At 41.3% G+C, this 72,089-nt stretch overlaps 1 protein-coding gene across 4 annotated transcripts; it reads left to right on the forward strand.

Annotated features, from left to right (window-relative positions):
• Positions 1 to 12,623: 12,623 nt before the first annotated feature.
• Positions 12,624 to 53,240, forward strand: RASGEF1B (RasGEF domain family member 1B). 4 transcript variants are annotated; one of them, XM_042470047.1, is made up of 14 exons: positions 12,624 to 12,890; positions 28,709 to 28,891; positions 31,396 to 31,518; positions 32,918 to 33,055; positions 38,118 to 38,333; positions 38,462 to 38,536; positions 39,147 to 39,242; positions 40,898 to 41,000; positions 43,415 to 43,494; positions 44,477 to 44,572; positions 46,320 to 46,415; positions 47,731 to 47,854; positions 49,168 to 49,353; positions 51,510 to 53,240. In XM_042470047.1, the coding sequence occupies exons 2-13, from the start codon at positions 28,715 to 28,717 to the stop codon at positions 49,344 to 49,346; spliced, it is 1,503 nt and encodes a 500-aa protein (XP_042325981.1). In that variant the 5' UTR covers positions 12,624 to 12,890; positions 28,709 to 28,714; the 3' UTR covers positions 49,347 to 49,353; positions 51,510 to 53,240. The 4 variants fall into 4 exon arrangements, with proteins under 4 accessions (XP_042325981.1, XP_042325982.1, XP_042325979.1 ...); XM_042470048.1 differs by having other exon boundaries at positions 49,168 to 49,240; XM_042470045.1 differs by having other exon boundaries at positions 12,760 to 12,890; positions 38,121 to 38,333.
• Positions 53,241 to 72,089: the final 18,849 nt, after the last annotated feature.

Genomic DNA, 72,089 nt, shown 5'->3' on the forward strand with positions numbered 1-72,089 from the left:
TGAAATCTAACTGCAGAAATGTCTGAAGCTGAGAATCTCATTTCATTTGCTAAACAAAACAGAAACACTTGAACTGGGCTCAAGGTTTTTTTTAATTAATGTTAGCAGATGGTCAGGAAAAAGGGGCAAGAAATGGAGTGGAGTAGCCTAGGATATATCGTGCAACTGAGCTAGAAAACGTTCTGAATGAATTTACAAAAGTGGGAGAAAATCAAGCTCTTCATTTAGCCCTCCAGGTATCAAAGGGGGGATTCCCACTACGGAAATAACCCGGTCATTCCCTTGTCATTCACACTCGCTTCAAATGCACTTGGTGCACTTTGTGTGTATGTATGTTGGGGGGGCTACCCAAAACCTCACTTAACCTGGGATATTTGACATTGGGGGTTTCCCTGCATTTTTTAAAGAACTACATTGATCCGCATCTTTGGCAGTGCGAATACGCTACCAAATCAGCTCAGCTCACTCTGTATCATTGAAGGGAATGGAGGCAGCTCTATTTTATCCTGAAATGATTGCGTGTGTGAATAACAACAGCGGTGAAATGACTCAGAGAGATTCACAAACACAGAACGTAATGGTAACAACAATCACAAAATGCATTGGTACGACAATCCACATCTCCTCAGGACAAAAGCCTAGTTTGAATGCCCCCATTTTTAAATTTTAAAATCCACTCTGCTTCTTTCTTCTCATTGTTATTGCAGAGTCTTCTCATTGTTATTAAAAATAAAAGAGCTATACATTGAGCACTTGGAAATATGTCTCTTTTTCCCCCATGTAGGAACTTTACTGATACCCTCCATAAGTCAACATCTACAGATAATTGAAACGTCCAAACCATTGCTCTTCCAAGTTATTTATTTATTTAGGGATAACTGAAGGTAGTGGCCATTCTTCCTTCTCCTCTTCTTCTATCTTTTTAATGTTATTTTTTACTCTGGAAAAAGCAGAGCAAAAAAGAAATAAAATATAATGAATTAATTTAAAATAACTAAGTAATGCCACAATCACAAAAAGTCAACATGGGTTTCAGAGAAACAAGTCATGCCAGACAAATCTGATCTCTTTCTTTGATAAAATTACCAGCTTGGTAGATGAAGGGAATGCTGTGGATATAGTATATCTTGATTTCAGTAAGGCCTTTGACAAGGTTTCCCATGATATTCTTGCAAACAAGCGTGTAAAATGTGGGCTAGACAAAGTAACTGTTAAATGGATCTGTAATTGGTTGACCGGCTGAACCCAAAGGGTGCTCAACAATGGCTCCTTTTCATCCTGGAGAGAAGTGACCAGTGGGGTCCCACAGGGCTCTGTCCTGGGCCCAGTGTTATTCAACATCTTTATCAATGACCTGGATGACAGAATTGGGAGCATACTTATCAAATTTGCAGATGACACCAAATTAGGGGGAATAGCTAATACTCCAGAGGACAGGATCAACATTCAAAATGATCTGAATAGACTAGAAAGTTGGGCCAAAGCTAACAGAATGAAATTCAACATGGAGAAATGTAAGGTACTGCACTTAGGACAGAAAAATAAAATGCACAGATATAGGATTGGGGACACCTGGCTGAATGAAACTACATGTGAAAGGGATCTGGGAGTCCAAGTAGACCATAAGTTGAACATGAGTCAACAGTGTGATGTGGCAGCTAAAAAGGCCAGTGCAATTTTAGGCTGCATCAATAAAAGTATAGTGTCTAGATCAAGAGAAGTAATAGTGCCACTGTATTCTGCTCTGGTCAGGCCCCACCTGGAATATTGTGTCCAGTTCTGGGCACCACAATTCAAAAAGGACATTGAGAAACTGGAGCGTGTCCAAAGGAGGGCGACTAAAATGGTGAAAGGTCTGGAAACCTTGCCCTATGAGGAACGACTCAGGAAGCTGGGGATGTTTAGCCTGGAGAAGAAAAGGTTAAGAGGTGATATGATAGCCCTGTTTAAATATTTGAAAGGATATCATATTGCGGAGGGAGCAAGCTTGTTTTCTGCTGCTCCAGAGAACAGGACCCGGAACAATGGATGCAAGCTTCAGGAAAAGAGATTCTACCTCAACATTAGGAAGAAACTCCTGACAGTAAGGGCTGTTCGACAGTGGAACACACTCCCTCGGAGTGTAGTGGAGTCTCCTTCCTTGGAGGTCTTTAAGCAGAGGCTGGATTGCCATCTGCTGGGGACACTTTGATTTGGATTTCCTGCATGGCAGGGGGTTGGACTGGATGGCCCTTGCGGTCGCTTCCAACTCTATGATTCTATGATTCTATGAATCGGACAGCAAATACAGTGGGCCCTTGGTATCCGCCAGGTTTGGTTTCAAGACCTTCTGTGGATACTCAAAACTGTGGATGTTCAAGTCCCATAATATACAATGGCAGAGTAAAAGAGTGTCCCTTATATAAAATAGCAAAATCAAGATTGCTTTTTGGAATGTATTTATTCTGGGAATATTTTCAAGCTGTGGATAGTTGAATCAGTGGATAAAGAATCTATGGATGGGGAGCTGACTGTAGTTGACAGAAAATGTTTCTCACGAGAAATCATTTGGGCATAAATGTCTAGCAAATGCAGCTAGTTCTCTAAATATGTGTTTATACAAACTCAACATCTATGTGCCCATACATTCAAAATTTCCTTCTCCTTATTGTTATGTAACAGATGTATGATACTGAATTGAACTGAGTCCATTTCAGAACCTCCAAATTCAGAGCAATAACTTAAGTTCAGAAGCCATATTCCCACATTTTGCAACTAGAATCAACCTTCTATTTGCATTAACAGCATTTTTTTAAAAATGGGGAACATAATGTCACACGCAGCTTCTCTTTTTCTAAAAGACCTATGTGAATTATTTTATGTTTGCAGAAGTCAAGGATGACTTTACAAGGATGTTATATTTTGGTAGGTTTTATTTTGTGGACCCATGGCTCCAGTTACAAAAGCTGCTGAATTATGCCAAAATTTGGCTTTTCATGCACAAATATGCATTCTAGCACAACCAGCCCAATTCCAGGAAGTAGCAATCTTTCAGTCTCTTTTTTTCTTAATGTCTCCAAACTCCACCAGGATTTCCTTACCATTTCTTTGTTTGCACTGGGTTGTGAGACATAGTCTTTGTTAAATTCCTAGAGTGAAATTTGCATACATTCACATATTTTCCTAATCATTACAATTTCCCCAGTTTATCTAACTTTTCCTCATTAAAAAAGCAAAGCAATATTTCTCCATATTTCCTTTCAGTTCTGAGCATTTAAACTGTTCACTTTTAAAATGTGTGCATTGTTTTGCGTGTACTTTATTTCCTAGAAATGTCCTACAAACCTTACAAATGAAAAAGGCAATGTGCACATTTTTTCCCCAAGAAGGTGCAAAAATGCTACTATCTTCAATACTGTTGAATCTTAAAAAATTCTTTCCATCCTGTACTGGAAACTGGCTTTAAACTCTGGTTTTTTAGAGAGACAAGCCAAGATTTCCAGTTCAGACGTGGTCCTAACTCAAATTTCTGGTTATTTTAGTCATTCATATTTACAGAAGGAGCCTTGAAAACTAATGACCAATGTGTACTAGTTGGCATGCCCATAGTTGTTACAAGCAACCAGTGCTACCTATCTGTCAAATTCTGGAGCAAGGCATACCCTCCAATTGTCCGGATTGGTCCGAAACAGTCCTGATTAATCCTCGGCCATTCCACTTTTTCAGCAGCTTTTAAAATGTTCCAGTTTTTTCTCTCCTCCCACTTTCCCTCTTTGCCCTCAGCTTACTTCAGTTGCTACAAATTTAGGGCCTGTACATATGGGTGGCTGGATGCTGCCCCTGTTTCCCCTGTATTGGTGCTGCATTAGCCGCATGCAGCAGCACTGATCCACTCCCTCTAAGGAGCAAAATGAAGCTGCTGCAAGCAGCTTCCTGGAAGGGGTGTCATAAGCGCTGAGGTGTCATGACACCCCTTCTGCACAGTGCAGTTTGGGTGCTGTGCTCAGCATGTGTTATCAAGGCATGCACCGTGTGGATGGGCACATGCCAAGATGGTGCCTGGGTGGCACAGTGAGGACTCGTAGCATCTGGACATTCAGCCCTCACCGCACGTACAGGCTGGCCCAAAGTGCCAGTCTGTACAGTCCCTGAGCCCAAAGCACAAAATAGTTAGCATTCAGTTAACTCAACTGAAGGGAGAGGAGGGACAGAATCTTCTCCTTCCCATGAGGCTAATGCAAAAGCAAACTGCTGCAGTGTGTCCTAGTTTGAGTGTTCTTCCTCATTAATAACTTTCACCATCTTGAACATGCTCTGTTGTGATTGGCTGCACACATCTCGTTTTTCATCTGTTAAATGTTGGAGGGTAAGCTCAGCCATGAAAACCATTGTGTGGCCTTGGGCAAGTCACAACCTCTCAGCCTCAGGGGAGGGCAATGGCAAACCTCCTCTGAACAAATCTTGACAAGAAAACCCCATAAAAGGTCCCCCTTAGGGTCGCCATAAGTCGGGAATGACTTGAACGCACTCAGCAACAAAATGACAAGGAGCCACCTTGGTATCCACCAAGAAAGAGCTCTGTTGTTCCTTGGTGAATCATTTAAGTTTAGAAATGTTTGGTGTTAGACTTGTTTTTTAATCCAAGATATATCTGCCTGCCAACTCTAATAAAGCCAGATTTACTTTTATCTGTTTTTAAAATGAAGGTTTATTTGATACTTCGATACACTTTAAAGGGCTGCTTAATTGCAGCCTCTCTCCCTAATGTATGCTGCATAATATTCATTTCTTGCTTACACAATCCCTTCTTAGGCCAATATTAGAAGTGCCAAGAAGTTTTTAATGGCTCTTAAATATCGTGCATGCTGTTTTCTGTGCTATTGGAAAGTCCCATTTGAAGATGAACGGGAACTTACAGAAGTCTTAAACAAAACCTAGTGCTTTTGGTAGAGTAGCCATATCAGCGACTTTACCAAGGGGAGTCCTCTGTTTGAAATATTGTCACCAAAGTGTTCTCCACCAGAAGGCATCATTTATTTGGAGAGATGACTGTCCAGTTAAGATAGCCAGATGAAAAAGAAGACAGGTCCCTTGCACCTTAATAGATACACAGGGAAGGAAATTTCAATAGGGCCAGCTTGCATGACAAGCTACATTTGCTGAAATTTCCTCTTACGAACAATTCAATGTGTTCTACCATGATGAGATATTTCTATTTAAATTATAGTCATAATTTATAAATCTATATATGTTTTTAAATTAGCTCACACAAATCTATATATTCCCCTCCTTCTTTCGAGATGCATTTTTTCTTCCTTTCTAGAAATATATCAGTGTCTGCCTTCTCTTTTGGAAATTGAATCTGCACAGGCTGCCAATTAAGGATTTTGTTCTTTAGTCAATTGTGTCTGGAAGAGGAGACAGATGTTAGGGTCACATAGTTCTTATCAATTATTGTACACTTCCACTTTTGCAATAAGAGTTTCACAAAAAAAGGAAGTTTATTACAGTTCTTAAAAAGAACAAAGCTCTCACAAAGCAATTTCAAAAATACTGCTTTTGGATGAGGAGTTCCATTTCAGGGAACTCCTGCAAACTAGCCTGCTTTCCCAGTTTTATTATCCTTTCTGCTTCTGTTGAAACTGGTTTTTATTCCCTAGACTCAGTAGTGATGGAAAAGGCCACCAAGCTGAACTTGAAGAAAAAAAAAAATCCTCTAGAGTCAGCATCAATAACCAGAAAGTTCACCAAGTTGATCTCTACTCTCTCCCAGTCTTATTAGGGCTGCAAAACAAGAATCTCCCCATTCATTTCCTTCTCAAAATCAAACTATTTGGTTCATTTCACCAGAGGCTTTGTCAAACTTGGTATTTTCTATATTGTTTAATAGCTAGCCTTTTATATTATAACACAATCATTCTCTTCCTAACTCTAGGGTCCATCAATCATTTTTGAAAAATACATACCCCAAAGACATATAATCCTAACTACATGACAGTAGGGATAGAATTCAGAGACATAGCCATGTTAGTCTGGAATATCAATATGCAAACGGATATTGAGACTTTGTGAGGAAGACAGCTTTCACACAGTCTCAAAGATGGTACAAGTACATGGCAGTGATTATGGTGGCATCTGCACTGCAAAAATAATCCACTTTGACGCCACTTTAACTTCAATGTCTCAATGCTAGGGAATCCTGAGATTTGAAGCCTTGCCCTCCCTCCAGTCCATCTGCCTTGGTCCAGGCCTCGGAGGTTGAGAGGAACTGCTGGACCTCTTACCCTTTCTCGTCACCACTCCCTTCTCCTTCTGTATCATGTCTTTTTTAGATTGTAAGCCTGAGGGCAGGGAACCGTCTAACTAAAAAGATTGCATGTACAGCGCTGTGTAAATTTACAGCGCTTCATAAATAAAGGTTAATAATAATAATAATAATAATAATTTGTTGTTGTGGTATCAGAGCTCTCTGACAGAGAAGGCTAAGGCCCGTTACAGACCACCAAAATAAAGCTGCTTCGGGTCTCTTTGGAGGTATGCTGTTTAAATGATGCATGCATCCTAAGAATCCAGAAGCTGCACCAAAGCTGCACTCCAGTGCTTAGGAATGGAGTGTGGCTTTGGCGCGACCTCCGGACTCTGCATCATTTAAATAGCATACCTCCAAAGAGACCCGAAGCAGCTTTATTTTGGCAGTCTGAAACAGGCCTAAGAGGTTGTTCTGTTGTTCCTTACCAATTACACTCCCACCTATGTGCAGATGTTAGCATTAGGGAGAAATCTATCCCATTATTATGAGCGTAGCACTTTTTTTTTTTTAACTGAGGTAGCAGATGCAGTTGAAGAAGGAAACCTACCATTTCTGTATGCTATAGTGCTGTATCAGTGACCAGAAATATGAGGGTATTTCCCCTCCCCCCCATGCTCCATTTTTTCATGGAACATTTTCCAAACCATCTGTGTAGATTCATAGTTGTTTGGGTAGTTGCATTACAATCAATTAAGTTGGCTAAATGTAGGATATGAACTTTAAGATACTCTTCTAAGGAGACATGCATTTACAAACCCTAAGGAACCGGCTAACAAATGAATGCACTGCTAAGCTTGTTTCTGTTTAGCAAAATCTCTTGCCGCTTAATCAGTCACAAGTACAAATACTTGAGACAAAAAATGTGATAAGTTGCCTGTACTCACACGCTCTGATTCATTCTTTGGTGAAATAATGTTTCACTAAATGTTCAACTAGTTGCACTGAATCACAGATTTTTCTCAGCTTAATAATAATAAACTGGTTTGCAAGCAGATCTGAACTGGTTTAAATGGCCCTTATTCACACTTGCACCAATTCCCTGATGTGGTTTGTGAAGGCCCCCCCCCCCCCCGGTGCTAAACCCATTTAAAGAGCTTCTTCTGGATCTGCTGAATTACCCACATCTTTTGCAACGAATCGATTCACTATTGTGAACAAGCTGCGAATCTGGTTTGGTTCCCTGTGGCATAGTCAGCTTTGTAATGTGACTCCATGTTGAACAGAATCATTGATGACTGTGAATGTGAAGTGGATTAAATTGAAACCGGTAACGTTCAATCACTGCTCAAATAGTGTGAACCTCTATTCGGCGCTATATCACTTTATCAATTCGACTCAAAAACCGGTTTATACTGTAGTGGGAATGAGGCCAAAGAGAACTGAAAAATAGTGTAGTGAGGAACTGAGTGAAGCTGATGATACTGCAGCTCTACCTCAGAAAAAGAATGTTAAAATGTTGATATATCAGTTAGCTATGTGTTATTTAAAAATAGTGTGCTTTCAGGTATAGACAAAGGTACTAGGTACTTTATATTGTTGCAAATATTTCAGTACAATAATGTAAACCAAATGTGCTGATTCAGATATTATTTAGAGCACCGCAAAAATCAATCAACCAGTTTCTATTTTTTTCCAGCATGTGACTGCTCCCTCAAAGGACTTGGCATTTAATTTAAAGTACTGTAATTTCTAGTCATGTTACAGTTAGTTATGCCCTCTCCTTTAAGTTGCATAATTATTATTGCTTCCTCCAGTTATACTATGTCTGTGTATGTATCATTCGGTTGCCTACTGACTTATGGCAAGTCCAGGAATTTCAGTTTTGTTTTTTTAAGGCAAGCAATACTCAGAGATGGTATTGCCAGTTCCTTGCATCTCAAATATACCCCATAGCAGATGGTATTTGTTGATGGTCTCTCATCCAAGTACTAAACAGAGCTGACCCTGCTTAGCTTCCAAGATCAGACAGAATCTGGTGTCTTTAGGGTAAATTTAGAGGCTACAAAATGGGGGGGATGGACAAAGTTGGACTAACAGATGCCAGAAGAGAGATGTTGTGGCTACAACCAACAAACAGGAAATTACATGAATGCCTACAACAATGCCTACATCATGCAAACTAGCAAATTCTGAACTCTATAGCAGCTTTAAGATTAATTTATGTGCTACAGGATTCTTTTATGTATTTTAATGCTAAAACAGACTAACACAGCTATATCTTTGATTATTAATAATTACTGAGTATAGGCATGATAAGGTTGCTACCTCTAACAACACTGGGATCTGGTTATACTCTATGGTTATGTCATACTTCACCTGACCTGGTGCCCTTTAAATATTCCATATTGCAGCTCCTACATTCCCTTGTCATTGAAAATTTGGGTTGTGCTTCTGGGAGCTGATGTCCAACATCTGGAATGTCAAGGGTTTCCCATCCTTGTTGCTTGGGAAACAATTTGCTTTAATGCTGTGGCTCGCCATTATAGATGGAGAATCCAATGACGAATCCAATGGGGATCTATTTCCATCTAGTGTCACTATCTGACCCTCTCCCCTCATTCACCAATGCATTCATTGGCTGTTGAGTGGCCCACAGCTAGAACTGAAGGATGTCAGAAAGCCAATGAGCCTTTGCTTCCTCAATGGCTCCGGCATGCAAGGTGAAACTTGCTCCCTTTGCCATTCTCTGTGTCTCCCAGTTGCTCAATTGTACTACCTCTGTGTTTCGTCAACCCTGGCTGGTTGATCAACTCACCCAAGACCAGAGCTCAATGGAAGTGACATGACTGACCATGATATATTTCAGACAGTGACGTAAAAACTCGTTCAGCCTCATTCACCTCCACCACACTTTACCTTAATTGCACATTTAGGGCTGCAAAAAAGACTCAGTCAAATTTCCTCACCTACAAGAGCCTCAGGTAACATGAGTAAGCACTCAGTACTACTTCCTGACTCACTGTTTGGAGATGTCTGCTTGAAGAAGAATGGTGCACATGCCAAAAGCCACCACTACGTATGGGAAATATGCAAAAGAATTGCTGCATATTGTTTCCTAGAGGCACTGGGACAAATGTCTACATTACCCAGTGGTTTACTCTGCCCTTCTTGGATTAGAGAAAGATTGTCTTGATCTTTCTGAAAAGTCTGTCTTCTGATCAATGCTTTTAGAATTTGGAAAAATTACTTTTTTCAGCAATGGTTCTCAGTTTCCTTCAGCCAACATAGCTGGTAGCCATATTGCCTAGCAGATTTTGGGAAATATCATCTCCAAAAGTTAACTTTTTCAGGCTCTGCCTCTTTTTCACTATCTGGGCAGAGAGATGAGGTGGCAACACATTGTATCTCATAACCTCTAACCTTCTATACACCTTCATTTTCCAAAAAGCAGCTGAGGGAGGATATCTGGATTCAAGACATGGTACAGAGAGAGAGAAGGGTTCTCTTACCACCACCAACACCCTGGTGCTATTAGTAATAGAACCAAAATCATATGGACAGAAAAGTTGCACATCTGTGCCCCCACAATAAGGAGCATGGATCATTCAAATTGGGTCTGCAGTATGGGAGAAAGGGTTGTTTTCCCTGCTACTAACCCTGATTCAAATTAGTCTCATCTTTTGTTGCTTTTTTTTAAAAAAAAATACATGTTTATTCAGAGCATTTATACCACACCATTCAGCCAAAAAGGGTCCCAGAGTGGCTTACAAATTGTCAGTTTGACATTGATTTACATTAAGAGTTCACAGCTGCAGAACTTGAGCTGCCTTCACCAGTGGCATCACTGGGGTTGGTGTCACCTGGTGCAGTACCTCAAACTGCTTTATCATACTAGGGGGCAAACAGGATTTAAACGAGAGTTAAACTAGAGAAAACCAGGAAATGCCTGGTGTTTATCACATGACATTTCCTGGTTTTCTCTAGTTTAACTCTCGTTTAAATCCTGTTTGCCCCTTGTGTGATAAAGCAGTTAGTGTCACACACACACACCATTGACCTCCTCTCATTTCACGCCAGACAGCATGCTTTTTAATGTGAAGTCGAAGGCTTTCATGGCCGGCGTCCATAGTTTTTTGTGGGTTTTTTGGGCTCTGTGGCCATGTTCTAGAAGAGTTTATTCCTGATGTTTCTCCAGCATCTGTGGCTGGCATCTTCAGAGAATGCTGACATGAAAGAGAGTGGGGTATATATACTGTTGGTTGAGAGGAGGTGATTTGCATGTTAATCTGTGTATTATTCTGTTGTTGAATGTTAGTCCTTTAGAGAAAAAATACAAGGAATTAAATCTATTAGGAAGTACATTTGGCTTCCTCAGCAGCATTTAGCAGAGTAACATGCCTCAGTCTTCCATGCTTCACTGACTCTGGCGAACTTAAGTAAATAGAAGCAGGCAGCATCAGGTTACAAAGAAAAGAACTTTACCAATTGCTTTTAGCAATCAGTTCTTTACTTTGTAACTTGATGCTGCCTGCTTGTATTTACTTAAGCTAGTAGCAGTTTACACTTTGGAATGTACATATTTTTGAAGTACCTGTAGCCTAACCTACAAAAATATTAGGTAAAAGAAAGAGCTCCAGTGAGCTTAGCTTTTTAACTCATCATCTTGAAGCTGAGGGAAAACAAAAAGAGAGACAGAGACAAAGAGGGCATTTTTATATGGCCACAGGCCTTAGACTTTTCTCAGGTGACATGGGCTAGTTGTTTAGATACACAAAGTATTTATGACCATGCATTGCAATAGATAGGTGAGCAAATGGAGAAACTTGAAGTATGAGTATCGGCATTTGTTGTTGTGTGCCTTCAAGTCATTTCTGACATGGCTACCCTGTTCATAGTCCAATGCACAAACCATTGTGTCATGCTGGTTCTCTGAGTATGTGCATGGGCAAGCCTTATACTATCTAAAATCCCCAATTGCTGTAACAGCAATGAAAGAAAGGGTGAGGTTTTTCATCATTCATTGCAGGCAGATTAGCCGTGTCAGTTTGTGGAAACAGTATGTAGAGAGACCTTGTAGCACCTTTGAGACTAACTGAAAGCAGCGTGAGATTTGGTAGACTTCAGTCTACTTCCTCAGATGCATTTGGTGGAGTGGAACAAGGAGAAATGGTTTCAGAAATGGTTACAGATAGGAATAATATTCTTGATCACTGCTGTGTCCTAGTATTTCAGCTGCTTGCATTGATCCAAATGCTCTCCAATGCTTTAAACCAGTTTGATGGGGACATGCGTTTGCTGGTGCTGAATTGTAATTAATTGACACAGGAACTTTTACAGTTTGCACATTGCCTATCCTAAAGCTGTTTATTTCTTCACATGGCTAATTAGAAAAATTGGCAAAGGTTTGCCAGCCAGACGGCCAACAAACAAATGATTTCATTTCTATAGTTTTTTGTGGGTTTTTTGAGCTATGTGGGCAAGTTCTGGAAGAGTTTATGCCCGACATTTTGCCAGCATCTGTGGCTGGCATCTTCAGATTGCAGATACGTAATACAGGAGGAAGCATCTTAGACCTACAAACAACGAGCTCCTCATTAATTAGGCAGTAAGCATAGAATCCTAGAGTTGGAAGAGACCCCCAAGGGCCATCCAGTCCAACCCCTGCCATGCAGGAACTCGCAATCAAAGGTGCTACCAGATCTCTCTCATTATATAATGAAATAATAAAATTTTTATCTATACGCTGCCTCTCCCGTGGGATTGAGATGGCTTACAATAACAAATAAAATACAATATAGAATACAGCATATATTTAAATACATTATGTCACTCCCCCCCCCCCCAATTAAGGCAAAAAAAAAAAAAAAAAAAAAATGAAAAAAAACTCTATCACGCCCCAAACCCCCCCCAGAACCAAAAAAAAAAAAAAAAAAAAAAGCATGACTAAGAACTCTATCTAGTGTGAAATGGGAGGAGGAATCAATGGGGGGGGGAGGTGGCACCATGAGTGACCGCACCGGGTGACACCAGCCCTAGGGGCACCAAGCCTTGTTTAATGGTTTTTTTAAGTTGCATTTTGCATGTTTTATAGTGTTTGAACTTGGGACTGTTTTAGATTTGTAAGCTGCCTTGAGTTCCTTGTACAGGGAGGAAGGCAGGACATAAACACCATCACCACCACCATCATGGTCAAGTGGAGATTGACTGGAGGGCAGCTACCACTAGCAACAAAGACCCCCCCCTTGGCTGGGATGGGCTTCCCTGGTGCTCCGCCTCTTCTTCCCCAGAAGCCCCACCCCCGGCCTGGGATTGGTGGCCCAATTTGGGAGGGGCGGGGCCAAGGGACCTGGACCAGGGGGCGGGGTTGCAGCTGCTAGACTCACTAGTCCTTTCGCTGAAGCCGCGGAGGCTGTTAGTGCTGCGCGATCGCAGGGACTTTGGAAGACTCCCGGCCCTTTGGTCAGAACAGCATCGCTTTGCCTTTGGCAGCTTTGCTAGAGAGGGCCCCCGAGGCTGGGAAAGGACTCAGGGGTGGCTTCCCAGCTGCACTTGGACAGGAAGTGCCTTTCGCTTTGGAAGCGCGACAGGAGCTCGTCTACACGCTCCGGCGGGAGGTCTCCCGCGAAGCCTTGCTTGGAGGGACCGGTTGGGTCGCAGGCAGGTAAGCCCCCGCTGTCCTCTTTTCCCCGGACGTGTCCTCCATTTCCTCCTCCAGCCCAGGAGCCATTCCAAAAGGTGCATTTGGAAGCATGGGTTGATCTTTATAGGAGGGGGTTTATAGCTTGTAGTTGGGTCAAGTCCTACATTGTCCTCCATTTTTTCCGATGCTCCTTTGCATTGAGGACACGCTGGCCACCCTGTCAAAGGGTTTGTGGTGGAAGTGTCTGGTCACAGAGACCCTTCTGTAGCGTTATGATTCCAGAGCTCTAGTGCCTCACAAAACTATAAAGTCCAGGAGTCCCTAGACTCCTATAGTGGAATATAGCACTGTAAACCCACTGGGTGACCTCGGTCAAGTCACACTCTCTCAGCCTCGGAGGATGACAATGGCAAACCCCCTCTGAAGGAACTTGCCAACACCTTGATACGTTTGCCTTAGGAGTGGAAACAGCCCCAAGAATGGGGGAGGGAAGAGGAGACCTAGAGGTCTAACCAGAACCCAGAAGGAATCTGACTTACATTTGCAAAAGGCAGCCTTTTTGAGCAAGGAACTGATAAGAGATCAAGAGCTGATGTCCCAATGGGAGTCACTGGGGGATGTGAGTGGTTTAGATCCTCTTCACAGGTGACTTTACAGACAGCCAAACAATCCCCTTCCTTGAGTCATGGGGGCTGAAATGCACTTACTATGTGTTTTAGATGGTACTTGGGGGAAGAACCAGACTGGAGTAGACTTGCAACCTGATCCCCATTCATTGAGAGGTGAATTCTGTTTATTTACAGAATAGACCTTTTAAATGTCCAGGTCGCAACCTGAACCTCTCAAGCGCTTCAGTGCACCCTGGCTTTTAAATATTGTCTGGTTGTTGTTCTTGAAAGCTTGCTTGACATCAAAATTGGAGGAATTCATGATGGATAATAATCCATCATTAGTTATTAGTTATGATGGTTAAAGATAACATCCATGCTTTGGGGCAATATACATGGGTTTATTATCCATGGGTTCAACTATCCATGGCTTGAGGATATTAAAATATGTATACATTCCAAGAAACAAACTTTGATATTTGCCATTTTATATAAGGGACACCTTTTTACCATTCTGTTGCATTTCATGGGACTTGAGCATCCATGGATTTTGGTATCCGTGCGGGTCCTGGAACCAAACCCCAGAAGATATCAAGGGCCCAATGTGGCTGTTATATATCAAACGCATACAAAGAAAGAGGCTGTTTCTTCTACTCTCTGGCTGTGGAGAGTCTGGAGTCTAGAGTAGAGATGGGCAAAGTACATCATTTCTTTCCATGATGTTTTTCTAGCCCTTCTTGTATCCCAAACTGCCCTTTTTCTGAAGGCTAAATTACCATTCCAGTTTACATGCTTTGTTTGATATTAAAAATGTCAGTTTTGCCAAAACACAACTGGATTTATGGCCATTTCAAGTCCCCTTCCCAATTTTTAAAGTATTTTTAGTTGTTTGTGCATCCCATGGAGGGTATGCAGGGGCAGAAAATGGACCTCTGGACCTATTGGAGTTCCTGTCCTTGAGGTATTTCTGGGGTTTATGTTGGATGTAGTAGCTTAGAAGGAGTTTGGTCTCATCCAGCTGGGCTGCTCTTAAAGTATGTCCTCCTGTACAGTCCAGTTAGAATAATCAGTGAATCTAGGATCTCAGATTTCTGTGTCACATTGCCATTTCCTTTCTAGTTTAGTCTTAATCTGAATTAGGATTCTATTGTAGTACAGTGAGCCCTTGGTATCCACTGAGGTTTGGTTCCAGGACCTCATGGGTACCAAAATACATGGATACACAAGTCCCATTAAATACAATGACACATTAAAATGGTGTCCCTTATGTAAAATGCAAAATCAAGGTTTGCTTTTTGGAATGTATAGATTCTAAAAATATTTTAAGCCATGGATGCTTGAATCTGTGGATAAAGAATCCATGCTGTGTATCATTAGGCTATTTTAGATTTCTTGGTTTTGGGACTGGGCAGAAGGAGGTGGGACAGATGTGCTGTTTTTGGGACCCAGGGCTTTTGCTCCCAAGTTTTCCTCTGATGGCTCCACTCCATTTGCACTCATGATGAATTCCCAGCAGATGATTCTCTTTCCCTGTGTGTGTGTGTGTGTGGTCCAAACAACTGCAGAGAATTGAAAAGGGATTGCCAAGAAATGAAACTGCAGAGGTGGCAGGTTTAGATTTGCTTTGGCATGGCTGGTGGATTTCCTGCTTCTGTAGATTGAGTTTACACTGATTCTTCCATTCCCCATCTATATGTGTTAGTGGTTTGTTTTGGTTCTGGTTGCCAAGCGTGGAGACAAGACAGAAACATCCCCCTTCTCTTAGTGTGTGTTTGTTGCTAACTCCTCTAAATTTAGGACTGGATGAGATGTAAATGAAGAAAGCTAATTGGAAGAGAATTTCTGGTGTGCACAGGGAGGGAAGGAGGATTCTGACCTATGCTTGTTTTGATCATAGGATGGTGAGCTGACAAGCAGGACTCAGATATGAACCAGTGACTCGTTCCTTCCTCTCCAAAGACACTGTGTAATGGTTTATATATGGCTGTGTTACACAGTTACTGATCAGCACGAGGAAAACTGCTTTAAAGAGGGAGAGACCTTGATTCAAAGCTTGTTTATCAATTCATATTTTGTATGGACACAACTAAGATGTTTCAAGTGGCTATGATTATCACTAGATGGTCAATATTGCATTACAGAGTATGATACTTGGATGGGAGACTGGCAATGAATATCAGGAGTCTTCCTTGCTTAACAAAACCCTATGAAATTCATGGGGTTGCCATAAGACAACAGCTGACTTCAAGGCACATTGTTATTGTTGTGTGCCTTCATGTTGTTTCTGACATATGGTGATCCTAAGGCAAATCTGTCATGAATTTTCTTACCTGTCCAGTCAGCCTTGCGTACTACACAGGGTTGCTTCAAAGATGTCATGGAGGTGAGGGGAAAGGACTGTGTAAAAACTCTGCATTCCTCAGAGAAGGGCTGCATAAAAATTTCACAAATTGCTACAGGGAACAAGAATGTGTGATGGCTCTGTTAGATGTGCATTTGCTTTGAGAGAGACAGGTGTAGGGGTAAAGCACTTTCTCTTCATGCAAAATAGAAAATGGAATAATTTATTTTATTCCTTTTTGGTGAAGAGTCATGTAAACATCTGAGTAGTTCAGGGCCTTTACTGAGCCCAGAGTGAAAGGCAGTCCCAGCTGTGTGGAGAGCTATTGTTGTTGTTAATTTATCTCCAAGTTGGCTTTGACTTATTGGCAACTTACAAATGAGAGACTCCAAAACATCATAATTAACAACTCTGCTCAAGTCTTGCATATTCAGGGCTGTGCCTTACTCGGTTGAGTCAATCCATATGGAACGCAGTCTTCCTGTTTTCCTATTGCTTTCCACCTGACCAAGTATTATTGTCATTTCTAATGAGTAAAAAAAATTTCTTATGTCTAAAGTACAACAGTCTTGGTTTAATAACTGTGGCTTTTAGAGAGAGTTCAGACTTGATTTGCTCTTAAACCCATTTATTTGTCTTTGTAGCCACACTCTCTCAGCCTTAGAAGAAGGCAAGGCAAAAGTCCCTCTGAATAAATCTTGCCAAGAAAACCATGTGATAGAGTCACCTTAGGGTTGCCATAAATTGGAATCGACTTGGGCACACAACAACAACAACAAAAGCAACAACTGCATCATGCCTGCTTCTGTGTGAAGCTGTTGTTTTGCATTGGTGTGTGGTGCTTGGAAATGGGTACCACAGCCTGAGTTACACAGGCCTTGATAGTGTCTTGCTTTGATTCTACTCTTTTCACAGTGAGTACTAGAAGTACTGGAGGCAATAGTAACTGTTCCCTGTGAGTTTTCCCAGTGGTTTTCCAGATTGCAGGACACACTTTTAATAAATAACAGCAAAGAATTATACTGGGGCTAATCCAGAGGAAGGGTGTCATTATAGAGAAGAATGGAAATAATTATTGGATATGCATATTAACAGTATGAATTCCTTTTTACCTCTTTTTATACTTTCTTTCCTTCTGGGCTGTAGTCTTACTTGCTGTGTACTGGAAGAGTTCCTTGTTCTGTTAACTGGTGCATAACAGAAAAACATTCAGTCCATGTTGTTCTTCCAGTAAGACCTGTTGAGACATTGCTGTAGTGCTATTAAGAGGACAGTAGTCTTTTGTAGGCAGATGACAATAAATCTGCCTCTCCTTCCCTAATGCTAATATATAATTGGCAGAAATTAATATGGATGGGACCTGCCTCTGGTTTTACTCTTTTCTGTCCATGTTTAAAGAACAGGATAGCAATGGTCAGAAAATGGTATTTAAGAATTGGGTAGCCCAGCTGTAACATTTAGCTTAAAATGTGACATTTTATTCAGATCTGGGGACATAGGACAGAGTGTCTGTTGGCATGCTGGATGGCCAAGAGCCATATATCTATGCTTGGCACTTTTTAACTGTTAAATGTAAAATGTGAGAAATGGTCCATCCCAGCTGAAGTTGAAGAACTGACAAGGTTGACTGTCTCATCTCTTCTTCCTAGTTTCCCCAGGCTACACTGCTGTAGACTCTTTGGTTCAATAGATGAGACAAAACATCACTGAGGTGCAGTGGTCTGGCTTTTGTACTGTGGTTTACACTGGAGTGGCATTACTATATCTGCTTTGGTGACTGATGGCACACAGCTGAAAAGTTTGTCCTTCATCAGTTTATGTAATAATGCAGAATGGGAAGAAAGTGTCTATCTCTAGCTGTGACAATGCTGTTATTAAGATATTCTTTTTATTCAAAGACATATCTGTGTTAGTCTGGATCAGTATGCAGAGAAATCTTGTAGCACTTTGAGGCTATCTGCAAGAAAGAAGTTGGTAGGATAAGTCTACTTAGGAAATGCAGGCAGGCATTTCCTAAATTGAAGTCTATTTCATCAGATGTATTTCCATCCATCCGATAAAGTGGACCTAGGGGTTGTGCATACTGGCAGGAAAAGCCGGCCTTGGGGTGGAGTCTGGGCATGGCGTCCATATGACACATGGACTGGTGCCACCCCCAGGACAGTGTGATGCTGCATGCTGCACCACATGGTGTGTGGCATCATGGTGCTCCTCTAGCGCTGTGTCTTCAAGATGCAGGGCCAAAGGAACACTTTAAAGCCAAGGCGCCACAACTATCATGCCCTTTGCAGGACACAAAAAGGAGCCACAAAAAGTGGCTCCTTTTTGTGCCCTGCAAAGGTCAGATTGTGGCTGCAGCATGCGGTTGCCACAGCCCCAATCCATTACAGCTGGAGGCAGCTGCCGGCCACCCCTTTGGGGTGGTCTGCACAGCCTCTATGTCAAAAGTAGCTTATGCTGCCAACTTCTTTATCGCAGATAGTCTCAAAGCTGCTACAAGATCCCCTTGCATTCTTTTTCTTGACAACTTGCACTGTAGAAAAAAATTGTAACAAGAAAGATGTTAGTACATGACTGTATATTTTGTATATTCCTCCCTTTCCCTCTTTCTCTCTATTTCTTTCTGTCTAGCCTAATGTAAAAATAGGCAAAATCCTGAGACATTTTGCAAAACAACCAAGTGACTCAGCCCTATTCTGCTTAGTCTAAAGAATGTTGTTCTAATGTCCCCGTAAAATGTGTGGGTGTGCATGCCTCAAGTATGTCTGAATAAAGAGGTGAAAAGTTAAAAAACACTTACTCATCTTAAAAGCATCTTCCTATTCCCTCCACCACTAACATTAATACCTCCCTCTCTTTTAACCTATGTGGGGGTGAGCATTCTCTTTGCCATACATCGTGCCTCTTCTGTGTTATTGAAATACCTTGCTTAATCTGTTGACTTTGTAGGTGTGATTGTTTGAAATATCCAGACTTTTATCCAAGGGCTTAGAGTCAGGTTCCACCTTCTGTTCAGCATGAGAATTGCTGGCAGCTGAAGTAATCTGGCAACAGAAGGCGGGTAGTGTAACTATTCTCTTTCCCGTCTGTCCCTTCCTTTAGCTAAATTCCACTGGAAGAAATTAACATCAGTATAATCACATGAGATTCCACTAGGCAAGGAAAATTTGGGTCTCTGTGTTCCTACAGTTCCTGAACTCTGTGAACCCACTGCTCATAAATGTTGTTGTTAACTGCCTTCGAGTCAACCACAACTCAAGGTGACCCTTTGGATGAGACATCTCCAAGACCCCTTGTCTTCAACTGCGCTGCTCAGGTACTGTAGGCTCAGGGCCGTGGCCTCCTTGATTGAGCCTATCCATCTGGTATGTCGTCTTCCTCCTTCCTACTGTCCTCCACCTTGCCCAGCAATATTGACTTTTCCAATGAGGCCTGCCTTCTCATGCCCAAAGTATAGTACAGTATCATCCAAAAGCCACAAAACAGTGATACCTTTATTGGGCCAACCCAAATGCACATTATACATGTTGCAAGCTTTCAAAGTATGACAGTCTCAACTTAGCTTCCAGGGAGATTTCTGTCTTGGTCTGTTCTAGGACCCATTTGTTTGTCTTTCTTGAAGTCCATGGTATCCTTAGCACTCTCCTCTGCCACCACATAACAAATGAATTGATTTTCTTTCTGTCGGCTTTCTTTACTGTCTAGCTCTTGCATCCCTACGTGGTGATGGAAAATATTATGGCTTGGATGATTGTAAGTTTAGTGTTCTGTTTTATATCTTTGCACTTCATAATACTGACGGCAATTTGGAAAACAAAACAATGGCTTACATACTGGAAACACCCAGTGTAACCAATACCCAAGAAAGGAGAGACCAAGAACTGCATTAATCACTGGACCATTGCATTAATTTTTCATGCCAACAAGATGAGGCTTATAATTCTACAAAAAAGACCCTTACCATATATGGAGCAAGAATTGCCAGAGGTCCAAGTGGGGATCAGGAAGGGAAGAGGCATTAGGGATCATATTGCAAACATACAGACTGCCAAAATAAAGCTGCTTCGGGTCTCTTTGGAGGTATGCTGTTTAAATGATGCATGCATCCTATGAATCCGGAAGCTGCACCAAAGCTGCACTCCAGTGCTTAGGAATGGAGTGTGACTTTGACATGACCTCCGGACTCGTAGGACCCATGCATCATTTAAACAGCATATTTCCAAAGAGACCTGAAGCAGCTTTATTTTGGCAGTCTGTAACAGGCCATACTGAATAATGGAACATCCTAAGGAGTTTCAAAACAAAACCAGCCTGTGCTCTATAAACTATAGTAAAGCATTTGATTGTATAGATCATGAAAAATTATGAATCACTCTTAAAGAAGTGAATATGCCACAACATCTGATAGTCCTGATGTGTAACTTATACTCAGGGCAAGAGGCTGAAGGGCAGGAGATAGCCTTGCCCACATTGGTTGCTCTTCAACCAGCAGGCAGCTTGTTGAAAGACAGATGGCTGTTTGTTGGAGAAAGTAATCCTTGGCCCATTTTGCCTCTACCTCATTGTATTCTTCCTTTTTGACTCCCCTTTCTTTCTGGGCTCTTTGGCAACTGTACGAAATTCAACCAAAGGCCAGCATGCACCCCTCAAGACTGCAGGCTGTCCACTCCTCATTGTTTGGGACCAGTCATGAAAACATTAGTTGGTTAGTTATAGTCCTCTGATAGACAAGGCTTACTCAGTGACCTTTTGGTAAATGTAGCAGGCTTTGAGATCCATATTTGTTGTGGCATTTAGTACTACACATCTGAATTGAGATTTTATGGCCTATCTGGCATGTGGAGCTATGTTATACAGAGTTAAGACTTTTGGTCTAGCAAGGCCATTATACTTGCAGTAGTTGTCCAGCTGGCAGCAGGTTGGCAAGAGCTTCAAGCTTTCCACATTTAATCAGAGTTGTGGGAGAGTGAATCTGTAATGCTGCATGCAGAGTTAAGACTCTCATGGATTTAGACACATGCTTTCTAAGACTGCAATCCAATGCCAATTTACCAGAGAGCAAAAGTGTCTAGTGGTTCTGTTGCCACAGGGCTGTTAATCCGTTCAGTTTTATGGCCACTCTTGGTTTGTATGGCTGCTGTCCTGGTGCTGAACTTTTGTCTGCATCAGGGTTCAGCACCTGGATGGCTGCTTGGAGTAGGTCCCATTTATTTCAACTGGAGCTTATTTTTGACTATGCATCTATGAGAATTTGCATTTAAAACAACAAAAACTAAAACAGAAGCAGCAACGTTTGAAATAGCTTGATTAGGACAGGTAGAAAAGAGCGGGAGTGGGCAGAGAATCCAGATGTGAACTAGCAAGAAGATGCTTACCTCTATCCTGTCTTCATCATGGACTGTTGTCTGGAAGTACTTCTTTTTTTCTTCCAGCTGCTTGATCATAAATAATGATTTGAAAAAGCAGTGTTTGCCTCAAATGGTGCCTCCTGCATAGAGAAAGTGTGGGTTTTAATTGCTTGCTTTGGCTAGTCTAAGTCTATTGTGTATGCTTTTCAAATTAATTCATTCCATAAATCACCTGGCTTCCTTGAAAAGAGCTTGAGCAGCAGGCAGAGATTTTTTTTCATTGTCTTTGATGGACCATTATATTTCAGTACTTTCATAATTACTTGTCTGCTAATCTATGCTTTATGCCACAGTGGCTGAATTTCAGGGTGTTAACACATTCCATTCTTGAAAATGTTCACTTAAAAAAAAAGCAGGTGGAGATGGAATGCATTTTAAGGAAATTTATCTAGTTTGAGCACCAAAGATCTCTCTGAAGAAAACAGGGAGAGGGGAGGAGAGATAAAGCTTTTAAGTTTGTGAAAAGAAATCTGATCCTGCTTAGGTACAGTTACTCATAGCAGACCATCTGAAATCAGTAGGACGTAACTTTATCCTATGTGTTTATTATCTGAAAGGTGTCTTTTAACATGCCTGAATGTCCAAGGAATTCCACAAAGGAGAATTCCCTTGCAGAAAATGAGAAAAGATGGCTTCCATGACACAAATTATGATAATTAAGTAACAAAAATGTTTTATTTCCATAATGTATTCTGTATCCATTGTCTGTGGGGTAGGGGGAAGAGCTGTGCATGATATTGAAGCCCCACCTCCATCAGTGGACCTTTTGCTCAGTTTTCCACTGGCATCTTCTCAGGTTCCATCCCATTTTCTGTTCTCTTTGTAAAAACCATCTTCCTTGCCTGGAGCATCAGCATATTGGATTTCTCCTTTAAAATTTGGACTAAAACCCAAATTTAGATTTGCCACTGCACCAATATGAAAGGCACCAGCTGCTAGTGGCTGAGTTTCCTCTGTGGCTGGATTTTTCATTTATAAAACCAGCACAGTTGCTCAGTGTAATTATTTATCCATTGTGAAGTCTTGATTCAGATGTGTTTGAAGGGGGACCCTGACTAGAATAATAAATTGAAGACCTTTGAACATTGTTCTGCTATTCTGTGTTATATGAGGCTGTTGACAGATGACCTATATATATAGAATATATATTTCCTATATTTCCTATTAACTTTGTCATTTGGGTGACATATAAAATGTCTTATTCAGCAAGAAGACCTGTGAGTGTGGTGTCTAACAACATCTCACCATCATCTCTCACCTTCCACTCCAATGCACAGGCAGATGCAGAATTAAATTGGGGGACAGACCAGGCGGCCACAACCGAGACTGCCTGTGGAAGCTGATTTTGATTCACCACTGACAGCTGCCCTGTTTTGAAGAGTGCCTCATGCAATCCATTAATGCATGAGGAGGGAGTGAAGCCATACTTAATAAACCCAGTATTCATAGGTACAGCCCAGACATCTGCAAGAAAACAGTTTTCCTCTTTGCATTGTGTGAGCCTTACTCAGATGCAATCTGGAAACTTTTGTGAGTATGCCAAAGCCACCAGCCTAGTTGAAGGACAATATTCTCCCATGGAAAACTTGCCAGGGTTTTGAGATCTTCAGGGCAGAAGACCCTTCTCTCTGTTCCACCACTCTTGGAAGTACATTTAGTGAGATAAGAATAGAATAGAATAGAATAGAAGATCAGCATAAAAGAAACAAAACAACAACAGCATTAAAACAATAAGAAAAGAGGTGGCCATCGTGGCAGCTGGTTTCTGCTTTAGAACTTGCTTCTAAAGAAGGTTAAAATGGCTTCCTTCCCCATTGTTTTTCCACAACCAGGCAAAGATCTTTTTATTTGGGCAGCCTTGTTGATTGCTTGCTGAGGCAAGGGCTATTATTGAGACAGTGCGCTACTTTTTGCATTTTGTTTTTAAGCTGTTTTAATTCCGTTTTCTTTTAATACTATAACTTCATTGTATTTTGATTTCATAACGTCTTTGAGTTTTTATCTGTGGTTGTGTTTAATCTTGTGGTGAGCTACCTTGAGTCCCAGTTTTAGGAGAAAGTGGGATTATAATCAAATGAGTAAATTAATACCAGTGCACACCTGAAAATTCTGTCCCTGAAATGTCCCTACAATGCTAGTTCCAAATGCTCAAGGGGGATTTAGATTTCTTTTTCTTGACCACTGGCTTTCCCTTTAAAAGTAAAGGCTTCTCTTTGACAAGGTTGTCAGGTTGTGTCTAACTGTGGAGGGCAGTGCTCATCTCCATTACTTATCTGAGGGAGCTAGCATTGTTAAAGATGACTCCAGTGGTCATGTGGCCAGTGTGACTGCACTGAACACTGTTACCTTCCCACCAAAATGGCACCTATTTATCTACTTGCATTTGCATGCTTTCAAACTGCTAGCTTGGCAGAAATTGGCACTAGTGGTGGGAGCTCACTCCGTCACATGGTGGCTGGGCCTCGAATCTCCCGGCTTGCAGTTGTTAGAGTCGGCATCTTAACCACTGAGCCACTGCATCCGTTTTATGTAATTTGGGATATGACCTTGAGGCTGAAAGCAAGCTGAAAATCCTGTGTATGGTTAGGTGTTTTGATTTGTGAAGTCAAAGGCTTTCATGGCTGGCATCCATAGTATTTTGTGGGTTTTTTGGGCTATGTGGCCATGTTCTAGAAGAGTTTATTCCTGGTGTTTCGCCAGCATAAGCATCAGGAATAAACTCTTCTAGAACATGGCCAAATAGCCTGAAAAACCCACAAAAACTATGTTTTGATTTGTTCCAGAATTTATTACAGAATAGTTTTATTGGTGATATAAGAAAGGGAGTCCATAGGAGTTCCACTGGCTGCAAAGTGTAGTATGGAGATGAAATATCAGTGGGAAGATATTTGTTGTGTGCTTTTGCTTAGGCTTCTGTAAGGCAAACAGAAATAGTGATGGGAAACAGAGCTTTGCCATGGTACTTTTTTGGACTGCAAACTAAAACTCACTGGCCGTACTGACTTGGGATTCTGGAAGTTTGTTTAATAAACTCTTGGAAGAAGGCAACCTATTGGTTCTCATGAAGTGATAAAATTCTAGTTGCCTCTTCCCTTGAACATCTCTTTTTCTTTCTCCTCTTCCATTGGTAATGATAAATGTTGAAGACAGGATGAGGGCATTTTACCCCCTTCTCCTTCTGTGCATCTTTTATCCCACCAAGGCGACATGTGGCATTCTCTTAGTGCCTTTCACCTGCTGGGTTCCTGTCCTAACTGCTCCTTGTTCCACAGAAGTCTGCCCCCTCTCCTTTCTCCCTTCTGCTTTGGCACGTGGACCTCTCTTATTCTTTCCCTTCACCCCCTCCTGACTTTTTTGTGCTGGGGAGAAATCCAGTCCTCTGGTTGAACAGCTGCTCTGGGTGATGGATGTGACTTTTCAGATGCTGAGCCGGCTGCCCTCTCTTATTTTGATGCAAATCTCCTTTGGCTCTTGAAAAGAAGGATTAGCAAGGGGGTCATGTAGGCCAGGGAGGCTCTGCTCAGTGTGTCTTTTCCCTCTTTTCTCCCTCCCCTATGCCACTCCATGAGCAGCAAGTTTTGTTTTCTCTTATTGTTTACTCACTGAATCCTCTAGTCTTGTGTAGGATTTGAATGCCTTCATTGTCCTGACCTGCTGCCAGAAGCAAGCCAGGCTTTGGCTCTCTACATGCGGTTCCATTCCCCCCCCCCCTTTTTTTTTTGTCCCCAGGAATCCAGCTAATAACTTAATAGCTTCTCTTTCTGAAGAATTGCTTTGTTGGAGAATGCACAGATGGAGAGGGCAAGAGAAGCTACTTATCCACAGGCTGTCTTCTATTGCCACTTCTCCTTCAAAATCAGATGTTTTCCCAGGGAAGCGTGCACCGAATCTTGCATTTATTTCCAAAGCCTGCATTTATTTATTTCATTTTTTTAAAAAAGGAGAAGTTCCCCTCCTCCTCACAACCAAGATCCCTGGAGGACTTGGCACACAATAGAGAAAGAGAAGCCATGGCATCTGCACTTCAATGATGACTGGGGGGTGGAGTGCTTAGACTTGTTACGGGTTCACACACGCGCAGTGTGCCAGCACCCAGACTGCAACAGCTTGGCTGTATGAATTGCTGCTGCAGTTTGGATTTCTTTCCTAATTGCTCAGAGGAGTCTAAGCTGTGGGATGTGTCTATATATTTGTATATGTGAGAACGTGTATAAATACAATGCCTTTGGCCACTGTGGCCAGTAGCCAAGTTCAGCTGGCTGGGGGATTTGGAGAGTTGACTACCGATTAAAAGTTAAGAAAGAAAGTGCAAAAACAACATTACAGTTGTGCATTAAGAAGACAATAATAATGACCACAGATGGTTTATATCACTTTAAAATGGATCATGAAGACATCAAAATACCATATATACTCGACTATAAGTCAACCTCACGTATAAGTCGAGGGCAAGTTTTGAGGCCAAAATTATGGATTTTGATATGACTCATGGATAAGTTGAGGATAAAACTTAGGGGTATGTAATAAAGGATGTAAAGGATGAAGTTTATTATCTTCATACAGAAATGTCTTATTCAGATCCTTCTAAGCCTGATTCCTCTTGGCATTTCTTTGAGGGGAAGCACCAAACAGGTGCCACCACTGCCATTTCCCCACCTAAGCATTCAAAAAGGCCAGAAGCAGCATCACAGTGGAAAGAGCTGAAAGGATTTGGTTCTTCTTTTGGGGTGTACCAGGATGAACTAAGCTCTTACCCTTTGCCATCCTACACAGAGAAGGAAGACAGTTAAAATTACATTGACCCATGGATAAGTCCACCCAGCTGTTTGGGGTCAATTTTTGACTAAAATTTCTAGACTTATACATGAATATATACAGTAGTTAAAGATAATGTGTACCTTGGTTCAGCCATTAATTGAGATGGAGATGGTAGTCAAGAAATCAGAAGAGGACTAATACTCTGGAAGGATAGCTATATATCACTAAATACCAAAATCAGAATAATTCATGCCATAGTATTTAAAATACCTGTATACCGGTGTGAAATCAGGATAGTGAGGAAAGCTGAGAAGAGGAGATTCACCACATTTAGGATGTGGTACCGGAAGAGAGTTTTATGGATAACCTGGACTGACAAAAAGATAAATGATTGGGTTCTAGAGTAAATCAAGCCTGAACTCTCAATAGAGGGCAAGATGATTAAATTGAGCCTATCATACTTTGAATGTATCTTGTGGCAATATAGTAGGCCCTCGTTATCCATAGATTCTTTATCCACAGATTTAATTATACAAGGCTTAAAAATATTCAAAAGTATATAAATTCCAAAAAGGAAAGCATGATTTTGGTATTTTATACAAGGGACACCATTTTACTAAGCCATTTTTTAAAATGGGACTTGAGCATGCATGGATTTTGGTATCCACAATGGCTCCTGGACCCAAATCCCAGTGGATACCATAGGCCCACTGTGTGCTGAGTCTTTGGAAAAAACAACATGCCATTGGAGTTTCAGGATTTCAGACTGAGTCTTTTGTAACCCAACCTGGAGATGTCAGAGACTGAACCTAAGACCTTCATCATTGAGTTAAAGCTTTGCCTCATTTTTTTCCCATTTTAATGTATTGCTTCTCATTTTAATTTTAATGTAGTTAAGCCATGAATGTAGTTAACTTTAATGCATTCTGCTGTTAACTTTAATGTAATGCATTTCATTTGATCGTCAGATGATGAAAATCATTGGGTGCTATGATCAAGGACACACAGTGTATGTTGATATAAATGCCAAGCTTGAGTTGTAGACATGGGAGATTAGCCTGTTTTCAGTTTGGGACTTTAGCTTTCATCATGGTGATTTTTCTTGGTTTCATTTTGTGCTTCTCCACCTGTGCTATTGTTTGCTTCTTTCTAGGATGCTCTTGTACTAAGAGAGGCATGCCACCCTGTTGCCTAAAATCTGGAGTCATTGCCCACACCTAGTATTTTAACTGATAGACTTAGAGACATGCGAGCAGTTCCTCTTGATGTGTATTCAAACATCACATTGTAATGAACTTAATTACTTACTAATTTTACCTCCTTGTTCACACAGTAGTGTCATGCTCACTACTGTGGATTGAAAGCAGTGAGATGTATGAGATGAAAAGTGCCATCCCCTTGACAGTGTAAAAAGTCAATTTCAGTCCAGAGCAGAAAATCTATTAGTCTGAAAGCAAAAACCCAGATGTGACAAAACTCAGATGTGTTAAACATTTAAAGTACCACAACACTCAAATTGCTATACCACAATGACCTCACTTAAGTAATAATAAAACTCTGTGTGTGTAAAAGCATGCCCTACTACTGAGTAGCAGCCTCTGAAAATTCATTCCTGAATGGAGATTACCTACAAACCAAATTGTAACTGAAGAGTGGGAATTGTGTAGCCCTCCAAATATTGTTGGACTGCAACTCCAAGCATTCTTCACCATTAGCTAGGCTGGCTGTGGCTGTTCGTAGTTGCAGTCCAACAACATCTGGAGGGCATCATGATTCCATTCCCTCCTCTGCTCTAAATGTATAGCTGTAAAGTTGAAGGTTTTGCTAAGAAAGAGTTCAGTTGGAAACAACAAAACAGTGCTGCTTTATAGGAACACAAGGAAGAATGTTGCAATAACTTGTTTTGCATCTTTTATCTAGTTACAGATTTCTTTGGTAATCCTAACACAATACTAGCACTCCCTTACACTGTTTGTTGATTATGGGAGATGATCCAAAGGCACATGAAGGGGTCATGCTGAATGTACCATCAACAGTGAAGAATTTAGCACTTCTGTGTTTCTTGTTTGTTTTTGTAAACCATTGGAATACTTCCTTGGTTAAGCTCAACCAGTGACACTAAAATTGGATTATATTAACTAGCACCACCCATGGACTTTGGAAATCCAAAATTGAATAGTGTTGGTATTTAGAGCTTGTTTATGCAGTTGGGTGTAGTGGGTGTGTGATGTGTTAAGTCTGCTTGGTTTGCATAACCTTGGGCAAGGCCATTGCTGCCCATGCAAATTCATGTGTATGAAATGTCGTCTTCAAGTTGTGATTTGAATTGAGTCTAAATGAACAGTTGAGACAAATTGAAAGGATGAAAAATTTTACAGGGAGTATGATTATCTTCTTCTTGATTTGAAAAGTTCACATTTCATTAATGTTTGTCATGGACCTGCCTAGCTGCAAGGGACTTCAGAGTCCCTTCTGAGGATAGTCTTACATGCAATGTCCAGCTTGATGGGCATGAAGAGACATTCTCTTGTATTGTACTGCTTTCAGATTTGGAAGAGTTGTGTTTTAGTTTCCAAATCTTGCTGCTTTAGGAAGCTTGTGAATTGTCATGTCTTCAGTTTTGCCTTTAAAACTGTTTTATTTTGTTGCATTGATTTTAATATTTCCATTTTAAGTTGTTTTTAATTATGTTTTAATTATGTTTCCTTACTTTTATCTTCTCAGGAAAATATGCCCCAGACACCTCCCTTTACTGCTATGTTCGACAGCAGTGGCTACAACCGGAACCTGTATCAGTCAAAAGAGGACAGCTGTGAAGGGCTGTGTTACAATGACAACAATTTGCTATCTGGATCTTTGGAAGCCCTCATCCAGCACTTAGTGCCTACTGTGGATTACTACCCCGATGTAAGTCTACTCTCTCTTTGCAAATTCAATTGGCTTGGCCTACTGGGCATCTGAATAGGAAGAAAGGGGAACTCAGCAAGGTGCATTGTGCATATTGTGGAGAAAGGCTTCTCCTGCAGAGAAGATGAATAGTGGCCTACCAGCCACAGTCTTCAGCTGTTTTTCTTGCCAAGGAATTCAGCATCTGGCCCATAGAGTACTCTTTGCTGTATTTTCCTGTTTGCTAACCCTGTGTGACAGAGACAGCATGGGATAGTGGTTAGAGCATTGGTTTACAACTCTGGAGACCAGGGTTGAATTCCTAATCAATCATGGGAACTTACTCAGTGCCCTTGGGCAAATCACACTCATTTAGTTTCAGAGGCTGGTAAAGATTTCTTTCACTATATTGTGTGGACTGTGGAAAAGGTAAGAAATAGTGTGGATGTCTTCTGCTGTTTGTTATATCCTCCAAAATGCAAATGAAGAATGCTCAAAATAAGGGACTGTTGGCTCCTGGGCAATTTTCTACCCAGAAAACAAGTGTCCCATGTCATTTATTTATGGATGACTTCTGGATGTCTAGATACCAGGTCCATGTGCAAAACATGAATGTATACTCCTCACACATTATGACATACAGTATAACCCCTGCATCCATGGGGGATATGTACCAAGACACAACACCTCCATGGATACCTGAAACTGTGGATAATAGGGAACCCTGTTAGTATCTATGAGTTGAATGACTTCCAGCCCAGGAATATCATAGAATGACACTGAAAGACCCAGAAATGCCTAGAGAGAACACTTTTCTAGGCATTTCTAGTTCCTCCACCATGATTATGGTATGCATGGGCTGGAAGTTGACCATAGAATCACGCTGGAACACCTAGAGAGAATAATTTTTCAGACATGGGTATGTGAAACTGCAGGTTTCGCAGCTATGGGGGTCATACTGTACACAGTCTACATGTTATCATATATGGGAGTTTCATCCACAAAGAACAAGGATAGGGTATTTCTGGCCTTCCAGATATTGTTGATTTGCAACTCTCATAATCTTAGCCAGCATAACTGTGTAATGAAGTTGTTTACATCCACTCACAGCACTTGTCACATGTAAGCCAAGAGTGAGAGTCATCTCCCATTCTTTCTCCCTTTGATCTGAGTTGTCGATCTTGCTGAGCAATTGATTGTGATAAATATATGAATATATTACTTACACAACACCTTTGACATTCATTATTCAGCTAAATAAGCCTGCTTTGTTATGGCTTCAAAACACTCCCCACAGTCTTTCATGGCTGATTCATGACAGTGCATTGAAGCTGTGTAATAAACTGAATGACACCCTTGTTGAAAACCCACATGAGGAAGACAAACTATACAGCCTGTTGGAATTTTCCATCTCATGATTGACTTGCTGGTGGTTAACAGAACAACAAACATCCTATCCTGGAAAGTTGCAGAAAGGGTTATATTATACCAGCCTCCCCCAATGTGGTGCCTTCCAGATATTTGTTACTTCAACTCCCAGCATCCCGAATAGGCTCCTGTGTCTCAAAGGTGCCAAGTTACAGAAGGCTGCAATACTCTCTTGTCTTCATTTGTATCATCAGGCAAAAACATATAACAAATAATTTGGAGAATTAAAAATGTGGAATTTGGCATAATGCTTCTCAAGGGCTACTCTGGGATCTATTTTTGCAGGAACCTTTGATTGGATTATCTAACTGCCTGCTAATGGACTTGTTCAGTGTAGCAGAGAGCAATATATTTGATTTGGATGTGAAAACCTCAGCTATGGCAGTGGTGGGCATGATGGTTGGCTTATGCTGATGGAAAATGCAGTCCAGTGACATCCAGAGGGCCACAAATTGGAAAAATCCCACACTTGTATAGATTGTAGTTTTCAGAGACGTTGCAGTTTATACTTACAGTTTGTACACTGAGGAGTAAAACTGAAATGCAAAATCAAAATGTTCATGGGTCTATTTCATTAAAGTTTAGGGATGATCAGTTTTATACTAAAGAATCAGTTGCTCATTACGCTTCATGCTTGTCTAGTTTAGTGTTCTGTCTAATCACTGTGTAACATTTTCATACTATAAAATTGCCTGCCAAATGCTCTGATACAGAGACACTGCATTTCTTCTGTAGGTGTGCCTGTGTTGAAATCTAAAGCTCTAATTCCAATTGCTAATTCTGAAAAAGTTCTGATATTGCATAGTAAGCAGTTCTTAGGTACTGAGTACCTGCTTATTCTTCTGTTGCACAAGGATTGTCGGCACTCAGCTGAGTGATGTGCCCTGCCCTGTCTGTTGTTCTAGCCTTGCATAACTAGAATGTCCAAAAGTGGATTCTGAAAACAATGACATTTGGTATAATTGAGCTTTAATGCTTGCCTCTGCAGTATTGGGTGCTCTCCCAAAATAACACAACAAATTGTCCTCAGCTTGATAAAACACAAACACACATCTGTGAAGTAAGAAGTATATCTTCTTTTTCTTTCTTACCTACAGAGAACATATATATTTACCTTCTTGCTCAGCTCTCGGCTTTTTGTTCATCCTTATGAGTTAATGGCAAAAGTTTGTCGCTTGTGTTCCGAGCAGCAGAGGCTGGATGAACCAGCTGCTGATAAAGTAAGTGGCTTGTCCGGTCAATGTAATTTAGTGTGGTATCATGATGAAAAGAGAAAGACATGCAAACACAAGACTGCCCAAATACCTTGGCTCTTAACTCCAGATATATTGAGACTATGTATAGTTCATTATTTAGGAACTTCAAAGTGTTGTATGTGTTTCTTTCCCTCCTGTTTTACCTACACACAGCCCTGGGGGTAGCTTATACAGAGAATAGTAACAGAACTAAGGTTATTTGATGAACTTGAATGACTGAGCATAATTTTGAACCCAGGTCTTTTAATAAGCTGTGTTTGGTCACACTGTATACAAAAGTCATTTTCTTAACTTAACAAAAACTTAACAAAACTTAACAAAAAAAAAGCTAGATGTCCCCATATGTCCAGACAAGCTAGAACCTTTCTGCTTTATACCATCTAGTGATGATTTGCATGCTATTGTATATTCTTCCCATGAAAAAGAGCTGCCATATTGCTCAATGCCAATCTCATCCCAGCGATGTTTCAGTGGAAGCAAGTTGCATGTTCAGATATGTTATCCAGGGATGGGCAAGTCTGGCACTGTTTGAAACTGATATTTAATGTCACCTTATGCAACTTGCAAGGGACAAATGCTGCAGTATTCATGAATTTTATTCACTCATACCTTACCTTTTTACAAAGAATGTGCAAACTGCCTAAACCTTTAAGAGGTGATCATGTGCAGAGTCAAAGAAACAGTCTGTTTCTTCCCAGATCTCTGTGGAATCCAGTGCTTTAGTTCCTTGGAACTATTTCAGGCTTGACACTTTATCCTAAGACAGTGCATCCTCTGTGCAACATGGAGAAGGAATCTTAAATGAAGTAATGAGTGATTATTCTAGAGATCTTCTCCTACTCTGCTTCCTGGAGAGTAAAGGTGCATCTGCACTGCAGATATAATGTAGTTTGACATGATTTTAACTGCTATGGCTCCATCCTAGAGAATCCTGGGATTTATAGTTTTGTGATGCACTAGCACTCTTTGGCAGAGAAGGCGAAAGACCTTGTAAAGGGAAAAATCCCAGGATTGCATAGGATAGAGTTACAGCACTTTAAATGGTGCCAAACTGCATTATTTCTACAGTGTAGAGGTAATACTAAGTAATACTGCCCTCTAATAGACAGTGGCATAGCATTGAGCAATGATGTATTCCTGGACTAAAGAAATGGTTCCACTTTCTCTGCTAGGACAGAAAGAGAGCATCATTTTGTTAACCCGCCCATTTAGAAACCCATAATGAATTGGTGCATCCAATGGCCAGGGATCTGTGCAATCCATTTCCCATCAGCCACAGCTCAGACCAGTGGCCAGACAAGATTAAAAATCACATGCCTATCCTTGTATCAGATTCATTCCCTTTCTGTCTGTCTCTCTCCAGAGCCGGCTACGGAAAATTGCCCCCAAAATCCTGCAGTTGTTAACGGAGTGGACAGAGACCTTTCCGTATGATTTTCGAGATGAGCGAATGATGAGGAATTTAAAGGACCTGGCCCATCAAATAGCCAGTGGGGATGAGGTAAGTCTCTTGAGCTGGTACAGTAATTCTGATGTTTTAGAACATTTCATCTTGAGCTGAACTTCAGAGTATTTTTACACAGGAGTTTTACCAGGCTCTTTAGAGCTATTTCTGTACAGGTATGAATGGTGATGTGGAAAGAGAGCCAGAGGTGTGCATTTTAAGTGTTACAGGCTTCAGAGCTGAATGAAGGAAATGTAAACAAAAAATAGTTTAAAGAGTCAAGTGGGAGAAGAATTTTTAAAAATCAGTCTAAATACTATGATTCCTGGGAGAGAGGTGAGAAAGAAATAATCTGTTGGGCCCACTCCTCATTCTGTGTTCCTTTCAAAAAGGGAGCTATCTCTACATATGTGGAACTATCAGCCATGCTGGATGGGAAATTCTGGGAGTAATAATCCAAAAGTAAGTTCTTCAGGCTCTGAAAAGGGTGATGCATTTGAAGCCCAAGGATCCAAAATTTGCAAAACATGACTCTTTGATCATTTGCAATGCAAACAGGTTTTGAAAGACTGCCTTTATCCAGCCATAACCTGGCTTTGCACCTCACATTCTTGTGCTCATCTATACAACCTCTTTGTCCTCATACCTCTAGATGTTCCACCCTTGAACTGTTTCTGAAATCCCTTTGGGCCTCTCCTCCCTTCCACCCCCCTTTCAACCCAGCTGCCTCTTTCTCCTTCCGCCAGCCACCTGTTCACCAGCTGGTGCCTGCCAGCTAGCATGTGGGTGCACAAATGCTTAGATTCATGCTTGCATATACTATTTCCTTGGACTTTATATCCCACCTCGTCTAGCATGCCTAGGATGGGATATTAATATTTAGAAGTATTTACAAGCATTGTTTAATTTGTCACTCAAGAGTTTGGATCAGTGTTCTCTTGAAAGGAGAGAGAGCCTTAAAAAGGAAAACTATGGAGAGAGGGGCATAAAAATACCTAAGTTAGGGCTGGCTTGTTTCCCAGGATGCACAAAGAGTCACCTGCATAGAGGATTATAGCTGTGCACAATAGTGTGTGTGTGTGTGTGTGTGTGTGTGTGTGTTCCATAGTAGTATATAAGGGGTTTCCAAAAGATAAATTGTTATGGGACCAATTTCTGTGAGAATAAGTAATTTTGTGCTTTAAAATTAGTTTATAAGGAAGTAGAAAATGGACTGTGATTAGCTCATAAATATATGGAGTCAGCAGCTGGAAAACACTGGAGGTGGTGGTGGTGATGATGATGATGATAGTACCAATACTACTACCACCACCACCACCTTTGGCTAGTTTGAGGTGCAAGGGGGCTTGCAAAAGTTAAAACAAGCATAGCTAAAAATAGCATGCAAAATTTAAAAAGTAATTAAGCCATCATAAAATTGAAACTAGTGAAAACAAATTAAAACAATAACAACAAATAAAAGTCCAACACATTAGCAAGGCCTGTTTCCCCTGAAAAAAAAATCAATTCTCAAGGACCTGCTGGAATAAAAGTTTTTCTGGCTTGAGGAAAAATAGTAAGGAAGGTGCCAGTCTAGCCTATTTGGGAAAGGGCTTTCACAGCTTGGGAGCAGCCACAGAGAAAGTCTTCTCTCATGTGGCCACTAAAGGTACCACTGAGGATGGTGTATGACAGGTTGCTCCGCAATAGAAAGGTGCTTTATACATTGCTGGAAGAAAGGGGTTTTTTTTGGACTGTATCTCCTAGGATTTGGGAATTGTAGTCCAAAATATTAACTTCTCCAGGCTGTGATTGGTCTTTCAGACCCAGAATTAAAGACTCTGGCACAGTTCTTCAAACCTGAAGGCACACAAATCCAATCAAAAGTGCTGTAAGTGTTGATGGCATTAGTTTAATTGCCATTTCTGGAACCTTTGGCATGCTAACAGGTTGCTGTTCCACTGAGAGTTATTGCACTTTCTAATGCTGATTTGTTCCCTGGTTATATCATCTCAAATTCAGCGCCTGTTTTTTTTAAAGTCATTTGTTACAGTTGCAATTCTGAGGCTCAAAAAATACTATTGTAGTTAGTTGCAATATTATAAAAAGTAATTCTTTGCTTGCCTATATCTCCAAAATAACTAAAATAAGTCCTTTTTAGTTATCTTCCTTTTAAAAATAGAACATTTGAATGCTGCAACAGTAATAGTTTAGTAGGAGTGGGTGGGAGATGGGGATACATTACATTAGATCTTTATTCATCTCTAGGTTATTAAGTGTTTGGCTTTCCCGCTGGTTCCCATTCTGCAGTTTTCAGAAACCGATGTGTCAGTACGCTTCTGGATGTCATAAATTATTACTTATATTGGATAGTAATTCTCTTGGAAGGGTGAATGCAGACACCAGTGACCTTGTTTCTATTGTGCTGCATTGCAGATCACTGAAGGAGCACTGAAATTTCTAAAAACACAGTTATTCTGCAGATCCATGCTCCCATTTCTACCCCAAGTGACAATATGGCCACCCTTAGTGGGTTTTCCCCTTGGCCTCATAGTTTTCTTTAACTCCTTTTTGTGGTGCAGAAAATAGGGGGATCTGAGCATCTCAGAAGGATAGGTTTGGACTGAGAAGGTGGGTTTCAGTCTTCGATCCTCATCTGCAAAGTTGCAGGAAGGATTTAACAAGTTAGTCCCTTATTGTTTTGCAGTTCATATAATCAAATCAGAAGGCGCCTCGTATCTAAAACATGTAGTTAAAAAAAAGATAGGGGAACACATTCATAATGACATTCATTTCCAAATACATGCAACATTTGTATGCTAGTTGAGGAGAAGGGACTAGCTGCTGTTTTTTATTTTAAAATAATATCCACTATCTAGCTTGTTTTTCTACAACAGAGTAATGTTTCTACCCCTTTAGAAAGGGTTGTATTGGAAGGCCTTATCTTAGCCCTGACCTTTATGTGCTGATATGTCAAATTATGAGGTTGTACCCAAAGGATCTGCTTCTATAGCCAATCAATGAGGCATCCAGTGATAAGGGTACCCTTTGCCTTTGGGCTGTGTGTGTGTATACATGTGTGTATGTCTCCCTACGGAAAGCCATCTCTCATTATAGTCTCCTGAGCTGTCATGCATTCCCTTGGTGCCCTTCAGAAAAATGCAGACCAGAACTGTCATTGTCTTTCACAGCTTGATCCTGCCCCTAACCAGAAGGCTTAGGGCTTTGTTTTTTTTTTAAAAAAAGAGAGAGTGAAAAACATTATTTTTCTATAATAGAAACCATAATACACTATAGTTACTGTTAGCACTACTGTATCCCAGAAAAATGTATGTATTTTCAGTTTACAGTTACCCTTTCCATGTACATGTCTTCTGCATGGCATTTGTCGTGCTTTCCTTGCATCATAGGTTCAGATATGCCATTGTGTTGGCAATACTATACGACGTGCCCAAACAGTTTATCTGCATGACCACAAGCTGATTGACATTGGGAGAGGTTAAACCAGAACAGGAAGGATAATTTAGTCTATGGTTTTTACTGGAAAGGGATCTGTGGGTAAATGCTTTCTGTATTTTAAAAAAAAACTTTTATAGCTTTACTTTACATATCCATCCATCCCCTCCTCCTTTCTTTTTTTTGAAACGAGCAAATCTTCCAGTAATATTGTAAGTAGTTTCAGATTTGGGACCTGAGACAGAAGCTTATGACAAGAATTTTTTTTGCAAATATTATATTTTGGACTACAACTCCGAGGATCTCCCACTAGTTGTGCTGACTTGGAGATTCTGGCAATTGTAGTTCAAAAAGGTAGTATCTCAAAATTTGCTAATACAAAAAAGTTTATGCTCAAATCTACTTCTCGGGCTCAGTCTGATTTCAGATTTGCTTGCTGGTGTTTTATGGCAATGCAATAGTTCTGTTTTTGGTTATATGCCCTTTAATAAACACAAAGTCACAAGGTCTTTATTCCAAGCCATGAAGGTTTCTCTCTTTCAGTACTCTTTGTCTATAAGGGAAGGCCTTACACTTTTTTAAAAAATCTTTGGGGAATATTTCCATTCACATGACTGGTGCTTAATAGATCCAGCCTAAGGGCTGCAGCTGGCAACTGGGACTATTCAGTTAACATGGCAAGAAATCAAGAGGTGAAACTCCAGACATGATCTTAGCAGTTTTCAGGGTCTTGAGGCACTATAAAGAAGAACAGTTTTGTTATGGCATAGGCTTCTTGTGGATGAAAGGCTACATCGTCAAATGCCCTATTTTGTATCCTTAAGTCAACTCCAACTTATGATGACCCTACCACCAGTTTTCTTGGCAAGATTTATTCAGAAGAGGTTTGCAATTGGTGTCCTCTTAGGCTGAGAGAGTGTGACATGCCCAAGGTTACTACATGGGTTTCCAGGGTTGAAATGGGATTTGAACCTTGGTCTCCCATCCCCAGTCCAATATTCAAACCACTGTGCCACATTGGGTCACTCATTTCATCAAATGGTCCTCATACAGAGTACCCTTCTGGAAAACAGAACTTTTGCAGGGAAAGGGGAGGTAGTTAGTAAGAGCAGTAGTAAAAATAGCTAGCAGGGTTCAAATCCTCTCAGACATGGAAACCTGCTTGGTGACTTTGGGCAAGTCACACACTCTCAGTCTCAGAGGAAAGTGATGGCAAATACTCTGTAAAAATCCTCTCAAGGAAACCCTGATATGTTCACCTTAGGGTCAACATAAGTTGAAAACTACTTGAAAGCTTATAACAGTAGCAACAACAAGGTAAAGGCAATGCTACCCAAGTCAGTGCCAGTATTCATTTTGAGTAATATGCAGATGTGCTTGAAGTATTTCAGATAGTGCCAAATGAAGTCCTCTTCCAACAATACACATAGACTTTGGGGAGGACAGTTTTTAATCAAATTCAGGCTGAATGTAAGCTTTTTTCCCTGGTTGACAGAAATAATGCCTGTACAAGGAGGACTATCTGTAGGTGTTCCTTATTAAATATCTAGTTGTCCTCACACTTGTTATTTCTCTCTGTGTGTGTGTGTGTGTGTGTGTGTGTTGTATTTTAAAATATTACATTGCATAAAATTTAAACTATGTATTTGAATTCTAGTGAAACTGTTGTTTCCCTTTCCTTCAGCAGATGTACAGGAAAAATGTACAGCAAATCATCCAGAGTCTCATTCGTAAGCTGGCTTCTCTCAGTCAGTATGAGGAGGTACTTGCAAAAATCAATGCAGCTTCAACGGACAGACTGACGGTTCTGAAGACCAAACCCCAGGCCATCCAGCGGGATATCATCACTGTCTGCAGTGACCCCTACATGTTAGCCCAGCAGCTAACTCACATAGAGCTAGTGAGTTGATGCTTCTTTCTTCCTTATACTTCATTTCCTCAACTTTATTAGTTCAACTTTTTTGGTGAGTTAGGTGTCATTTTTGGAACTTGCAATGCACAACTGAATTCTTCTTTCCTTTCCTTCAGGAGAGACTTAATTATATTGGACCCCAAGAATTTGTCCAAGCATTTGTACAAAAGGATCCACTGGATAATGACAAGGTAAACAGTTGTGTGTGGGAGGGGGATTGTGGGGAATTTATAAAATATGGTACCAGTTTTCACTTATATTGCTAAACAAATTCAACTAATGTTTGTCAACTCAATGTATGAGTCCATTGGTTGAGGAAGCAGAGCTTGGAAATGTTAGCTTTTTTTAGTTTAACTCTCAGAAACATCCTCCGCATTGACCATGCTGGCTGGGGGGATTCTGGGAGTTGTAATAGATATGTGGTCAGGAACTGTTACAGGAAGAATATTGCTTAGTATTGCCCATGACTTATCCTGGGTTGGACCACAAAGTTACAGTGGCTTACTTAAAAAGACGGTAACATGGTTCTGTGATACTTGGTCTGTAGATAGATTCTTACACTATTATAAAGAGGTTTTGCAATTTATGTTTACAACAAACTCAGGTATTTCATAGTCAGCCTTCTACCTTATATGTTTTAGCACAAGTCCCACCTTTGAGCATTTGAGTGAAACTCATTCGAACACAGCCTAAGCTTCTAAGCATCTTGTTAAGCCAGTTGTACCACTATAAGATTAGAATATCTACCAACCAACCCAGAAACATGATCTGGGGAATTAATGGACAGTATTGTCTTCTTAGAGCTGCTATGGTGATCGGAAGAAGACACGGAACCTGGAAGCGTATGTGGAATGGTTCAACAGGCTCAGCTACTTGGTTGCCACAGAAATATGTATGGTAGGTTTATCTGTCTTAGCTTGGCTCTCCCCCCCCACCCCCAGTTCTTTGTGCATTTATATGTTCTCAGAATGATGACACCTTCTAAACATAAGGCACATGCAAAGGGGAAGGATTATGTAAGGAGGAGGAGTAATCTGAGCTCAGGAAACATATCCAGGGGAACTGTGTTGGCCATATAGCAAAGTACAGTATCATTCAAACCCCACAAAACAGTGATACATTTATTGGGTCAACCAAAGGTACATTATACATGTTGCAAGCCATTGAAGTGCCATTGGCTTCTTCATCAGGCAAAAGTGTTACAAATGATAAAGGAGAAATAAAAAAAATTAAATTATTTTTTTCTTTCTTTCTCCTGAGCTCAGGAGTTAGCAATTCTTATAATATCCACTAGAGATGGAAAGGGCTTGAGTAGCCTACTGGAATAACTGATACTAGATGACATTTGAGGACAGATAGTTTATTCACTCAACCTCTGAATAACTCTTGCCAAGAAAACGCCATTATAGGGTTGCCATAAGTTGGAAATGATTTGAAAGCACAAAAACAACAACAAGCTGAGTGAGCGAACTGACCCTCTGTCCATGGTTCTTAATGTCTGCCATGGCCCATTCACACATGCAGATAATAATTTGAGAAACAGTGCACTTGCAAGCCTGGTTCTTGATTTGAACCGGCTGACTTTGGTGCCAACTTCTAATCTCTCAATTCCTCAGATTCTGAACCTTTACCAGGTAACTATTACCAATCGACCATTACCAGGTAAGCACACAAGGGCGCAACCGAGTCAGGGCTGCCTCCATGTGCTTGCTCATGGCCTACCAATCCAGGCTGGTGTAACTTCATATTCAGCTTCACATGGCTTCTGGCACATTGTCCAGCAAGGTCACTGCATTTGTGAATGAGGGAGAAACCGGTGATGTCAATAGCACTGCTCCCATGGGCATGGAAAAGAGTACTGGGGCATATAAATATTAAGAAGTGCCCAGGTATACCAGGTGTTAATTTTCAGACACATACCTGTGAATAAAACCTACATTTCCATCACTCTGGGGGAATGCTGTGTTTTTAGGATGGCAGGACGTTAAGCCTGCTTGCAAAGAATTGTGTGTTTGAATTCGAAGTGGGCACTAGACCTCTGTGTAGATACTCCTTCACTGCAAGAGAAGTGACAGTCCCACAGTGGGTAATTTCCCTCCCCCCCCCAAAAAAAAGTATGGCTATGTTCGTCTATAATAGTGAAAACAAACAAACAAACAAAAAAAGCCCTGTGTGTCCCCTTAAAGACTAATAAATCTATTATATAATGGGTTTTCCTGGACTGTCACTCACTTCCTCCCAGTCAGCTGTGTGGCAAGCTGAAACAACATTCTGTGACTCAAAATGAGTGAAGGCTGGAGCCACCCAAACTTGCCCTCTCTTTGTCTGGCAAAATCTTGTCTATCATGTTGTTTTTTTCTTCAGATTTACTGTATCTGTAAAACAATATGTAAACTTAGAGAACTATTATATATTAAAAAAAAAGAAAAGGGTGGGCATGCATATCTGTGTCTGGTTCCTTCCCATGCGTCCTTTCCTCAGCCTTGATGTTTGAGCCTGAAGCTGAGTAAATAATACTCTTATCCCCCTTGTTGGCCTTTTGTCTCCGGCAGCCTGTGAAGAAAAAACACCGAGCAAGAATGATAGAGTACTTCATTGATGTGGCCCGGGAGTGCTTTAACATTGGCAACTTCAACTCTTTAATGGCCATCATTTGTGAGTATAAACAGGCATTCTCCATAGATGCACATTTAAAAAAATTGTTTGTAAAGCAGACCTGGGCAGCCTTTGGCCCTTCTGACCTTCTCAACTTCAACTCTGACAATCCCCTGCCATTGGCTATATCCCTGGGGAGTGATGGAAATCCAAAGCATCTGGAAGTCCCAAGGTTCCCCATCCCCTTTGTAAAGGATACTTAGAAATAAGATGGGTCCCTTTGATTCAAACAGGGGTTAGGTCAACTCTGGATGGTTTCTTCCAATAGCAGTTGCCTGTGACTCTTCCTTTTTCTGATACTTTGCCATGTGACATCACTAAGGTTTCTTTCACATTACACAAATGGGTACACTTTTAACTACTATGGCATCCTCTGGAATTGAGGGATTTTTAGTTGGGTTAGGCACTAGAGCACTCTCGCTGGCAATTCTAAGTACCTCACAAAACTTCAAATCCTTGCAATCCATAGGATACAACCATGGGAGTTAAAGTGAAATCATAATGCTTTAATTGTGCAGTGTGAAAGAGACCTAAGGTTGTAGTGCTAGTATTCTGCATGTTTCCTTAGCTTCTCTCCACCTTGTTGGCTCTTGTACTCACAACACTGATCTTGTATATTTGGTAGAACTAATAATAGTTCTTAATATTTACATGACATTTTCAAGTGTCCAACACAATTAGCCTGGGCGCGTTACATACGTGCTGAAAGTACGTGCCGAGCACGTACTAGGGTTAAAAAGGGGCGTCCTTTCCGGATGCCCCTAACCCTAGTACGTGCTCGGCGCGTACAAAATGGCAGCACCCGTTCTACACGGGCGCTGCCATGTTGACGTCGTGGATGCCTATCGTCCGCACATCGCATGGCAATAATGACGCTGCAAGTGCGCCATTGGTGCCTTGCGGCATCATTGGTGTGCCGCAAGAAGAAGCTGTATTTTACAGCTTCTTTTTGCTGCAAGGAGGAGCCGCATGGTTTGGCCGCTGAGGCTCCTCCACGCAGCAAATGAAGGCGCTTTTCAGACCACCCTTTTGGGCAGTCTGTAAAGCCATGCATAATCTAAATGTAATCCTTATTAACAACCCCTAGTATTTTTATCTTCTATGTTGCCTATATGGGGTAGGGGAGGCAGGTCTGAAACTGCAAGACAGTCAACCTTCCATGTTCAGTTCCTGGCAAAGGTGAGATTAAAGTTGAGGTCTCACTGACTCATAGTTCATTCTCCTAATTTAGCCTCTATATAAAACTCCTGAAGCTCATTCACACTATACAGTTACAGTGCTGTTGTTCCACTTTAACTGCCATGGTTTTATCCTATGGAATACAGGGGTTGGTAATTTAGGGAGACACTCCAGTTCTCTGGCTGAGCTTTCTAAGTACTCGTCCCTAAACTAACATAGGACAGAACCATGGCAGTTAAAAGTGGAATAATAACACTATGATTCTGTAGTGTGAATGGGTCTCTTGTTGAAGAGCAGAAAATCTAATTGTTGCATCTGTGTGTGTGACCTGTGTGCTTCTTGGGACGACTTCTGTGCTCTTGGAACGATGCTACCTTTTTTATTTATTCATAATATTTCTATATCATTTATGTCATAAAAATCTCTCTGAGTGGTTTATATACAAAAAGATACTATAAAATCAGAACTGAAGTATTTAGATTGTTCAGTCTAAGCTCAATCATTAACAGCTTAGAGCAAGAACAGTAAAATAACAAAACAATGTTCTTAGTCAATTAGGAGCCAGAGAAAGCTTTAATAAACAAGGAAGAAAGTTTGAAGCCTGCCACATTTTCTGCATCCTAAAGCACATATGGGAAAGTTTTCCAGAGGATGGCTGCCCCTATATTCGCAAGACCTGTTTTCATGAAGTTAAATAACAACATTCTCTTACTTATGGAAAGACCAGTAAAGCCTTCTTTGAAGTGATCTCAACTGAATGTATATAGGAGAAGGAAAGCTACTAGATATCCTGGTCCTGAGTTGTAAAGTTTCCAGCAGAACCTTGAACTAATAGGCAGCCAGTGCAATTCTTTTTACACACACACACACACACACACACACACAAAAAGTTTATTGTTTAAAAACAAACACAACAAAACATAAATTAAACAAAAACCATATCATACTAACAGTCACATATATACTACAACTATACATACAATTACTAACACAAACTACATTTAAAAACCCTTCCCCTCCCTCAAATCAAAGACAGCTGTCGATTACAGTATGTACTTTCCCTATTAACTTACTTACTTTCTTTGTTACATCTAAAAAAAATGAAGTGTAATGAAGTTTCCAAAGCAATTGTTTACTTTTCCTCATTTTAAATATATTTACTCTTGAATGTTTATATATTCTTTTGCTCTTATCTCCTTATCCTTATCTTCTGCCACCATCCTTTGAACTAAAAGCTGGAATGAATATGAGTCCTGTCTCCAGACTAAAGAAAACCTGGTCAAAAGTCAAGACAGCCAAGTTTGACATTCTTGAGGTAAATTTCAGTGTGAGATCTGGGTTGCATGGAGGCTGAGGAGAACAGAGAAAGATCTCTGGGATTCTTCACCTGTGCAAGTGTACTTCTTTTTTTTTTGTGTGTGATTTTTTATGTACAGCTGATATCAGTTCTGGTAAAGATGGGGAAAATATAAATGGTCTGAGCATATTTGGTTATAGTGGGATGAAAAGTTACCAACCCAATCTTCCTACTAGTTACAAGAAGAATATATTAGCCCAGTGCTGCTCAGAATGGTGGCCTGTGGTCAGGTCCACAGCAAGACTGCAGGAAAAGAAGTAACACTTGTAGCCAATGGGCAGAAATATGGTGCTGATCATGGGCATATTGTGAAGAAAACTCCTAGCAGCCCAGATAGCTTAGGAAAGACTTAACATCTACACTTTACATACCTAATTAAATTAATAGAGCATTATGGAAGAAGATATTGAGCATGGCACCTCTGTGTCAACCAATTTGTTAATCTGTTGTTGTTGCTGTGTGCCTTTAACTCATTTCTGATTTATGGCGATCCTAAGGAGAACCTATCACAGGGGCTTCTTAGCAAGATTTATTCAGAGGGGGCTTGCCATTGCCTTCTTCTGCGGCTGAGAGAGTTGACTTAAAGTTACTCAGTGATTTCCATGGCCGAGCAGGAATTCAAGCCCTGGTCTCCAGAGTCCCAGTCCAACACCCAAACCACTACACCACACTGGCTGTCACTAATCTACTGTTATGTCCAAAAATGTAGGGAATCAGATTAAAGTGAAATTTAAAATGGCTTTCTCTGTCTATCCCTAGCCTTCTTGCACTCTAAAGTGAATAAGTGATCTTGAAATAGTCCAGTTTCTGCTTTGTGATGGTCATTGTTCTCCCTAAAATAAGTCCTGGCGTTTTACAAAAATCTAAGATGCTTTAGGATCTGCTATATATGGCATGAAACTTGTGGTCTACAGTACATCCTCTCTCCTTCTTTTTTTAGCATCAAATGGACCCTTCCAGCAACTTCTACAATTACCGCACAGCTCTACGTGGAGCAGCTCAGAGGTCTTTGACCGCTCACAGCAATAGAGAGAAGGTACAATTTTACATTTCCGCCGTAGATCACAGTTACAAAGTGTATAGTAGTTGGTGGCAATGCTGGAGGAATCTTGTTTAGCCTTGGGTCAGAATTTCAATATGAGGAAATCTATCCACAGATCTCTTGGCAGCCTATGGACCCCAGAACCCCTGGGCTAGAGGTACATTATCCCTGCTCTATAGTGATCCATCTCTTTTGGTGCACAGCCTCTTATTCATGAACCATATAATTCTTAGCCTTTCAGAAATGAATTTTCCATTTCCATCGCAATGGAAATATTTTATTATTTTATGTTTGATTCCCTGCTTTGCTTTTGATGCCTTTCATTGAAAAGCAAATTTCCAAGTGGTTTCCCCAGCCACTGGTTTGTTTTGCCCCAAAAGGAAAGCTTGTAAAAGAAATGGAACAAAGGTTAAAAAAAAAGTAACAAAGAAAAGAAAAATGTTATTCTTGGGAATGAAAGGCACAAATATGAAAACATGTGAAGCAAGGCACTGGAAGACTGCCTCTTGGCCACAGCTATTATTGGAAATCTCTGTATTGTTTGCTACCTCTTTTAAAAGAGCACGATATCCTAGGGGCCAGCTAAATCTTTATAAGTCCCTCTTATGAGCTGTTCTCACTTACATGGCCAAGAATTTAGGAAAAAATACAGAAGAAAAGAATTTGAAGATGAAATGATCTTGCACCCCAGCCCGATCTTTTCTTATCTATTATTCTGTTTGATCACCATTAAAATTTAATGTGTTTCATAAAAATATACAGGGAGAGGAGCTGGTCTTTGTTGAAGGAAATTACCAGGAGGAAAATATGTATCATTCATGGGCATGGGTACAGACCAAATATGTTTTGGGAATGGCTATGAACTATTCTTATGAAAAATATGAAATGCAGGCTAACTTGTCATTCTTGAAATTAATCCACGACTTTATTAATAGCTAGTAGCACAAAGTGTTAACACAAGTATGGAAATCTATTGAAGGTGTGCCTTCTTCAACCTGTTGTTTCCCAGAAGGTTCTTTGTGGAGAGAGAAGGAGATACTGTTTCTTGTTTTCTATAGTAAAGCACCAGTTATAAAAACTCCATCACACAATATAAAGCAGATTTCAACTAGTGTCTATTATTTAGACTGAATTCATTAAGAAGGTTGTGCTCAGCAAAAAAGACCTAAAAGTTGACCCTTCCGTTGGACCGAGTTATCTTATAGCTAGACAGGGTCCATCAGAGTTGATGCTGGCATCTCTGGACAGACAGAGATAGAAGGATGATAATACGTGCTGCCATTAACTTTAGCTCACAGTTTCTAGTGTATTTCTTGTTGTCTTATTTTGGTGCCATCTCACTGAAAAATGTTTTGCATGTTTCTGTAGTGATCTTCAAAATCTGCAAATTTGATTTGGATAGAGTAAACAGTGGGACAAGAGAATCAAGGGTTTGCACATCTTTACTCCAGCTGGTGCCCACTAGATGTGACTACAACAGTCATCACTCCTCAACAGCATGCCCATTGGTTGGCAGTGGATGATGGGTCATGAAGTCCAGCATATCCAAGGCCCCTGAATTGCCCTTTTCATACTAGTTTTAACTCAGTGAAAGATAGAAAAACACCCTGTTCTGTTCTCTGTCTCTAGGATATCTGGATATAGACATCCAGTTTGTTTCAAAATCTGAATTCACTGCTGTTTGTCCCCAGTTCCAGATTTGATGTTGAACTTGGGATCTTGCTTGTTGTCTTTCCTTTAGATTGTGATCCCTTTCTTCAGCCTACTCATCAAGGACATCTACTTCCTCAATGAGGGCTGTGCCAACCGCTTGCCCAACGGCCATGTCAATTTTGAAGTAAGTAGAGCATATTCAGAATTTACTGATTGCTTTAACTGCCATGCTTTGCTAATTAAAATGTGAGCAAGAAGCCTGGCCTAAGGGTTGCTGCTTATTCTCTTGATGCTAATTGTGAGCAAGTCCAGGCCTGGGAGTATAGACTGAATCACTTACTGTCTGCTGCTTTGCCCCAGTGGCATGGAAGCATGGCTGCACAGTGATCTTCTAGAGAGAATTGTTGCTCTCGCTTGTTTATTTCCCCTCTCATCATTGGCTGTAGCATCATACAACTCCCTTTCTAGAACTGCTCACTGTCTGCCAGTCTGTTTTGAGGGGCAATTCCAATTTCTGTTTATGGCTATGAATACCTATTTGGATTAGGTCCAGGCCATCTGACAGACCATAGCGCTCTGTGTGAGCCTGCCCAGCTCTGAGATCTTCAGGAGAGGTCCTTTTCACTGTTCTAACTCCACAGGTATGGCTGATAGTACAGGAGACAAGGCCTTCACAGTGGCTGCCTGTAGGTTCTGGAGGTTTCCTAGGGAGGTTAGAATGGCTTTCCCTCCTTGCAGTCATTTTGATGGCAAGCCTATATTAGCAAAAGCAATAGCAAGTACATTTCTATACCACTTATCAGTGAACTAAGCACTCCCTAAGTGGTTTACAATGTGTAAGTTTATTGCCCTGAACAAGTTGGGTACTCATTTTAACCACCTACAGACGGACGCCAGGCTGAGTCAGCCCTGGAGCCCAGGGATCAAACTCACAACCTTGTAGATGTGAATGGCTGCAGTACGGGCATTTTAGCCACTGCTCTTCCATGGCTCCCTTGCTGTTGTGTGCCTTCAAGTTGTTTCTGACTTATGCAACCCTAAGGAGAACCTATTATGGGATTTTCTGGGGTTGAGAATGTGTGACTTACTCAAGGTTACCCAGTGGGTTTGCATGGCTGAGTGGGAAATTGAACCCTGGACTCCAGGATCATAGTCCAGTGCTCAGACCACTACACCATGCTGACTTTCATATTCTCTCATATGTATATGTGGGAGGAAAGTGTGTGTGTAGGCTACCATATATGCCAGATATAAAGAAAGAAGCTATAAGAAGTAATATTTGGTACTGTTTTTGTTTTGTTTTTAAACTGTTTTTAAAGTATACAACTCATCTTTCACAAATGCTGTTTTAAAATTTTACCATGGATCTCTCCTTCCATTTGGCTTGCATTTGATTTATTTGTTTTCTCTCCTGTTTTGCTTTCTTTTGTTTTTTGCTAACATGGTCTGTCTTTCTTTCTTCCCCCCCCCCCCCCAACCCGTTCTACTTTTAATTACAGAAATTTTGGGAACTGGCTAAACAAGTGAGTGAGTTTATGACATGGAAACAAGTGGAGTGTCCTTTTGAGAGGGACCGGAAAATCCTTCAGTATCTGCTCACCGTCCCAGTCTTCAGTGAGGATGGTAAGAAACAGGCCAACTTTTATAACTCCCCAGCATGTCTGCTTTATATGGCTTATTGTTGTCTACTTTTCGTGGCTTATTCTTGCCCTTGAGCTCAAAACATTGACCCAGTATTATTGGACCTGTACATATGTGGGGAAAGGGCAGAATTAATATTTTACCAGGTGGTGTGTTGGTGTGAAATCATCCTCATCACATTCAGTAAAACCTTATATTTTTTCTCCAGCATTCCCTCAGAACAAGAATATTTTTCCCAGCATTCTCTCAGAATGGGAAAGTTTCATGGGCTGAAACCCAATTGTACCTGATGAAGTGGGATGTAGGTTTTGAAAGATCATGCCAAATAAAACTTTTTGCCTTTAAACTAATTCATTTTGAATATTTTAATAAATTTGTTTTCTAAAACTCAGAGGCAGAAATCCTAATCAAATAGCAGGAAAATTAAAATAGAGAATTAGGACAAAAATAAAGTCAGATGCAGGTTGTCCCTTCCATATGTGGAAGTTATTGAGATCCAACTGAGGCTCCCCAAACCTTGCAGAATAGCTGTCTGGGGGCTACAGGAGGGTTAGAAGGAGGAGGATTTAATGGTCAGGATCTCATTGGTGCATTAGCAGTTGCATCTTTTTTAGGTTTGCCAGTGATCGTGAGGAAAGGAAGACAAAATCTGCTGGCTCCAAGCAGCATATTTCTCCAGTGCCTCACTTCTCTTGTGGCTGTTGCATCCACATCCATTTTCTTCCACCAGCAACACTGGCAGTATGCACAGACATGATTCCAGACAATGGCGGGATACAAACCGCCGCTTTGCGGCGCTCCCCCGCCAGCGCCATTTGCTCCACGCGGGAGCCGCAGCAGCCAAACCACGCGGCTCACGCGCGGAGCAAAAAAGCTCCATTTCGGAGCTTCTTTCCGCGGCGCCCTGATGACGTCGCGAGGCGCCGCTGGCGCATTCGCGATGTCATAGGCGCCGCAACATGTCTGGACGCTATCCGTCCAGTTTGTAAAGATGGCGGCGCCCATGTGGAAGGGGCGCTGCCATCTTGTACGTTTGTATCCCGCCAATGAAATTGACCCTGCTTCAGTAGGAGTATCCTGTGCAGAGTCCTCCTCTTAAAAACCCTATGTTAATGTATCTTGTCTTCACTCTCTGAATATTCTGCAGGCTTTTAAACCATGTAAGAGGGTTCTTTGCCATCCAGACCTGTTTCTTTTATACCTGACAGTATGCCAGATTACTATCGCAAGATCATCCTCTAGAGTGAAGTCTGGAAGATGTCTGTCATGGTAACACTGTCTTTGTTTTCCTGCAGCACTCTACTTGGCATCCTATGAAAGCGAAGGCCCTGAGAACCACATTGAAAAGGACAGATGGAAGACACTCAGGTCAGTGTCAGAGGGCACTGCCATCAATAAATCATCAGACTGCAAACTTACTCTACCATTAGACACCTTCAGCACCAAGGTTTTTACTGCATGCCTCAACAGATGAACGCAGTGTGAGCATGAAAAGAAACTATCACTTTAATTTTTGGGTTTTCCAGAAGAAATGCTTCAAACTGTTTCTGCTTCCTTTTTTGTTTTTGTTTTTACCTCTCATCCTCAGTGCACTAAGATCTTTAATCTTTCCCTTTTTAAAATTTGAGAACATATTTTTTTTTCCCAGCTAGCCCAATTCTGCTTTTTATTTATTCCTTTCTCTGTTGAGGCTGTTGTCGAATCTGTCACGGATAATTCTTCTCCTTTTCTAAATTCTACAGTTGATTTATCCCCTTGACACTGATTTAAAAACCCTTTTGATGACTAGTTACAGAAAGCAGAAAGAATATTCCACTGGTCATAAGCAAGTTCACTTTCAGAATTAAACCTTTTAAATTTATCCTTTAAAATATTACAAAATATATGTAGCTAAAAAAGCCACAGATACTGCATTGGCCATGTTGGTTGGCTGTCATAGGCAGTCTTTGCTAAAGTTTCTGTTTTTGTAAGAGCAATGAATACAGGAAGAGGTTCTCCAACAGGTTTGAACAACTTTGGCAGGTCCAGGGGTCAATTCCAGTTCCCTAGATCCTGCTATGGGTCATCTGCACTACAGAATCCAGCAACAGAGAGATTGTTTTATTTATAACTGCTTACCTTTTAAGTTAGCACTTACAAGTAAAGTCTAACAAATTTGTTAGGTGCTCTATAGGACGTGGCAGGAAACACCCTGTCCCTATGTCTGAATTGCCTTTATACACATGTGACTTGTCCTAGAAGGAGGTTCATGTATCCTGGAGGCTTCCAGGTGCATGATTTAAACCTCTACAAGATGCAGAGCCTTTTCCAACTCTGGATGGGAAATGTGGATTCCCAAAGATGGGAAGCATGGGTTGGCTACTCACAGGGTTGTAATGGCTTGCCAGATGCTTCCCCACTATGTTTTGTTTGAGGAATAAGAGATGATCTATTAATTTGCATCTCAAGTTTATCTTGGTTATTGTAGAGCAATGACACTCAAAGTAGTGGTTCCTGGACTAGTGCTGGTTCCCAAGTTATTTGCTCACAGCAAATTTCCAGGAAAGAAAGAAACATGTTGGCCAATGGACACACTGAAAAAAATAATAATTGTGAGCCCCCACATTGAATAACTTGCTTTAGAATACCTCCACTGCTGTAGAGTACCTACCAAGTTTGTCAGGTGTCACTTGTACATGCTAGCCAAAAAGCTGAATAGTTTTACTCTGAAAAACTGCTTTGGGGATAGTTAAGCATAGCAGTTCCAGCTGCATGACAACACATGAACTCATGTGCTTGGCAGATGATGAATATATGAATCGTTCATTAGCAGGGCCACTTTTCCAAGCTCTGCTTTTCTCAGCACTGTGCAACATTATGGGTCCTTTCCACACTACACTATTATAGCATTATGATTCCAATTTTAGCTGCTATGATTTCATCCTGTGGAATCCTGGTATTTGCAGTTTAGGGAGGGGTATAGAAAATTCTCAGCCAGATAGCGGTAGTGCCTCACCAAACCACCAAGTCTGGGAGAGCATTCACACTAATTTTTTTGTCCTGATGAGATGTGGATTGCTGCGCTGGTGCATATCAGGATTGTTGTTCCCATTATGTTTTGGGCTCAGAGTCATTTTAACCCTTGTCCTATTCACACATGTCATCATTTTGCAATAAAATGGAGCTGCCTCTTTTCCTTTGAAAGATACAGAGTGGTCTGAATTGATCCGGAAACTTATTTGCACTGCTGATGATGTGGATTAATGTGGATCTTTCAGAAAAGTTAGGAAAAAAACCAGTAATGAATATCCCAGGTTAAGTAGGAGTTTTGCCAGTCCTCCTCCCCAAATTGCATTTGAGACATGTGTGAACAACAAGGATTCAACCTGGATTCATCCCAGATTATTTTCATAGTGAGAATAGGGCTTTGGAATCCATAGGATGCAACCATGGCATTTAAAGTGAAATCATAGTGTCATAATTACATAATGTGAAAGGGCCTCTCCTGTGTTGCCAAGACCCAGAACCACATAGAGACCCTTCTAATGACAGTTCAGAGGGACACAAAATAAAACACTTGGAACAGATTGCCAACTATCAGAGCCAGTTTCTTAGTACCCTTATTGATACTTTTCTTTCTCTCTGTGATTGCCTTTAGGTCAACGCTTCTGGGGAGGGTGTGATAACGTGACTGGTTTCCTGCTGCTGCTGCTGCTGTGTTGGCATGGAATCTTATCATTTGATGGACATTATTGAGGTCATCTATTTATTTTCCCCTTCCTGCTTCTCTGTGCCCCCTCTCTTTCAACTCAAGTGATGCTTTCAACTATTAGAACTGTGCAGCTGGTTCAAACAAGTCAGCACTTTCTGTGAAGGTACAACTGCAAGCTAGCTCAAGAATAAACAGACCAGCCTCTTAAAACTGGATGGATTATCAGATTAGATCACAAGTCTGTGATGTATGATTGATCAAAGGCAGTAATGAGAAAACTCGTTTGAAGATCAAACTCTTCTTTGCATAATTCGCAAACACCTGGATGGGGATTCCACGCCGCCACCTTTTAGTTTTGCTCTGCTGCTCCTTTGATATGTTACAACCTGCTGCTACTTGTATATTTGAGTGCTGAATTCTAAAGCAAACTTCCATGGTTGAAATTCCCAATTTTGACTCTTTCACATGTTGGGCCAAGAGAAGAAAAACCTACCTTGCCCTTATTTCTAAGAACTTTGGCTTTCTTCATGAGTGAAAGAGAAACAAGTTCATGATGGAGTAAAGTGGGCTGCTAAGATTTTTTTTTTTTTGTCTATTTATTGTGGAAAGGGGGTTAATTATTTTTCCTTCAGTTTTTTTTTCCCCAGTCGAGTTTGCTGCTGGTCAGCACACTCTTATGGTGTATTATTTGAAAATAAGCAATTAAATTCAGTGCTGTGATAGGAAAAGCAGACACTAGAAGGATATGTAGCAAATGTAGCTAGACTGTAGAAATGTCCCTCCTCCCATTTACAGTTATGCTGTCTTTGTTTTTTGCTTAAAAGCCACTTCTATACTGAAAACTTAAATCCAGTGTGAAACTAGTTTAACTTCCTGGTTTTATCTAAATAATCGGGGGAACCCTTTTCATGGTATTTATAAAAGAACCTTTGAACTTCAAAATTTTGGTTCCTTTCAGTGGCCAGCTATGACCTGAAACCTATATACTCCTGACTAGGGCAGATCCATTGAATCACTTGCTGAATAATGAGTCAACACTTACCTAAATCCCATTGACTAATGGGTCTGCTCTACTTAGGACTAACTATAGAATTTAAGCCCGTAATAGTTAAATAGGTTTGAAGCTGGATTAAAATTGTAGTATAGATATTGCCAAAAATGTCTGTACTTTTCTGTGTCTCACCACTACCACGTGTATTATTGGTTGAACTTTGATTTTGTTTTCTACCTGGCATACTACAGCTTGGACTGTAGGTAAATATGATAGAAATGTTGCTTTCACTGAGCTTTCAAAAAGCTGTCAGAGGATAATGGCTGTAATATATGATCTAGTAAAGCTAAATGAAATAGTGACATTCCACAGACAAAGAGGAGCTTCAGCTAAAACTATAGCAGTGATCTGAAAACATCTGTCACCCCTCTTTTTTGTTTGTTTGTTTTAAGAGTTTGAGCATTTTTCAACTACGATACAGGTCACACTGTTACACATCCTATGAAGTCTGTAGTAGCTCTGAATGCGTAGCCACTGTAATTTAATCCCCCTAGGAAATTCTGGAAAAACTGAAACAGCCCTTTGAGCATTAGGCAGCCAGTGACAAATCATATTCTAAATAAAGGGACTTGTATGTATTTGATGCCAATGTTCAAAACTGAAAATAAATTTCAAAAGTGTACCTATATTGTTTTGCATATCTGGAAATTTGAAAAGGAGTGCATTGATGGTCTCTGAAAATACTTCTGTGGCTCCCTGTTTTGATAGAATGGAGTTCTTTCCATTGTGAAATATACAGAAATATAATTTATAATTTTCAGTTATTTATATATCCCACCTTTTCTCCACTGAGTTCAACACTACACAAATGGCTCTCCTCCTACTCAGTTTATTCTCCCCACAATCCTACAAGGTAGATCAGGCTGACAGGAAGATTCATGGTTGGGGGGGGGAATTGAATTTGGGTCATCAAAGTCCCAGTCCAGTTCTCCACACAATGATCCTGAGTACCATTTCTAGTTCCTCCACAAGTGCAATCTACCGAAAACAAGATCTGAATAGATCAAAGTGCATTTTCATTCATCAGATCCCATTCCTCTTTATTGCAGTGGATGGATTCTTTGTAGGGGGGAGGGAAGTATAGTTTCCTCCAAACCTTTTGTTTTAAATAGGGGTTCTTCATTTAGTTTTTTGTGGGTTTTTTGGGCTATGTGGCCATGTTCTAGAAGAGTTTATTCCTGACGTTTCGCCAGCATCTGTGGCTGGAATCTTCACAGAATGTTGGCATAGAAGAGAGCTGGATATATATATATATGTACTGTGTGACCCTGGGTAGGGAGGAAATCCCATGTTAATCTGTGTATTCTGTTCATTTTTAATTTCAAATTGATGGATTTCACTGACCAAGTGGTATAAGAAAATGTTATATTCTGAACGTTCCAAAATTTCCCCTTAACAATTTGTTGTGTGGAAACATTTTTCCATTTTATAATTCCTGGAGTAGGGGAAACAAATGAATACTATTCATGTGATCATTCGTGATCTTTCCCCCCCCTCTTTTAAAAAAATATTTCCAGCTCCTTAATGCCAAGGAGAAATCGCTGTATGCTTTTCTTACTCATCTTTTTAGTTTTTTATTTTGTGATGAAAAATAATAAATAAATTTGAAAAAAAGAAAAGCAAATGCAAATGCAGCAACATGACATCACTGTTCAACAGTCCAGTTGCTCCTGTCCCACAAATGGGATCTCAGTAAATAGACTCAGAAACATGGCCACCTCTTTCTTCATATATAAAATAGTTGAATAAACTCAACATGTGTCAACATAAGGCCTATGCTGAGACTCCAGTCCCACTTTAACTTAAAATATTATGCATAGCTAGCTGGTTGGCTTGGAGAAGGCCAAACTGATGCCTTCCAGAAGTTGCAACTGTAACTCCCATAAGCTCCAGACATCAGGGTCAATGGGAACTGTAGTTGGACAACATCTGTAAAAGATCATGTTCTTTTCCTTTACACGTTGCCAGGTTCTTCAGGGACCATTATGGGTCAACGTTCTCTGTTACATTCTCAAGACTAACCAGTAGATGTGTGGCAGGCTGTTGTCCCTGGTCTTGTATGGGAGAAGAACAACTTAAGAGTTCCATGAAAACCCATGTACTGTTGCAAGCATTATTAGCAGTTTTTCTTTCTGATCTCAACTCAGCAGGTGACTGCAAGAGTAGTCAATGAGGCACAAGTTATAGGTATTCTCGCTTGCTGGTCAGGGGAGAAGAAAGAAGAGTGACACAAGTCTCGGCAGACAGCCCCCTATGTAAGCCTCATTGCTATGTACCAGATGGTTAGGGGTTGCTCTGTTGGGGGTGCTGTTGGTGCATGCTGCCAGCGAGTCAAAGAATGCAGAATTTGGGGCACCTTATACAGCCCCAAATGGGAAACTATTGTATTTCTCATTACCATGTACAAATGTGAAAGCTGAACAGTGAAAAGGCAGGTAAGAGGAAAATCAATGCATATGAGATGTGGTGCCAGAGAAGAGTGCTGAGAATACCATGAACAGCCAAAAAGAAAAACAAATGGGTCTTTGAGGAGATCAAGTACAAAATTTCCTTGGAAGCCAAGATGGTCAAATTGAGGCTGTCATACTTTGGCTACATTATGAGAAGGCATGGTTCAGTAGAAAAGACTACGATGCTAGGAAAGGTAGAGGGCAGCAGAAAGAGAGACCTCATGCTGGATGGATAGACTCAATTGGAGAGGTTACAGGCATGGATTTGCAGGACTTGAGCAAATTAATGGAGGATAAGGGGTATTGGATCTATCAGGTTGCCATCATTTGCAGCTGACTCAAGGGCAGTTAATAACAGCAATGCAGCCTCAATATAGGGCCAGACTTGAAGCTTCCAAATATTCAGGATGCCTGGGAATTCTACACAGATGCCCTAGAATGAGTATGTACAACAACAGAAGAATCTTTCAAACTGAATGTATGAAAGACTGAATACTTAAATTTCTCTTTTCCTCCAAAGTGTTTGAGGACATGTACATGGTCCTGTCACCTAATCCATTTTTGGATTAGGTTAGGCTATGCTGAGAGGTAAAGATTTGTCCATCATTAGTCCTGTGAGTACCATGGATAAATGAGGATTTCGACATAGATGGTCCCAGTCTGTATCACACAGCTAATATTACATCCACAGAGACTGCAAGGGTCACAGTTATTGTATGTTTGATTTTTAGAAATAATAATAATAATAATAATAATAATTATTATTATTATTATTATTATTATTATTATTATTATTATTTTAAAAATCTGGTTTCTGCTTTTCCCTTTAACCCAGAAAGACCTGGAAGGCAACTTACATAAGAAGAGACAATTTTATTAGGATTGATTCTCCCTCTTCTGATGCTCCCTGATCCATGGACTTCACTTACACTTTCTCTGAGTTCCACTGATGTATCTTTAGCTTATGGGCTAGCTGGGGCAAAGAGCCTAATTTCTGCTGGCATTTAAAGAAATCCTTTTAAAAGTTGGAAATTTAAAAGAGGGTATAGTGTTGAGCTTTGACAATCAGGAGGATGTTGGCAGCATAGATTGGAAAGAGGTTGTGCATACTAAAGAAGCCAGTGTTCCCGAGTGACATGAGCTTTGCCACTTGCACAACTGTGTTAGCAGGTGTTATAAAATGTGCCACTATGGGATTCTCTCTTGAAAGGAGAAGCAAATACTATTGCTCCAGGTAAGCCGGAGGCCCTTCACTTTGGCTGCTAATGAGCTTGGTTTTTGATTGCAACAACACACAGCACTCTTTGTTCTTTGTCCCATCTCCCCTTCCCATTCTTCTGTTCAAATGTGATGCCTGCTGTATTGAAAGGAAAGGAAGAAGAAGGGAACCTTTGCTGGAAGGAATGAAATGATAACTCAGAATCTAAAATGTGTGCAGTGCAGCTAGGGTCTGAAGGACTTCAGACAACCATTGGAACAGGTTAAAACTGGTCCTAAGGGTGGGCAATTGAAACAAGCAAAACTGCACCCAAATCCTCTTTTGGCTTTCAGAAATTGGTTTTGTTCTTTTAAAAAAAGTTAAACAGTACATTGCATCCTGTTTAAAAGGTAAATTGTTTTGCACAGAGGCTTCCAGGAACTGTAAATTAGCTTCATTTTCAGCTAGAAAAAAGATTGGTTCATGAGGGCCACAAGAACATTCTTCAGGGGCCACACTTTACCCATCTCTATCCTAAGATGCCTTCATCCTAAGCTATTTAATAGTTGAATTGTCCCCTGAAATTACCAAGAGCCAATGAGGTGACTTAGCATGACTAGCCATAAGTGCAAGATTAAACTCTTATGGGACAATTTTCTCTGCCTCCTCCCAGTGACTTTTTTCCTATGCAAATCATGTTGGGTTCCTGAAATTCTAGAAAAATCTGATTTGCCTTCCTACCATACAATACACAGTTGAGAGAGCCAGTGTGATGAAATAGTTTTGAGTTTTGCATCAGAACATTGGAAGACTAGGATTTGAATCCTCACTCAGCAATGGGTTGTCTTGGGCAAGTCACACACCCTTGGCCTGAAAGAACGAGAATCCCCTGAATAAATCCTGTCAAGAAAGCCCTATGATAGTGTCACTATAAATCAGCATTGTCGTGAATGTACATAACAACAATACACACTTGAATAGGTTTTAGCACATGGATTCTTTCTTGCTATGGATATTTTGGGGATGTTTTCTTCCAACACCTTGAAACGTGCAAATGTATGAATGCAAAATAGCTATCTATGGTTATATACACTAAATTGTGGAAAGCTAGCAAGAAAAACTTGTACTTGGAAAAAGAGATGATGGGACAAGCTTTATTACAATGCTATCAGTTGATGGACTGTAGTTTTATTGCTTAGTTTTTCTTTCGCTGAATCAGCAGATGTCACTAGGGAAGGAAAACAATTTATAAGGGTTCTTGGGATCCTGCCACACACACTGGGAGTTGGCATAGTTGGTTGAAAAATTCTAGGGGGCAAGCCAGTATATTACATGGACAGTAGCGCCACCTACTGCCACTGAAAAGAAAGAGCCCAATTGCTACACTGGGCTCTCGAGGTTTAAAGATATAGTGATAATCTATGAAAATTAGTTTTTTTATTTTATTTTTAATTTTTATACATAAACAAACAGTCAAACAAAAACAAACAAACAAAATAGATGCAAAGAAAAGAAAAGGAACAAGCGAATTGATAATATATAATTAATTGAATATAAATTGAATATTTATATATGAAAATTAGTTTTTAATTTCAATTTCACAGCTATGGTTTCAACCCAAGAACCTTTGAAAATGTCATTTGATGGCAATTCCTTTCGTTGTTGTTGTCGTTGTGTGCCTTCAAGTTGTTTCCGACATATGGTGACCCTAAGGCAAACTTATCACAGGGTTTTATTGGCAAATTTCATCAGAGGGTTTGGCATTGCCATCATCTTAAAATGAGAGAGTGCGTCTTGCCCAACATCACTCAGTGGGTTTACATGGCCAAGCCAGGATTCAAACCCTGATCTCCCAAGTCATAGTCTAGTGCTCAAACCACTACACTATGCTGGTTCTCACATCACACTGATTCTAATTCATTTTAAGAGAGACTTAATAAAATTATTTAGAATGATGGGATCCATGGAGGCCATTACCAAAAGAAGAAAGACTTCCCTAGATCCCACCATTCTGAACATGTATTGACAATCTCTAACATTTCAATCTTGGACAAAGTTCTGGAATGTGTGGTGTCCTCCCAGCTCCAGCGTTTTTTGGATGAGATGAATTGTCTAGATCCGTTTCAGGAGCTTATCACTCAGCAGGCTCCAGCCTCCTGGAGCTGGGACATGGGATTATTACACACCAAATCACCACCGAACTGCCGTCCACCATCAGCCTGGGTCCCAGCTGGGTCCCAACCATGCTGGAACCCGTGGCTTTCAGTACCACCCATCTGATTGATTGATTGATTGATTGGATTTGTACCTCATGTCTCTCTCCAAATGGGAGATGGATATCCTTCTAGGCTGCCTCTCTGGATGGGACTTGGGGGCCCTGTAATGCAGTGGTGCCAGTCATTTGGAGGGACAAACTCAGAAGGTGGTGCTGGGGGACTCCTGTTTGATGTCCTGACTGCTGACCTCTGGGTTCCCTCAGGATTCAGTTTTGTTGCTTGTGCCATTTGTGGAAGTAATCTGGTGTTTTGGGGTCCAGAATTTTGGGGTCTGGCGTCACCAACTCTTATCTCTCCTTCCCATCTGATTCCAGGGAAGCTGCCTTAGTATGGAACTGTCTGCTGTCAGTAATGGACTGAATGAAGAGAAACAAATGGAAATTCAATCCAGACAAGACAGTGGTGCACTTCTCCTGGTCAGTTGAAAGGCAGATTAGGGAGCAAGGACTCTGTCTGTACCAGATGGAGTTACACTCTTCCTGAAATTATTAATGAAGAAAACCACACAACCTAAGAGAGTCTACAATGAAGGGCAAGGTTCTTCCTCATTATTTCCCTCCTGTTGAGTTAACTGAGTATAAACTACCTTTACACTTTGAACTCTGCTTGCAGCAAATTAAGTCAAGACAAAGGGGGAGTGAAAGGAGGAGAAAAACTGGGACATTTTAACAGCAGCCGAAAAGTGTGATAATAAAGGATAAATCAATACTATCTCTGTCAATCAGGACAGCTGGAGGGTATGGCTTGGGATAAGACATTACCAGGCTTAGAACTGAGACTATTCCTTGTATATTTGGCTCATGAGGTGAATGGAAAGGCCCTGTAGACTTCCAATATTTTTTTTTTGGTGGGGGGGGGGGCGGGATATTACTGCTTCTCCCATCCACTCCAGCCAGCACAACAGATAGTCAAAGATTATAGCAGTTGTGTGCCAAAGCAAATGAGTTGGTCAAGGCTTCAGGAAGTCTGCAGATATGGATATCTTTCTTCTGGACAGACATGTTAACTTCAAGAGCCAGGAAAACAAAGTCTTCCTGATCAGGCCAGGACTTGCTTGCTAAATGATAAACTTTATGGCTTTTGTCTCTGACAGTGCTGCTCATCTTGGATAGTTATGGCATAATTCCCTGCTTTAAGCTTAATCACCAGCTTGAAACTTAGGCACGTTACAGACGGGCCTAAGAGGCGCCGTCCTTGCACCATGATTACGCGCGAGGGGCGGCGCTTCTGGACGCACCTTGCCCCTCGTGCGTAACCGATACGTCAAGATAGCGGCGCCCTTTACAGATGGGTGCCACCATCTTGACGTAGCGGACGCTCTGCGTCCGCACGTCCAAACCCAGAAGAGACGTCGTGAGTGCGCACTTTGGCACTTGGGATGTCTCTTCCAGGTTGCCGGAAGGAGCGCGATTTTTGTGCTCCTTTTTTGCAGCGCAGAGGAGTCGCGCGGTTTGGCTGCTGCGGCTCCTCCACGCTGCAACCGGCAGCGGCCTGAGACCACCCCTTTTGGACGGTCTGTAACGGGCCTTACTCTGCCATGGTGGCTGCCTAGGGGAGAATGCAAAATGCATTTGGACAGTGCTTGTCATATTGGCTGGAGGAGTCTGGGAATTGATGTCCCCAAAAGCAACTTTTCCAAGTTCTGGTTGGGTACTTAGGAACCTTCCTTATACCAGGGAGACACTATGTGCCTGTAAAGTTCATTATTCTCTATGCTTAAGTCTTTGACATCACTATGTGATAATTTTAACAGAGGGATTGAGCCTGGGACCTTCCACATGCAAACTATATGCTTTCTGGGTAAAACCTGGTCTTCTTAAACATTACATCTCCATTTAGCTTCTGTTAGTGATTTGGCCTCATTCCCAATACCTTTTAAACTGGATCATGAATCGGTTTGAACCGGTTCAAACGACCCTTGTTCCTACTTAATCCAAATGGCTGAAGTATTTCTGAGAGGGGGGGGGGGCATGTGCTAGGCCCATTCAACCTGCATCTTTTTGATGCTGATTTTTTCTGCTTCTTTTTCAATAAATTGAATCGGTGCAAGTGTGAACCACATGTGGATCGGAATCAATTTAAATTTGCCTTTCGTCTGGCTGGAGCGGGTCCATTTTGAAACAATTCATGCCTCAATGTGAACCACAAGTGGATTATTTTGGAGGGGAAAATGCGATTGGGGCAAATGTAGTGGGAATCATGCTCCGCTGTAAAATCGATCCATCGATTCGGATTGCACACCGATTTATCTGTAAGTGGGAATGGGCCCCTTGTCTGCTTGTGGGAATAGAGGTTTAAGGGGAGATCTGGGGTGAGAAAAGGAAGGGTAAGGAACAAAAAGATTCTTTCCAACAATCCTTGTATAAACTTTATGGATGGACATAAAAAGGAGAGAGGACAAATAGGTATCTTGCTAGGGTTTTATCATTTGCAAGCCAGATTTTCCTTAAGCATGACTTGCTAGATGGTGCCCTCTTGTGGGAAGAGTGAATGACTGAAGAGTCAGAAAAAACTGAGATGAAAATAGAAATTAATCCACTTGAACCTGTCCCTAGCAAACATCAATAATGCCTGAAAAGAATCCCAGTGTAAGAATCAATGTTAAAATTCTTGGCCAAGGCCCTTCTCCAAATACCACCTTTATTAGACAGGTTTTATGTTTCAAACTTTACCAAGCAGTGGTACAATAGAGGCAGCCTTTTTTGTATCTGCCTTTTTCTGTATCTTGTATCTCTCAGAGAATATGCTACAGAAAATCCACTGCTGCATTTGCAGCCATTGTTATTCTCAAGCCCTCTCTTTCATTTTCTTCTTTCTCCTCCTCAAACTCCTACTGGAACTCAAATAGGACAAACTTTTTCAAATTCATAGTTGTAAGGATACAATACTAAGGTTTGAAGGGTCAAAGCAACAGAATATTTGTATTGAAATCGATAATAGCCTCAGCTGTGCTTCACTGCAGTTTCTCTGAACTTAGGGGCTGCAGCTGCCCCTTTCCTGTTCGGATCAGGGCTGCGGCAACGTCACGCCGCGGCTGCAATCCGGCCTCTGGAGAGTGCAAAAAGGAGCTGCAAAAGAGGTTTCTTTTTGCACCCTCCAATGGGCACCATAGCCATGGTAACACGGCTGTATGGTGCCTCTTAGGCATTGCAGCACCGGAGTCGTGCCATGATGCTGCATGCCCTCTGGAAGGACACACAACATCATGATGCCCCCTGGGTGTGGATTCAGGGTGTCAGCATCAGGATGCTGTACCCTGACTCCATCCACAGGCCAGCACAAAGTGCTGGTCTGTATAGGTCCTTAGTTACAATCCAAGTAGCTGGAAAAGGTGGATTTTCCAGTAACAATTTATTATTTAAAATATTTATATCCTATGCCTTCCAACAGCTGGGATAGCTATAGCTAATGATTTGCATTCTGAGTTTTTCAGATTATTTCCCAAAATATCCTGGATTTCCCTTCTCCTCTCTATCAGCCAGGTGCCTCATGGGGGGTGCAGCAGCACCAGATGACATCCTAAGGGAGGATGACACCACTGAACCCTAAACATCTGCCTTTTGGCAGAAATGGGCTGTGGTGTTCACCTGTATTCCTTTAAAATGCTGAAGAGATGATATGAATGGGGGCAAGGCTCAGGGGGAAGAGAAAGGAGAGGTCCCAGGTTTTTTTTAAATTGAATTTAAATTTTCGAATTTTGTTTAAAAACACCACATCTTACCAAATGTTCTCTTTAACCACATGAAACAATGTACCTGTCAATACATTTAGGCTGTTCATATGATATTCACCATTTTAGTTGTCCTCCTTTGGACATGCTCCAGTTTCTCAATGTCCTTTTTGAATTGTGAACTGGATACAATATTCCAGGTGAGGCCTGACCAAAGCAGAATACAGTGGCACTATTTTAGCTGCTGCATCACACTGTTGACTCATGTTCAACTTGTAGTCTACTAGGACTCCTCGATCCCTTTCACACATAGGAGATTACCACACTGCGTTCTGAGAACGTTCTCAGAACGTGATGAGAACGGAACACATTTAAGAATACCGCACGTCTGTGTTCCAATCGGGTTCTCAGAACGTTCTAAATGTGTTCTACATGTGTTCCAGGAGGGTACGGATTGAATGTGTTCCCAGCGAGCTGTAACGTGATGAGAACGTTCCAACAGAGGTCTGTGCAGTATTCTTATCCGTTCTCAAATCCGTTTTCTCATTCCTCCGTCTCCTGATTGGCTGAAAGAATGACAGGCAGGGAGGCAGGCAGGTGAGCGACTGCAGTGAGGGAAGGTGTGTGTGTTTGTGTGTGTGTGTGTGTGTGTGTGTGAGGGGGGAAAGAAGGAGGGAGGGAAGGGAGGAAAGTTGGGACATGGGAGAGAAGAGGAAAGGAGCGAAAGAGAAAGAGAGAGGGAAACAGGGGGCCAGGGCAGAGAGCAAGAGGGAGAGGGTCTGGCTGCTTCTGCGGTGGGGGGGCTCTGGTGTCATGTGCAGTGGGGCTCCTGTGCTGGCAGCCTGCAGGAAACAGGGATGGCAGGGATGCCCAGGACCTTCTCCTCCTTCCCTCCAGGAAGGAACCCACAAAAGCTCCTCTGTTTGGAGCACCACACAAAAGCAAGCAAACAACTCCCAGAATTCCATTGCAAAGAGCCAGACAAGAATTAAAGCGGGGAGGGAAGCTCACAGGCCCCACCTGGAATATTGTGTCCAGTTCTGGGCACCACAATTCAAAATGGACATTGAGAAACTGGAGCGTGTCCAAAGGAGGGCGAGTAAAATGGTGAAAGGTCTGGAAACCATGCCCTACGAGGAACGACTTAGGGAACTGGGGATGTTTAGCCTGGAGAAGAGAAGATTAAGAGGTGATATGATAGCCCTGTTTAAATATTTGAAGGGATGTCATATTGAGGAGGGAGCAAGCTTGTTTTCTGCTGCTCCAGAGACTAGGACCCAGAGCAATGGATGCAAGCTACAGGAAAAGAGATTCCAGCTCAACATTAGGAGGAACTTCCTGACAGTAAGGGCTGTTCGACAGTGGAACAAACTCCCCTGGAGTGTAGTGGAGTCTCCTTCCTTGGAGGTCTTCAAAGGGAGGCTGGATGGCCATCTGTCGGGGATGCTTTGATTGTGATTTCCTGCATGGCAGAGGGTTGGACTGGATGGCCCTTGTGGTCTCTTCCAACTCTATGATTCTATGATTCTATGATTCTATGAAGGCACACATTACATGCGCACACACACAGGAGGCAAAAGGGTGACAAGCTGCCAAAAAGGGGAATTGGGATGACAGCATTCTTTTCTAACGGGTTTAAAGAGCTGCTATGCCTGCCGGGGCTCTGCCCTTGGCCCAGTCCCTCCCTGGCAACTTGCTTTCCTTCGGCTTGAAGAGACCTGCATGGAGCTCCTCCTTCTTCCCTCCCTTCCCTCCCTTCTTCTTCCCCCCCTCTCTCTCACACACACCTTCCTTCACTGCAGTCGCTCGCCTGCTTGCCTGCCAGCCTGCCTCCCTGCCTCCCTGCCTGTCATTCTTTCAGCCAATCAGGAGATGGAGGAATGAGAGAATGGATTTCTCTCGGCTTGAATGGACCTCGGTGGAATATGTTCTGGGAACTGTTTCAAGAAAAAGGAATCACTGTGCGGTAAAATGCGTTCTCATCACGTTCTGATCACGTTCTAGTTTGCTAATGCGGTAATATCCATTCCGAGAACATTCTCATCACGTTACGACACGGAACGTTGTCAGAACGCAGTGTGGTAATCTCCATAGTCTCACACCATCTCTTCCACTAAGCTCCAGTGTTTTAAAGGGACACAGGCAAACACTACAGCCCATTTCTGCCAAAAGGCAGATGTTTGAGGAACAATAGTATCAATAGAGAGCCAGTGTGATGTAGTGGGTTAAGTGCTGGTCTACAACTCTGGATACCAGGGTTCAAATCCCAGCTCAGTCATGGTAACCCATGGGGGTGACCCTGAGCACATCACACTCTCTCAGTCTCAGCGGATGACAATGGCAAACCCCCTCTGAAGAAACATGCCTAGAAAACCCCATGATAGGTTTGCCTTAGGGTTGCCATCAGTTGGAAATGACTTGAAGGCACACAACAACAACAAAGTGTCATCACCTTAAGGTAGACCTGCACAATTTGGCAGTAGGTAGTGGACAAAATTAAAATAGGTTGAAATTCTTCAAGCCACAAATAGGTTTTAATTTAATATAAATTTATTAATTATTATTAATTATTATTAATATTAATTCCATCCTCCCCCTACTCTGCTTGGCCCTCTCCTCAGGAGAAAGCTGAGCAGTGGAGAAACTTGAGGGGCTAGTGTTTGCCTCTCTTTTCCCTCCACTGACTGGCCTTCTAAGGAGAAAGCCAACCAATGGAGGAGCCTTGCAGGGCAAGTGTTTGGTTGTCCTTCTCCGTGTGGCCCTCTCCTCAAGAGAAGACCAAGTGGCAGAGGAGCCTTGAAGTCGTTTTACCTCCTTGTGGGATACCAAAATCTTTGGCAAGCTACCTGTCAGGGCTGTATGTTGTGCAGGTTTGCCTTAAGGTGTCACCTGGTGTGGCCCACACCCCCAGCACCATCTAATGATGCCCCTGATAAGTGCTCCCCTTCACTGAAGTCAGTTCAGCTTCAGGACCATGTTAAATGTGGGGCAATCCTAAACCATCTATGGGTTTTTTCCCCCTGAAGGAGTGCAGCTTCATCTACAACAGACAAGATCCCCAAGTCTGAAGACTAGGAACTCCAAATCCACAGAATCTGCATCTTGTCCTGATACAGTTTGCTGGCCCTCAATCATCCTGTCATGACATGCAGTCAGTGGTTCAGAGTGTGCACAGCCCCTTCTGAATCTGATGTCACAGAGAAATAGATCTGGGTCATCAGAACAGTGAAGCCATCTAACTCCAAATTTCTAAATGATCACCTACAGGGGCTTTATAAATAGCACCAATGACAGGGTAGTACCTGAGACACCGCACTGTATAATTACCATGGCACTGTCATCTGTGCAACTTTCTTTAACCACCCCTTGCAAGTAAGAGTGGCATCAGTGCAAAACAGAATGCCTATTTCCCAACTCAAGCTAGAAAAAAAGAATAGCCTGGCAATGGCAAGATATAATTTGGAACAAATTGTGGGACATTACTCTCCCACTACCATACAGAGAACAATTCAATTCTATGCCTGCGTACGTATGAGTAATCCCTAATGTAACAGTCCAATTTCCCATCTGTAAACCATTTTTAGGCAATACCTTTTCCACCTGCAAAACAAGGCTTATTTCTATGCTGGGTATTTAAAATTTAAATACCTTTAAATACTCTATTATCTTGAATCAAGAAATAACAGCAGTGGGATCTGCATTGGTATTACTCACAGGTTCCCCAGTCTTAATTTCAAGACTCAGAGAACCAGACTTGGATCGGGGGCGGGGGGGTTATTCAGCCGTTCTTTAACAGTGGCTTATTATCATGGAAATGCCTAAAGAATTGAGAACTGTCCAAAAATCTATTTGTAAGATCTTTTAAAACAGAACAAAATGCAAACAAACCTCCTCTGAACAAATATTGCCAAGAAAATCCAATGATAGATTTGCCTTAGGCTTAGGGTAATCATGTTAGAAGCAACTTGAAGGCACACTACTACTACTACTACTAAATTAGTCAACCAACTAAGAATTAGTTTATGCATCCTGCAACATTTCACCAAAAAGGTGAAAGTTTAAAAGGCAAAATCAAATTAAAGCCACAATCTGAAAAGCAAACTAGCCACAGGATGCATAAATGGAGTGGCTTTGAATGAGGCTAGATAGGCAGCTGAATAGACAAAGACAGATCAGTTTATCTTTATTACGGTCATAGATCAGCACAGGTAAATGGGAAATATAGAATAAAAGAAGGTAAAAGCAAGGTAAAAACACAGGTTAAAAACAGTATTTAAAGTATCCTTTTAAAATCCAGTGAGGCAGGGCAAGATTGGTACTAGCCTACTGTGGAGGTCATTGCCTGATGGATTTTAAATGCAACTTCACAGAATCTGGCAACATTACATGTTACATCAGGGTTGGTGTCCAAAAGCAACAAAAAAGTTTAAAATTGACTGGTGTGTCTTGGATGTAAGGCTGACGTAGTATGAGCACTGGAGTAATGCATGCTCTGTTGTCTCCATTTGGCCAGAGTCACAGGGGTATAATCTGTCTGAGAAGAGGATCTTCTTGTATCGGCCTTCAGGGACAACTTAGTGAAGGGCATGGCATCGTGTCAAAATAAAGGCTCTCTGGTGTTTGGTACTTCAAGTTTTGTTAAGTATGCCATAGGTGATGCCAAGTATCTTGATGGTATCTTTCACTGACAATAAAAGTTAGGGGGCTAGCTAGGTCTAGCTGTCACTCTATATTTGTCACCCATTGCTTAATGGTTGTTTTAGCCTTTTCATATCCCATGCTGAATAAAAGATTTGGAAAGAAGCCCAGTGAGGAAATTTTAGTCATCATCGTCTGTTTCATGTAGACTGGAATTTAGCAGTCAGGGTAAGTGGAGCAAGGCCAGTGAGAAAGAAGGATAGTCTGAGCCAGTCGCTGGATCTGGTTGGTGATTGTGCAGTTAGTGAGAGAGGCCTGCCCCTAAGATAATTATTTTGGTGTCACCTCATCCCATGTGATGGTGCCACCCTGCTGTAGTCTGCACCCTTGCACATCCCTAATGACACCACTGGCGCACTAGACCTTTTTTTTGAAAGCCACCAGACTTGTTGGCATTCACTAGAGTTTGTAGCTGAAAGGTCCCAGTAGGTCATTCTATCCAAGGATGGTTGTAAAAAGTGTGATCTCTCCTTATCATATAAACAACAGTCAAACAGGATATATGGAGTATCCTCAGTAGTTGGGTCTTCGCAAATACATAATCTTTCATAATAAGGTATTTTTTGAAACCATCCTGTTCTTACCATTGAGTTCAGTTGTTCAAATCTAGCTCTGGTGAAGGCTGTTCTCTGGCTCTGTGTTAAATGCAACTCAAGATAATTTTCTAGGCCAAATACAGTTTTATTTTTAGCTAACCAGTTAAGAGATTTACACCCAGCTAACAAGGCTATATCTGATTACACGCTGATATCTCAGATCCTTCGTTTTAGAGATTTCTGAACTCTGTGCCCAGCTGAAAGAAAATAAGAAGGAGAAAAGCCTATTATTATTATTATTATTATTATTATTATTATTAAGCTTTATTTAATAGCGCTGTTAAATTTACACAGCACTGTACATAAACTCTTCTAATTATATGGTTCCCTGCCCTCGGCTTACACTCTAAGAAGACACGACACAAAAGGAGAATGGAATGGTGGGGGGGAAGGGGATCAGGTCCAGCATTCTTCTCTCCCTCTGAGGCCTGGACCAAGGCAGATGGACAGATGGAGGGCTCTGTATCTTAAGGATAGGCCTGATGGCATTGGCCCACCCTCTCTCCCCCTCAGAGTCCAGGATGGAGTCAGATGCCTTGTGGGAAGGGTTCAGTTCCTTTAGGGAGGCCTGATAGCATTGGCCTACCTTTCTCTCCCCACAGAGGCCAGGATGGAGTCAGATGCCTTAGGAATAAAACTAGGGATAGTTGACAAACCCAAAAGTGAGGGCGCCCAATAACTGTTCTTCTAGGCAGAGTTTGGGGAATCTTGTAGAATCCATTTTGGAGATCTTTAGCCAGTATTTAAATGCTTTATCTGTGCCTGGCCTTGTATTGAATAGGCAAAATAGTATCACCTCTAACATTTCCCTTATGAAAACTGGGACATGTGTGCTCAAACAACATCAGAGTGTGGTCAAGGTGGCAGGAGGCATTATTGATAAAGAACAAACAAGCAAGAAAAAGCTGCAACAGTTTGTTTTTGCCTGAGTCTGCAGGGAAGGGCAACTTTCATCCCCTCCTCTTCTCTCTGCCCATTGAACTAGTTGAATGCACACTACTTTTCCACTTTTAATTTAGTTTGTAGTAACTGCAGTATGCTGAGGACAAGGGAGGAAGATAAAAGCGAGCGAGAGAGAAACTGGGATATTTTTAAATAAGTTGAAAAAGTGGGATGACAAATAATTAATTGGGACTGTCCTTGCTACACTGGGACATTTGGAGCATATTAAAAAGGAATGCATATATTTTGAGAATGGACAGGTATCAGAAATCAACATAAATCAGGGTAAATAGGAATTACTGGTATTGTTTTGGTACATGTTTGTGTGGCACTCTGGACAAATTTTATTTAATGAGTAGGTTGGAAGGTTATCATAATACTTGCAAAGCTCCCTGGGTGGAATGTATGAAAAATGCAATGAACGCCAACAAGAAAAAAGAGAACATCACACATGTGTCTTTATGTTGGAGCTGGGCCTTAGTTACCTCCCTGTGATAAGCCCTTTGCGTGCAGTGAGCAGCTGTACTTGGTAATTTCTTTCTCAGTGGCATTTCAGCAAGCCATTTGTGAGCCCTGGAGATTTCCAAGCACACTTTCTGGGTGAGAGGGAAGGTAATAAACTCATTAGCAGGGGATGATTTTACTAGAGGTTGTTCTCTTTCCCCCCTCCCCTTTTGCACTTGGGTGAGCATTTTCCTTCTCCCTATCCTCTACTTGGAATCCCTTGTTCCCTCTTTAGTTCTCAGCCCTACCTGTCTTAAAGGCTGTGGCTCTCATCCCTAGAGTGGCCCTACCACACCTGCATCCAAAAACTCGATAAGAAATTCCTGTGGTGATAAAAAGTGCTCTGGGGTCAAAGTTCCAGTGGTAAAATTAATTGTTCAGAGACCAGCTGTCCCAAGCCATCTATAAAAAAGAACATAATTTACTGCCTGTGATACCACCTGTGTGGCGCAGCTGTCTCAATCACTTTCCTGATGCAGAAAATGTGATATTCAGGAGAGGTTTGATTTGGGTTAAAGCCATGCTCTTTGGAGGTTTTGTTTTTCACCTAATTGGAAACATCTACAGTTCTTCTGCCAAAGCTCTGCATGCGTGAGCCAACCTGGCCGACAGGGGCCCCTCGCCTTCAACGCATGAATCACCAACAATGATGAGCGTGTCCCAGGTCTAGGGAAAGGCAAAGAGAGAAAGAGAGAGAGAGAGAGAGAGAAAGAGAGAACTCTGCTTATCACATAAAATAGTAGCAAACAGCGGGATCCCCAGGCTGACAGCTTCTTGAGACAGATCCAAAGACTTGTCATTGGGCCTCCAATTCTTAAAATGATTTTTATGAGATGGCGAGAAATAGAGCTGGTTGTGCACAAGCTATTATTCCAGCAAGGCATCTTCTTGCACAGATGTGTAGCCTTGACCCCTATTTATAGCAGGGCAAATAGCAGAGCTGGGACAGTTATAGTCAGTCCTCCATCACCACCATTACCTGAATTCTATTGTTTTTAAAATGCCTTTTGTCCAGTTTCACCAATAGGCACAATGAAGTTGGAGCAAAAAATTAGAGCAAACTTGGAGTAAATAGTCCAAATGGGAGGGCTTCATGTAAATTGCCAAGGATTGACAATCTACTCCAAGGCATCCTAGGAAAGATGACCATTCAATCTGTGTTCAGACATCAAAAGAAGGAGAGTCCACTATCCTTTCAGACAGTCTATTTCACTGTCAAACAGCTCTTACAGTAAACAAATTGTTCCTAATGTTTAAATTTACCCTCTTTTCTTGTAATTTGAATTCACTGGTTTGTATTCTAGTCTCTGGTGCAGCAAAAACACACTTGTTCCATCTTTTATAGGATATCCTTTCTGATATTTAAAGATGGTTATCATATCATGTCTCACACTTCTCTTCTCCATTAGTTCTTCTGGGCACGCAATGGGCGCCCCTGCTGAAAGCCGTGTATGGCGCGCCCATGTAAAATGCGGGTGTGCTGTTTTCCTGTTGATGACAGCCTATAAGTGCATCTTTTTTATTATTTATTTATTTGGCTGAAACATCACACATGTTTAGTCTGTGGACCACTAAGAGCCCTAGACCCTTTACATTTGTACTGCTTTCAGGCCAGATGTCACCTATCCTATATTTGTGCATTGCGTTTTTTCAGCCTACCTTACATTTATCCCTGTGGAAATTCATTTTGTTAGTTTTGGTCCAGCTCTCCAATCTGTTAATATCTGTTTGATTCTGATCCTGTTCTCTAGGGTATTAACTACCCTTCCTAATTTGGTGTCACCTGGAATTTTGAGGGGAAAAATCCTTCAGATCCACCATTCAAGTCATTTATAAAGTTATTGAATAACGCCAGGCCCAGGACAGAACCCTGAGGCCCCTCACTAGTCCCTTCTCTCCAGGAAGGGTTTGGCAAGCACTCTTTGGGTTTAGTTTGACTAATGTCAATAGAGTACTTGTTCATTTGTGCCTACTCTTATAATTTTGTTCTGGAAAACTAAGTGATGAGCTAAACATGTGTAGGGTAATGGAGTCCCAGCAGTATTTTCTGGAAACTTTCAAGTTTCTCATTGGGATCTGGAGGTTGAAATCATAGAACTATAGAATAGTTAGAACTGAAAGTTTCCTGAACATGCTGTGCTGTCCATGCTTTCTCCTGCATAATGAACAGAGGTGCATAAGAAGGATTTGTGTTCTGTACTGCTGAACAGACAGGTGAATGGGTGATAATAAGTGGTTAACATGCAAAAGGCTGGATTTTATATTATCTTTGAAACTAAATTCCTCTTAGAATCTAAAAGGTTGGATTTTAGATTCTTTTAGAACTTGCAGTGTTTCAAAGACTATTTTTCTGGATGTTATCAGACAAGGGAAATTGGAAGTATAATCCAATGGAAATCCGAACACAATCAGGGGGTTTCACAGTATTGCGTGATACACTACCACACACAATTTTGGGCAATAGCAAGGTATTTTCAGGCAATGGGAAGTCAGTTTGAATGCAATTCGAATTCATGTAAATTCACTTAACTAGCGAATTCACACGAATGTGTTCTGGCCCCACTTTCTTTTCATTCGAAATTTAGAGAAATTCCTCCCATGTGATAAACTCCTCTGCCTTTCTCAGTATAACTTCACCAATGCCTCATGATTATTATTCTACACACAGGGTCTCAACTTTGTTAGTTTACTCTCTGTGGCCCTATTGACAAAGGGTTTCAGTTGTTGTTACTGTTATCAACATTTTGTGTGTAACTTCAATAACTAAATTAAAAAACAACAGGGCCCAGCTGTTAGTCTCACTGCAGTTACTGAAAATGGGTTTATATTTGAAGATTTTTGCCTTCCTGTCTACTGTACCTAATTTATTCATTTATGTATACTCTTTCTATGCCATTGTTTGAATACAAAAATGTATATTTTTGGAGGCTGCTTTTGGAACTGCTGCAGGGCCCTGTCCACCTTGATCCTGACCTGCCATTAGGTCTGGCCAATGCCCTATGTAAATAGAGCATGCATTCTAAATATGTCCCAGAATGCCCTTTAACGTTCCTGAGCAGACAACATGGTGTGAAGGCATTCCCAAATGGTAGAAGTGAGAGAATCAGTCATAGACTATGCATATTGTACCTATGAGAAAAA

The sequence above is a fragment of the Sceloporus undulatus genome, chromosome 5 (genome assembly GCF_019175285.1).
Source record: "Sceloporus undulatus isolate JIND9_A2432 ecotype Alabama chromosome 5, SceUnd_v1.1, whole genome shotgun sequence".
NCBI lineage: Eukaryota > Metazoa > Chordata > Lepidosauria > Squamata > Phrynosomatidae > Sceloporus > Sceloporus undulatus.

Excerpts from the sequence above, each read along its gene's own strand:
- RASGEF1B (XM_042470047.1), top strand. The coding sequence starts at position 28,715 with ATGCCCCAGACACCTCCCTTTACTGCTATGTTCGACAGCAGTGGCTAC. Across the intron at positions 43,495-44,476 it reads CCAAGTTTGACATTCTTGAG|CATCAAATGGACCCTTCCAG; the intron begins GTAAATTTCAGT and ends TTCTTTTTTTAG. Across the intron at positions 44,573-46,319 it reads CTCACAGCAATAGAGAGAAG|ATTGTGATCCCTTTCTTCAG; the intron begins GTACAATTTTAC and ends TCTTTCCTTTAG.